The sequence below is a fragment of the Equus asinus genome, chromosome 6 (assembly GCF_041296235.1).
Source record: "Equus asinus isolate D_3611 breed Donkey chromosome 6, EquAss-T2T_v2, whole genome shotgun sequence".
NCBI classification, from domain to species: Eukaryota; Metazoa; Chordata; class Mammalia; order Perissodactyla; family Equidae; genus Equus; species Equus asinus.
The window spans coordinates 67556220-67628308 of record NC_091795.1 but is presented as its reverse complement, the minus strand read 5'-3'; the positions used below and the strand labels follow the sequence as shown (position 1 = coordinate 67628308).

The following is a 72089-nucleotide window of genomic DNA, read 5'->3' as shown; positions in this document are numbered from 1 at the left end:
TTACTTTGGATTGTTGATTTCAAATTGTTTGGGTAGATACCCAGTAGTGGGATAGCTGGGTCATATGGTAGTTCTATTTTTAGTTTTTTGAGGAATCTCCCTACTGTTTTCCACAGTGGCTGCAGCAGTTTGCATTCCCACCAGCAGTGTATGAGAGTTCCCTTTTCTCCACACCCTCTCCAACATTTGTTATTTTTAGTCTTAGTGATTATAGCTTTTTAACGGGTGTTAGGTGGTATCTCAGTGTAGTTTGATTTGCATTTCCCTGATTATTAGTGATGTTGAACATCTTTTCATGTGCTTGTTGACCAACTGTATATGGGAAAATGTCTGTTCATATCCTCTGCCCATTTTATTTTTTAAAGATTGGCACCTAACAACTGTAGCCAATCTTCTGGTTTTTTTCTTTCTGTTTTTTTCTCCCCAAATCCTCCCAGTACATGGTTGTATATCATAGTTGTGGGTCCTTCTAGTTGCAGCATGTGGGATGCCATCTCAATGTGGCGTGGCAAGCAGTGCCACATCCACACCCAGAATCCTAACCAGCAAAACCCTGGGCTGCCAAAGTGGAGCATGCAAACTTAACCACTCAGCCACGGGCCACTCTGCCCATTTTTTGATCAGGCTGTTGGTTGTTTTGTTGTTCAGTTGTGTGAGTTCCTTATATATTATGGAGATTAACCCCTTGTGAGATATATGAGTTGCAAATATTTTCTCCCAGTTGGTGGGTTGTCTTTTTGTTTTGATCCTAGTTTCTTTTGCCTTGCAGAAGCTCTGTAGTCTGATGAAGTCTCACTTGTTTATTTTTCCTTTTGTTTCCCTTGTCTAAGAAGACATGGTATTCAAAAAGATCCTTTTCAGTTTAATACCAAAGGGTGTACTACCTATATTACCTTCCAGGAGTTTTACGGTCTCAGGACTTATCTTCAAGTCTTTGATCCATTTTGAGTTTATTTTTATAAATGGCATGAGATAATGGTCTACTTTCATTCTTTTGCAAGTGGTTGTCCAGATTTCCCAACACCATTTATTGAAGACACTATCTTTTCTCCATTGTATGTTCTTGGCACTCTTGTTGAAGATTATGTGGTTAACCATAGATGTGCAGTTTTATTTCTGGGCATTCAGTTCTGTTCCATTGATCTGTGTGCCTGTTTTTGTACCAGTACCATGCCATTTTGATTACTATGGCTTTGTAGTACATTTTGAAATCAGGGATTGTAATATCTCCAGTTTTGTTCTTTTTTTCTCAGGATTGCTTTAGCAATTCAGGGTCTTTGGTTACCCCATGTGAATTTTAGGATTCTTTGTTCTACTTCTGTGAAGAATGTCATTGGGATTCTGATTGGGATTGCACTGAATCTATAGATTGTTTTGAGTAGTATGGATATTGTGTTATTTTTAACGTGAGATGACTTTTATTTAGATATTACTATTGAGTTCAGGTTGACCTGTGGTACCAATAATCACAGACAGCTGCAGTTTGTAACTATCATTACATTTCAAAAGACCTGACATGATGAGAAGTACACAATGAAATAATAAAACCTTAGTAAGGTGAAAAGAAATTTAGACTGGAAGCCAAGTGTCCTAAATTCTAGTTCCACCTCAACACCAATCAGCTACGACCAGGAACCTTCACCTTTCCAGTCACTACCAGCTCTAAATGCCAGATTGCAGATGTTCACTTAGGGGAGACAGTGCCTTCTATGAGTAAAAAGCAAACCTAAGGAGAATTGGTCACAATGTTTTATGAATAGAAGATACTCAATAAATGTGTATTCAATGAATAAGTGTTTCAAAAGGGACTCTGCCTGATAAAGCAATTCAAATGGAGACAGCAGAAGGTTAACACGGATGTAAACTTTCCACCCCTACTCCCTCCCACCAAGCTAGAAGTGTCTCTATGTGTTTACGTGTATAAAGGATTCTCTCAATTTCTGCAGAATGAGAACAGAGCAGAAATAGGAATAAATCTGGAGATGACATATAATCAAAAAGTATAGTCATCTGTTTAAGTCCCGCATCTAAAATTTTAAAAATAAAAAAAGAAGAGAAAACCATCTCTCTTGCAATATTGAAGTAAAACTCAAGTCTATTTAATTGAAAATAATAATGTAAACTAGACTTTTGTTTAGTTATAAGCAGAGAGCTTAGTCTATCTAGCTATTTTAAGGGCCTAGACCAGTGCCTGGAACATGGCAGACATGTAAGCGTTTGCTGAACAACAGCATTAATAACTGAGCACCTGCAGAGTGTAAAGCACTGTGGTAGGTTCAGCGAGTGAAGCCTCTCCAGAGGCTTGCAAGGTAGTAAGAGAGAGCCACGTGTCATCGACCCACTTAAACCCAAGAGTGAAATACATGCTAAATAGAGGAAGCAACAGTTAATTCTGATGGGGAGGGAGAGGAGGTAAGGTATCAAAGAGGAGGTGGAATTTAGCCTGAACCCTAATGTAGAAGAACGGATGAGGGAATGGTACGGCCAAGGCAATGGAGAAATGGAAGCGCCTGGCTGGCCTGGGCACATGCAAGGTAATTTAGGAGACAGCCTTGGAAGAGAAGGGTGGAGCCACATATCCGTGTCTGATTGTGACCAGGGAGTAAAAGCTTAGCCTCAAAATTTGACTCTTATGAAAAGAAGTGGATTTCCTTTCTTTTGCTTCTCCCTCCAAATTTTGTAAAGCATTTACTTCCTTTAAATGATACACAATGGCATTTATTGTTTTAAGATGTAAGATGACTGTCATGCTCAAACTATTTTAATGTTACAAAAGTTAAAATAACGTGAAGAAAATGTTATAAAGCATGGATATATTTTACATCTATTTTCTTGACTTATTTTAATTTCTAGATAGCGAAACCTCATTTTGTTTCAGTTCTTATCATTAGAAGGGGCCCTCTTAAGGTCTGTATCAGCAATCAGGTGCACCCCCTGGAAACTGTGCTTCAGCAAAAGACGAGTTCAGTCTGTATGTACAGTAATGAGTCTAAAGAGAGGTTCTGCTAAGAGTTCCTCAAATGTCAACACAATTCAGTTGGTAATCCATGGTCATTCAAGTAATTTTAGGGGGAAATAGGAAAAGATGGGCAGACAGAAGTCCTAGCTTAAACTGAGGTTCAGAAAAATGCCAAAGCCTTTCTTCTATTTATTCAACTAATATTAATTAATTAATCATTGAAAATTGCTTAATTAACAAATATTTACTTTGTACGAGCACTGCTCTAGGCCCCAGGAATGTATAAGTAGACAAGACTGTCAAGGTCTTTGCTGTCATGGAGACTATTTAGTGGGGGGACGAGAGCTCATACACAACAAGATGTGGAGGAGTAATATTCTGAGACCTTCACTGAGGTTTCTCATTTAAACATCCAACCTCATTTCAACCCCTACACTTCCTTGTACCCTTCAAGCAGCAGCAGTCCCTTTCTATTGGAACCTCCCTCAGTGGCTTGGAGTGTGTAAGTAGATTTTTTATTCATAGAAGAGACAATAGTATTGAAAATCAAGATGTTTGAAGAGGAAAATGCTATGCTTTGTTTTGACTTGTTTTGTTTAATTTCAAAAAGCTTGGCTTTGAACATTATGAAGACAAAGACTGGAAAAGAGAGGGCATAGAGTTTATCCATAAACACAGTTTGGAAAGAGAATAGATGAGATGTCAGTTTTCTCTCCACACAGAGAGGAGATCAAAGACCTTTCTGAGCTGAAGGAAAGAGCTTTAAAACTGGGAGATAAAAGCAAGAGAGAAAATTACTGGTGATGGTCCCTAAAATTGGAGGCCCTTCCTCCTGGCCCCTCTCAGAAAATAAACTTTGGTTGAGTGGTGATAAAGCCCTCAATAGATTCAGGAATCCAAGAGCACAGAATTTTTCATAGCCTTGCATGATGTCCCGCATGGCAGAGGGTGTTCCCAGCAGAGCCAAATAGAAGTTGGCATGTTCAGGAAGAAAGAAAACTCAACATAGCTGTCCTCCAACACTCCCCCACCACCACCAAGTCTCCTTCAGCACAGAATGGTACGGGAGGGCATCGAAAGGTTTTCCCTAATGCCAAAAAGGGTACAGAATTGGTCTGAGAGAGCCCCAGTGGACCAGGAGAGGCAACTCGCCTTGGACAAAGAGGATGCGGGGTGACTGGCATAGACCTGACTAGAAAGCAGGGTGAAGACCTCAGTGACTAATGGCAGCACAGACAGAATCCCAACCTCTCTGGAGAGATGAGAATGGACAAGCATTAGCAATGGATCAGATACTCCTTCCCCAGCCCTCATTCCCCTAATTACCCACCCCCACATGCGACTGTGACATGTACAAGAAACCAACTTTATTATGTCAAGCCACTGAAATTTGAGGCTGTTTGTAACATAGTTAGCTTACTATGATTATTATTAAAAATGAGAAAACTTCCATTTCTTTTGCTTATTTGAATATTTGACATATAAAATCTGTATTCAGTAAGTGATAAACACTAAGAAAATGAAGCAAGATGACATGAGAGATAGTGACTGAAGAAGAAATAGAGGAATAATTTCTCTGTCATTAATATAAATGATCTCTCTGAGAAAACAATATTTGAGCTGAAACCTGAATATTGAGAAAGAGCCAGCCATGTGAATTCTTGAATATGAAAGTCCCAGGCAGAAGAAACAATAAGTGAAACAGCTCTGAGGTGGGTATGAACTTGGTGTGTTTAAGGAACTGAAAGAAGGCCAATGTGGCGGCAGCAGAGAGAGCAGAAGAAGGTGAGTCAGAGAGATGTACATGACCATATCACGTAAGGTCTTAAAGGCCACAGAAAGAAAGAAATCTGAATATTATACTAAATTCAATGAGAAGCCATTGGTGGGTGTTAAGAAGGGAGGTGATTTGATCTGATTTATCATTTATTTTGGCTGCTGTTTGGAGAAAGGATTAGAGTGGGACAAAAGTGGAAGCTGAGAGAACAGTTAAGAGACCATTAAAATAATCCAGATGACAAATGTTGATTATTTAAATGGAAGGTGATAGTTACAGAAATGAAAAGAAGTTAACATGTTGGGGATGTACTTTGGAGATGGAACTGATTAACTAGATGTGACATATGAGGAAAAAAATGGAATGATTCCCAAGTTTTTATCTTAAGAAACTGAGAAAAGATGATGCCATTTCCCAAGGAAGAGAATGGAACAAGAACAGTTTAGGGCGAGGGAAGAGCAGAGAATAAAGAGTCCTGTTTGGACCCACTACATTTAAGATGCCTATTAGACATCCAAGTCAGGGAGGCACTTTGACATCAAGTAGGTAGTTTGATTTATGAGCCTGCAACTCAAGGAAAGGTCAAGACAGGAGACTTATATTTGCGAGTCATCCTCATATAGACAGTATTAACATTATGGGACTAAATGAAATCCACCAGGGAAGTAGTGTAGCTAAAGAAGAGGACCCAGGAAAGAGACTGAGAGGTCAAGCAAAGAAGATGGAGCCAGTTAAGAGGCTGAAAGGGAACGTCCAGTGAAATTCGAGGTGGAGAATCAAACATAAGCAGCTGGTGTCATAGAAGCCAAGCAAAAAAAAACTACCTAGGTTATCTTTTCTCTGAAATTAGCACAGATAGTTCAGGTTTTCTGAGTTACTTAGAGCCTTGAGTCAATAATTTCTATCTCATTCTTCCTCATAGAAAGAAAAACGTCAGGGTCAGGGACACAAACTGCCTCCCAAATGCATGCCCTTAGTCTCCTAAGGAGCTGATGAGCATATTAATAGTTCTGCTTCCTCCTCTCTACTACCAGAATAGCTCATGTCTTATTGGCACTGACTCAAGAGGGTCTTCTCCACAGTCAAAAAAAAACAGTACCTTTCAGGACAGATCACTCAAATCAGCTATGCCTTTGGGAAAATGACTTTCTCTCTCTCTCTCTCTCTCTCTCTCTCTCTCTCTCTCTCTCTATATATATATATATATATATATACACATATATATTATGTATATGAGAATATCAAGCTACAGCCTTGATATTCTTGATATACAGGCCACAGATGATGAACGTGGAATCGTTTGCTTACTATTAATGGGGTTTCTCTTGTTAATGGCCATCACCTTGTCTATAGAAATAGTTTGGCCTGCTGAAAATACAGCTAACTCAACACTCCATGACCACTGACTTGTCTATTTGTAAAACCATCAAGGATAAGAACATTTAATGATCAAATGAGATATGAAAGAAAACTCCTTAATGACCCAAATAACCTCATTTCCAACGTTAACTGTGGCCCACAATAAAACAGTATTTTAGTAATATAAAGTTTCCAGATTAGCCAAGATAAATTATACCAAATGTTGTACCAATTTTAATAGACCTCCATTACAACACTTCAAGTTGTGACTTGACATGTCAGAGTTGGATACCTTCAGGGATTGTTTGCTTGTTTTTATTGATATTGTCATAGTTGAAGTGATACAAATAGTTATTAGGTACTTGAATAAAAAGGAGGAATTTAAATAAAATTCTTTAACCACCCACACAAATCTCAAGAAGTCTATCAAAGTACATAAATTGTACATAGAAGTACATAAATTACTTGATCCAGAATATTTCCATCCTCAAGTGGAGAAAAAGTTAATTTCCCCATCCACTAAAATATAGGCACTTAATCTTCACAAACTTTACACACAGGAGAGCCTCAGATCTTCTGAAGACTACCTGACCCCCAATGCCCCCAGAGTTTCCAAGTTAAGCATTCTGGACTTAGAATACTTTCTTCTATAGGGTGTACTATATACCCCTTCTCCTTATTTGGCATCAGGAACCAGAACTTTCAGTTTCCCAAAGTGTAGTCTCAAGAGACGCTGGAGTTTTTTTAATTTTCTAGGAAAATGGGCAAGCCCCATTGAGAACTGGAGTTCATGTCCCACAGTGAATTGTGGCGAGTCTGGGAACTGTCCTGAGTCCTGAAAATTCTGGGCCAGTGTCACGGGAGCTGTCCAAGGTTCTTACACCAGTGCTTCTCAAAGTATGGTCTACAGACTATCTGTATAAAAATCAACTGGGTATGGGTCTTAAAATACAGACTCCTGGCCCATACCAGAACTACTGAGTCAGAATCTTTATAGGTAAGCCTCGCAATTCTGCACTTTGAGAAGTTTCTCAAAAGATTCTTATGTCTGAGGTTAAGACTGTCTTCCAAATGTTAGTATCACTTTGTTAGGACTGGAGATTATTTATTCCCATTGAATTCACTGATCACTGTAAATGCATCTGATATCTTTAATATCACCTCTATTGACAATCATGATGAGTTATTATATTCCTGAAAAAGACATTAACCCAATTTCTTGTAGATACCTTCTGTCATAATTTGGCACCAAACAAATACAAAAATTCAACCTCATCAAGGAACCTCAGGCAAGGCAAACCCTTTGTGAAATCAGTTTCCTTGATCTTTTAGCAAGTTTTTCCTTTCCATCCAATCTAGTAATGAAATAATTATAATTACAATCAATATTTACTGATCACTCATTCTGTGCCATCCGTCAATCCATAACAATGAGTAGTCAAAACAACAAAAAATATTTATTGAGTATTTACTACATGCCTGACACTGTTCAAAGTTTCTCACACAATTGTCTCATTTAATCCTTACAATTTAATGTACCCATGGTCCCAAAATAAGCAGGAAAAATTGTACCCTGTATTACTTAAGGTGTTGATACTCCCTTATAGGCCTTGTCATACAAATATATGATACTAAAGCTAATGCTTTAATAGCTTTTTTTTGAATGTATGAAAATGGGGGAGAATAGAAATATCCTTTATTGATTGCTTGTTGTGTTCCTGGCACTTTAATGTTTACTTCATTAAAACATCACAACTATTTATGAATAGGGTTTATTTTCCCCATTTTAACAGCTTTATTGAAGCACTGACATACAATAAACTGCTCATATTTAAAGTGTGCAATAGGTTTTGATGTATGTATAATCCCGTGAAAACATCACCTCCAAAAGTTTTCTCTTTGTAATCTTCCCTCTTGCCCCTCTCCAGTTGCTTGTTCCCAGACAACCACTGGTCTGCTTTCTGATGCCATAGATTAGTGTGCATTTTCTACAATTTTATATAAATAGAATTATATAGTGTGTACTCTTTTTATCTGCCATCTTATACCTAGCATGATTATTCTGACATTCATCCATGTTATTGCACATATCAGTGGCTCATTCCTCTTTACTGCTGCATAGTATTTCAATTATCCCCATTTTATAAATTTTCTTATTTCTTACTGAAAATAAGCAACTCATCTCAGATTACACAGTAAAGGACTAAATTCAAATGTAAGTTGGCCCAACACAAAAGCCCCAGATTTTCCACTAAAAATTCTGCCTCTTTACATTTTTAAGAAATAACTCTACATACATCTGCAGAATGGGAGAGATAGCCCCCAGAGTGAGCAGAAGATACTAATCACACAAAAAATAGTTTTAGATGATTGGAGAGGACGTCAACCATCCTACCCAACCACCCCCACCATACCTGCTCTCAGCAGTACCACCTCAACCCTTGGGCTTCCTATTACTAAGTCATTCACCCCGAGAAGAACCCCAGGATCCTGGGGCTTCCAAGGTAAACAGAGATCACTGTATGCATGGCCTAAGCTCTAGCTAGAGTCCTGTCTTATAGGCCAAAAGGGAAGGGAAGGTGTGGGGCAGATGACGGGAGGTGGTCAGATTTACAGCAGGGCAGGGAAGCATCCAAGGAATTACGAAGACCTCGTTAAACTGGGTCACTTATGTGACTTCCCCTCTTAAACGGACTTTTAATTAGGGACAGAGAGGAGATAAAAACTAGGAAGTGGAAAAGAAAGGAAACATGGGCCACCCTTGCCAAACTCCCAGCTGCTCATTTGGTGATCTCAGGTATCCACAACTCTTGAAACATAGAAGCTTAACAGATTGCATTTTTTTTTCCATAATCCTCAACAGACTTTTGATGAGGAATAAATGATAATAATAATAACAACAACAATAACAACTAGTATTTATTGAGTGCTTATTATGTGCCAGGAACTATACAAGAAAATTTCACTCCATTTCCATTTTACTAACAAGGAAACTAACTCTAAGAAAATATAAGTGTCTTGTCCAAGGTCACACAACCAGAGAGTGATTCAGTTATAGCCAGAATTCAAATATCTGAGTCTTAGTTCAGTGCTCTTCCCATGACTTACAAGGACTCCAGGCTGCCCTGCACCAAACCACCACCACACACCTCACCATCATTAGCCCCATCACAGGCTCACCCTAGAGCATATGCTGACTTAGGTCCTTCCCTTTCGGACTCCTGACACCTGATCTTACCCCATCAGAAGATGCCATTCTGTGTGCCCTTCCCTCAAAACACTGTTCAACATAAAGTCAACTTAAAAGATACACTGACAAACTAATTCTGCACCAAACTCTTAATGACTACAATGTCCTGCTCTTCTCAGGTACCAACTGAGGCTTAAGAAGACAGTGCCTAAAAAAGTGATGGAAATGGCGGCAAAACTGTGATGCAGATATTTTCCAAGTCTTGTCTTCACACACGTGAATGTCATAGATTTAGAGACTCTAATTCGAGGCAAAGCAAACTACTATTCCTCTTTTGAAGGGGCCAACTTGGGCTGAAGTGGCCTTTTGCCTGAGAGAGGGAGAAGGGAAATAGTAATCATAATAGTTAAGTAATAATAATAATAATAGAAGCCAACACTTACCAATTGTTATATATTGGGTATTTCTACCAATATTATCTCAATTAATCCACCATTTCATGAAGAAGGTGCTACTGTTAGTTTCATTTCTAGATGAGGAAATTGAAAGACAGGCTAAGTAATCTGGTCTTTCAAACTCCAGGACACCCAATCTTACCCAGTTATTGTTAATTATGCATCTATTATGTGCCTGGCACTGTGCGAGCCTTAAGCATATTCATCGAAGCTTCACAGCAACCCTCTGAGGTAGGTATTATTGTTATTACACCCATTTTACAGATGAGATCCAGACAGGAAAAAAAGGGAAACTGAGTAAGTGTAAACTGGAACCTGCCACAGGCAGTCCGCCCTGAGAGCCTGCGCTCTGATCCGGCATGGCAGATTCCTATTCGAATCTAGGTCTTTCTCTTTCTAGGTTAAAAAGTTTCCGATCCAGGAGCCACTTAAGCCAAGAGCGGACGCACTCCGCGGGGCAAGAGCGCCAGGCGTTACCCCTGCAGACCACCTGGGGGCGCCGTCCGGCCTCGGCTAGAGAGAAAGACGGGGAAGCCGGGCTCCTCCCCACGCTGCGCGGGCTCCTCTCTAGGCCCGCCCCACCCCACGGCAGCCAATCAGAAACTTCGCTGACGGCGCGATGCTCGTCGTGGCTCAGCCGCTCAGCCGCAGAGGATGACTGGATAATTCTCTTAAAGGGCGTCTCGTTTCCAAATATGTAAAGTGACACACACGTGACGGGAAGTCTCCACAAGAGTCAACAGCGGGGAGAGATGACTCACTCATTTTTACCTGAAAATTTCTCTAGGTGAGGAGTCCTTGCCCGGCCCTCCTACAGCAAAGGAGGTGGCAGCCAATCCCGATAGTCCCCTGACGCGTTTATCGCTTCCACCAATCATCGCTCTCCCTTCCGAGACGGTGCCTTAGCATTTCAGCCTATCGGGAGCGCAGTTTGACGCTTGCCAGTCACGTGGGCCAAGGCGAGCGGGCTCTTTGTGGCCAGAGCTCGAGCGGACGCTGAGCCCCGGCGCCGGCCCCGCCCCACTGCCGCCCTCGCGGGAATCTGCGAGAGGCGCGGGCCTCCTCGGCAGTCGCCCAGCTGTAATTGGCATGGGCTCGGGTCTGACCCAGACTTTTGGGTTCGATCCGCGGTCGGTCGTCCCGTTGCTTTGCACATGCAGGTTCCCCTCTTGCCCAATCGCGCTGGCCTCTACCTTTCAGGCTCCCAGACAGTGTCACACCGTTCCTTCCAGGATTGGTCCTCTCTGAGCACCTTCAGAACTTTGTAATGTCACATAACAGTATTTACTGCATTGTTTTACTTACCCCTACACTGGACTGAGGGTAGAGACGGTATGTTAAACATCTTTGCATTGGGCAAGTTGTTGCAACTCTGTGCAGCACTTTTCTCAACTGTAAAATGAGGATAATAGTACTTCCTGCATAAAATGGGTGCATTAAATTCTTACTTGCAAAGTGCTTAGAAGAGAGCCTTGCACAGAGCAAATGTTCAGAAAATGGTAGCCACTGTTAGTCCTGTGCCTGACACAGCGTGTAATAAGTACTCAGTAGTGTTCAGAATCAGTTTCACACATTCTTGGAGGTTTAAATGTCAGCTGTTTCAGAACTGCAAGAAGGGGATGGTAAAAACCTTTATATATATAAATAAAATACATATCTCTATATATTATGTTATAAAATATATATTTATATATATTTGACTAGGAATGTGCACAGGGTGCTTCAACATGTTGTCACAATTGAGAACAGCACTCTAGAGTCAGACCTGGGTTCAAGTTCTGACTGCAGCTTGCTAGCTGGCTGACCATGGAAATGACCTTAAAAGTTCTTTAGTTCCTAAACCGTGAAATGGGGATGATAATGATAATACCTACTCCGTGGTGTTGTAGTGCATGCAAGTAATGCATGAGAAGTGCTTAGAACAATGTCTGTCCTATAATAAGCTCTCAATTTTTTCCTTCCTTCTTTATCCCAATTTCACTTTGGGAGCAAGAGTAAGAATGTTTCATATCCTCTACTTTACACTTGTTGCCCTCTTTAACTTTTGCAAAGCACATTCATATCTTATCTTATTTAAAGCTCACAGAAACCCTGTGAGGCTTAGAGCAATTGCTGGTTTGCTGGAATCCTAAGGCACCTTTTTGGTGGTTTCATGCATGTGCATTTGGAAGAAAGTTGGGTTTTTTTGTTGTTTTTTTACATAAACAGGATTGTGTTTTTAATTTATTCTACAACTTGTTTTCTTCGCTTACCAGTACATCTCAGAGATCTTTTTATGTCCGAATCCCTATTTCTTTTTAATTACAGTCTTTCATACCTGAATTCATTTAACCATTCCCCTGTCGTCATACCTCCTAATTTTTAAAGCCAAATTCTGTTGAGTCTCCCTCAAGGCCCAAGGCTTTGATTGCTCAGATTCTGAGCAGTCCCTGGGCCCAAAGACTCAAGTCACCAGGAAATGAAATCCTTATGCTCAGGAATTTCCACCTGGCTCCAAATTTCTCCCAAACCACAAGCCCCAGGCTCTGGCAAGCTGTGGGACTAGAGTCCTTCCTTCCTGTGAGGAAAGGGTTGGGAGAGGATGCCCACACAGGGCTGGAAAGGGTTGATGATGACCTTACCATCAGTGATATTGGAGTCAGAGGGGCTCTCTCAGACAGCCCCTCCCCAGAGCTGAGGGTTTCTCAGCACCTCTGCCCTTGTATCTACCCCCTCCAGATCACTCACTCACTTTGCCCCCTACGAACTTATTTAACTGTAACCTCTCTCCCCCCAAAAAAGATACACTGTCCTATGGTCAGATGCACCATTCCATTAAAGTGCACCATTCCAGATGCACTATTCCATTCAAGCCTCCAAGAAATCCTAGCCCCGCTCTCTCTAGAGATCAGGCTCAGGTAGGAGACAGAAGGCGTGCAAGGAAGTCATGGGCACCCATCATGACATAGGGGACCCTGAGACGTCTGGTTCTACAATGTAGCTCTGCAGCCAGGAAAGTTGCTTACCTTTCCTGAGCCTCAGTTTCTTCATTTGTCAAGTGGAACCAGGAAGGAGAGAGAGGATCCAGGATACACAAATGGAGGAAGGGAGCATGCAAACATCATGTGCAAAGCAGTCAGGGAATGAGGAGAAGGAGAGGGGAGCCAAGGCCAGGCCCTGCATTCTACCTGGGGACCTCCTTGGGAGCTACTCCTGGAGCACAGCTCAGCACGGGAGCCCCCTTTCTTCCCATCTGTAAGAAGCAGAGAAACAAGATTGTGTCTCAGGACATCAACTCGACGCTGTTGCTGGAGGCTGTCACCAAGTCTTAGCCCTTGTTAAGTGCTTTCTCCTCAGCCCCTCAAAGATCCTATACATCGACAGAACTAGTCTCACACAGGGCACAGGTTGTTATCTGCTTACCCTGCTATCCAGCCCTCTTCCTTCCTTAGTAACAGAACACTGGTTTTCAGCTGGGATCATTGCCTTTCAGAGTAAGACTATGTTTCCCAGACTCCTTTGTAGCTAGTTTTTTGGCCAATGAGATGTAAGAGACAGTTCAGTGTGGGGCTTCCTGGGAGGCACAGTGAAGGCAGCCCCAGCCCCCTTTTGCCTTCTTCCCCTCTCCTCTTCCTCAGTCCTGCTTTCTGGGAATGAGGTGACCTTCACTGAGGATGACAGTCACAAGCAAGGACAATAAGGCAGAAATATAAAAGAAGCCTGAATATTGATCACCATGGACTTTGAACTGCCTGCCTCCAGATTTCATTTTTTTCTTTTTTTTAAGTATGCTTTTTTTTAAAGATTGGCACCTGAGCTAACATCTGTTGCCAATCTTCTTTTTTCTTTCTTCCTTCTTCTCTCCAAAGGCCCCCAGTACATAGTTGTATATTCTAGTTGTAGGTCCTTCTCTGCTATGTGGGATGCCGCCCCTAGCATGGCCTGATGAGCAGTGCTAGGTGTGTACCCAGGATCCGAACTGGCAAAACCGTGGGACAGCAAAGCGGAGCACATGAACTTAACCACTCAGCCACAGGGCGACCCCCTCCAGACTTCTTTGATATGAGAAAATAAAACCCTTATGTGTGTAAGCCACTGTGAATTTAGATTTCCTGTTACAGGTAGCCTTGCCTAATTTTCAACTGACCAGTCTCTCTTCCCCAAGGTTTAGAAGTTGGTGGAAGGAGAGCTGCTTAAATCCCACTGATTTTTTTTTTTTCTTTAAGAGCCAAGCAGAGCAATTAAAGTCTGTTATTGGCTCAACTGCCTTAAGTTGAGAGAGATACATTTATAAATTAGAACATTCTTCTGACTGGGTCAGGTTGCCCGGTACAAAATGAACCCTGGATTCATAAAACATACAACGTACTCTGTATCTAAACCACACATTGGCATGGCCTTGACATTCTGTTTTCACATAGAATGAAAACATTCTGCGGAGGAAGACCCTCAACACACAGGCAAACTCTTGTACATTTTTGTAGGTGGTTGTGTTCAATTCAAGCTCCAAAGTGAACTCTAAATAATAACTTCTTTTGAATGGAATCCAGCTACATTAGAGGTCTCTGAGGAATGTTCGGGCTTTCACAGTTGACTTCTGGCTCAAAGCCTTCTAAACTTCCAACCTCTGTTTCTCCTTAGGAGGGGATCCTGCTGGCCCCTCTCTAGCAAACCTTTTGCGATCCTGCCCTCCAGGAGACATTGTGGGAGGGAACCCTCGTCCAAGAGCAATGGTTCTCATATGCGAGAATGTCTGAGAATCACCTGGAGGGCTTGTTAAAACACAAATTGTTGGGCTCCAACCCCAGAGTTTCTGATTCAGTAGATCTGGGTTGGGGCCCAAATATTTGAAGCTTTAATAAATTCTCCAGAGACGCTGATGCTGCCAGTGGAGGGACCACATTTTGAGAACCACTGCCCTAGAGGAAGGTAAAGTTCTTCAAGCTACTTCTTTCAGACCTTCAGGGAATTTCCTCCAGTGCGTTCAGAGGTAGCTGGACCCTGGTGATGGCCTCTGCATAACTGTCCTGAGAATCAGCCTGCCAGGACCTCTGCCTGCTGCTCCAGCCCCAAGGCTCCCCTCAGGCCCCTCTGGGAGGGCTCCTTCTCACTGGGCCACTGAGCCAGGCACCTCCATGGTCTTTTTCTCCTCTGGGGTCCCTTCCAGAGAGAGGGATTGGGTCTGGAGAGAGGGAGAGGGTAGAATTAGATAACTTATTTTTCTTTAATGTCTAAATATGTCAAAACATATATGTGTTGTTTTTATAATAAAATAGCAAAAGAAAAGTGTGAAGGAATACAGACTCTTTTGGAAACGTTTGTTAATAACTAACATTTATTGAACAGTTGCTATGTTCCAGGCATGGTACTAAAGTGCTCATTTGATTATTGTCACTGTATTTCAGCTCTAAAACAGGCTTAGAGAAGGTAAGTAACTTGCCCAGTGTGACACAGCTAGTCAACGACAGAGCAGGCGTTCAGTTCCAGTTCTACCCAATTCCAAAGCCTAATCCTTTAATGCTTGGGCAACCCTGTGATTTGAAAATGCTGCTAATTTTCTACTGCCACTAGGACCTGCGTCTCAGTGAAGGTGATACGGCCCTGAAGGGAGCAAAAACTGGTTCTTGGTGGGGGAGGGCAAAAAAATCTTTACTCTTTTTGTGTATAAAGCAAAGATATACATACAGTACATAATAGATATACAGTATATCTGTAGTATTGAATTTTATGAAGGGAGAGGAAAAAGTAGGAAAAAATATCTAAGTCTCCTTACAAGGGACAATAATGAAAACAGCGTTGAGAAACACTATGCTAGGACATTTTGGCAAAGAGCCTGTTCGCTGAAAAAGTCAATGCTGTCTTACACAACTTCCAAAGTTTTCTCATGGGTCAGAGGACAAACAAAACATCTGACATTTATTGCTTAAAGCTTTTAGTCATTATGCCATACGGTCCTCCCGAGAACCTCCTGATGAAGTCAGTAAGGAAGATATTTACTATCCACATCTAATAGATGAAGGAATTGAACTTTGAAGATAATGAGCATCCACCTAGATTTAATACCAAACAAAACTATCCTGCAAGAATAAAGTGATATAAAGAAATTTGTAGAGAAAGCAGAGCAGAGCATATCATCAATAGACCCTCAGTAAGAAAACTCTCAAGTCCAAGATGCGAGAAGGAAAGAAAAAAGCAAGCAAAGTCGTTAACATGCGAATAAATCTATACAAGCACTGATTTATAAATAATAGTCATAATATCTAATTTGGAGGCTTCCAAAGATAAGACAGTTGAAATGTTGAACAGCAATGGCAGGTAAGTCAGGAGGAATGGGTAGGGTTAAAGCATTCTCAAGTCCTTGAGTTGGTTTTGGAGAAGAATAAACATCCTAACTTGGGAATTTAAGTTAAATATGCATTTTAAATTTCCAGGTTAACAAATGAAAGAATAGACGTGGAGCGTCTGACTGCTCAGTCAGAAGAATGAAGAGCAAAAGGAGCAAATCCTATGCTGTCTCACCACAAATGTTACAAATCATTGAAAAAATACTGAATTGTCTTTAAATTTACTTAAAATCATCATCTTTGAATGTAGTCTTTTTTAATGTTGCTTAAAATCAGTTACATGAGTAAAGTTTTTCATACTAAAAATAAGAAAGTCTTTTTTTTCTTTATCTTTATGACTTGATAAATGCCTAGGACTTAAACAATGTTTCCTAAAGAGCAGTCTATGAAATTCTGGTTTCCCAAGATGCTGAGACCCAAAAAGAAGGATCCATGATCCAGCAGCTTGAGGGATGCTGAACATCACATCCTCCCCTGGAGACCCACAAAGCTCTAAGGCCCAAAGAAGACTTACACCTGGCAAAGAAACCTCCGTGCCTTGGTCAACCCCAGTATTTTCAAACATTTTTTTCCCTACCCCATGAAATATAATAATGCTCCACGGAGCTCACTCTGGACAACGCTAGATTAAACCTTGCTTGAGCTAGGTGGCCCAGACTGAGAACACACCAAAAACACAAAATGTGGACTCAATTCTTTTGAGTGGTTGACAAAACCATTTTAAAAGTTTGAAGCTTCGACCTCGAGCAATTTGAAACACAGCAGCATCAGCCACTTGCACAACCTCACAATTACACTCCTTGGTACCCATACATAACAAATCCATGTTCCAACACACACACACTCACGGGGCTTCTCTCCTGTAGTCTCCTAACCCCACGGGCAGCCAACCACACAGTCTCATGCCTCCTGCCATTCCACCCCAAAGTGACCATTGCTGGTTTTCTCACCTCTGTGCTCTCCTTTGTCCATTGCTTACCCACCATTCTCTTTCTCTCCAGTTTGATTTTGGAAGTTTGAAAAGGAATGAGACTGAAAAGAGATTTCTGAGCAGACAGTCTCCTGGTTTCTAGGGGTAGAGCCCATGAATAAAAGTGCCCCAGGGAAAGTTTACTTCATTTCCCTATCTGGGCCTCAGTTTCTCCACTGGTCTAAAGAAGGGGTGGATGACACAGCTTCTGAGCTCCTTCTGGTCTCTGATTGCGCATCTGTAAAAATGAAGGGATGGAAGAAGATGACTCCTAACTTTTCTTCCAGCTCTGACATTCTCTGATCTCAGAGACCACCTCACTTCACTCTCTCTCAGAGAAGACATCTGTAGCCCAGAGAGGTAAAGCAACTTGCCCAAGGCTACACAGCTAGTAAGTGGCAGAGCAGGAACTGGACCTGCCAGGGCCCTGAATCCTAACTCATGTGCATGTGTTTGTACATACGTGGTGTGTGTGCATTTGTGAGTGCATATAGGTGAATACATGACAAGGCGGCATATTCTGAAGTTTCTTGTTGGGCTCTGACATTTCCAAAGGCATCCACGCATGTCAGGGGTGCTGTGCAGCCAGCCTTGGATGTGAGGCAAGATGGGAAGATGCGGGGTGATAAGAGCTACAGGAATGCTATAAAGGATCATGTCTTCCTTTTCCTCCCCAACCCCTGCATCTCAGGGCTCACACGCCTTGCCTAGCCACATGTGGCTGCCTCCAGCCAGCTTGACCCCACGAGCTGCTTCTTTCTCCCAGTTGAGGAGCACCGGGTAGGTAAACAGTTGATCCTAAGGAGGATTAGGAATGGTTTCTTCCCCCAGGATCCCAGTTGGGCTCCAGCCAGCCTGTGCCCGCCCCAACCTCCGAGTGGAGAGAAAGTGGACAGAGTGATGCTCCAGGGACCAGGCTGAGCCTGGTCTGTGATGCTCAATAGTCTCCTGCCTCCATCTAAGGGTCCCCAGCCCCTTGGGGCCACAGCTTCCTCCAGCTGCTCACACATTCAATTATTCACAGTACCTTTGTGCTCTGCTGCTGATTATGTGACCTCCAAGTACTTACTGTATACAGGTACCCAGGGAGGTGACTGACTCAATCACAGCTAGCCATTGTAGCCTGCCTAACCCTGCCTTGTGCACTGATCAACCTTTTATTACTACCTCCACGTTTTAACTCTTGGTTGATCACCTTAATCTCTAGGCCTAAAGGACACTGTCAAACCTGCTGGATTTAAGGGCCTTTCCACAGCTTCCTCTGTCTTTATCCTCTGCAGCAACTCCCCTGCCTTTCCACTCAGTTGATTGAGTCTCCCCTCCCACAATCCATGAGAATAAACTCTCCTCAGTGGCAGCTCCTGCAAGTCTTTTCGCTTTGATCAACTCCCCATGCCTCAACTACCTTTTTTAAACTGTTTTCTACGTGGCTCCTGGTCACCAGCTCAAAAGGAGGCCAAGATTCCCACTCCTCTTTCCACTCTTCCTTCCATGCTGACATCGGCATCTCTCAAGTTCACTTGCACTTTTATTATCTTCTCCAGTGAAGCGGAGATTATAAGTCAAAACATGCCATAAACTCAGTGTGGGGGATATAGGAGTGGATCTGTGTGTGTATATGTGTGTGTGCGTATGTGCACGAATGTTGGGGTAGTAGGAATTGTCACTAGCTGATCTGTTGCAATATGAAGAGGGAGTGTTGAGTATCTCCAAATTCCTATTTTCAAAGTCAGTCTGATCTTTCCAGAAATGTCACTCCCAACCATGGCAAGAAAGTTCAGGGGCTCCGATTACATTAGCTCCCTCCTTCTCAACCCAGTGGGTAGGCTGTGCCAGTTGTACCTCCCACGCCCAGGAAGACTCCCTTCCAGGTTCCTTGACACCAGCCTCAGCCCTACAGGCAGACCTGCCACCATCCATACTCCACAGTGAGGGGAAGACCCGTGTAGGCCCCTGAGTCTGTGTCTCAGGGCAAAGGGGCTGGAGCGAGTGATCTCCTTGGATCCCACAGGAGGTGGGAGGAGGGTGGGCTGAGGAGGTTCTTTGGGGAGATGAAGAGGCAGGCGGACTTGGTAGCACTGCCCCAGTTCTGTTGGTTTGGGAAGGAGGCTTTTCAGTGTCTGGACGGACAGTGTAAACTCACAAAAGAGAGACTGGAAGGCTGGGTTTCCATGGGCTCAACCCTGGCCACCCAGCAGAATCCCCGTGAAGCTTTTGTATAACGCAAATGTTCTGCACACACCCCAGACCACTGAAACTAAAACGCCAGGCCCGAAGTCCAAAAATCTGTGCTGGAAGAAGGCTCCCCGGGCAACTGGGATGCACAAGCAGCACAAAAAGGCAATGATATAAGCCGACATCGGGAGCCTCCGGATGTGATGCGCCAAGAAGCACACAACATCGCCAGTGAAGAATTCTTGCCAAACACGTCTAACCTGAATCCCATCACGAGCAAACAACCTGACAAATCCAGCTGTGGGACTCTTCGAAAAAGTCAACATCATGAAATTTTTATGAAGGCAAGGAGGGTGTGCTATTTTAGATTAAAAGATACTAAAAAGACATAACAATCCAATACAAGGCATAAACCTTGATTAGACCTCAGACTTGAAACACACACAATACAAAAGACATTTTGGGGACAATTGAAGGAATTTGAAACTTTGAATATAGAAATGTTAAAATTGTTAATTTTCTTAGTTGTGATGATGATGTTGTGACTGTGTAGGAGAAGTTCCTTACTTTTACAAAATGCCTACTAAATATTTGAGAGTGAAGTGTTATGATTTCTGCAGCTTTCTTTTGAATGGTTTAACATAAAAAAGTAAGTGTAGAGAGCAGAATACGAAAGAAATGTGGCAAAATGGTAGCAACTGACAGATCCAGTGAAGGGTGTATGGGTATTCATTCTACCATTCTTTAAAATCTTCTGCAGTTTTTTTTTCCTTCTTCTTCTCCCCAAAGCCCCCCAGTACATAGTTGTATATTCTAATTGTAGGTCCTTCTGACTGTGCTATGTGGGATGCCACCTCAGTGTGGCCTGATGAGTGGTGCTAGGTCCCTGCCCAGGATCCAAACCGGCAAAACCCTGGGCCACCGAAGCGGAGCATGAGGACTTAACCACTCGGCCACAGGGCCAGCCTCTCTTCTGCAGTTCTGACGTTTTTAAAATAAAACAAATATTTTTTAATGTTGACATTGGTTATCCATGAGTGGAGAGATTATAGTTGATCTTGAGTTTCTGGTCCCCATCCTCCACCCTTGGCTTTTTCAAATTTTTGGCAATAAGACATGGAACATTTTCATAATTTAGGACAAGGACTAATAAATGTTCATCTGTCTGTATAAAAAAATTGCACAGAGGCAGAAAGGCTGAACATCACCCCTGTGGGCCTGGAAGGAGCTCGAGGTATGGGTGTCCCCAGCCCCCAGGACAGCACCTACCAGTTGTCCCTCCTCCAAGCAGAAGAATGTCAGGGCTGTGAGACGTTTGGAACACGGCCACCAGCCTTCAAGGGCTCCCTCAGCTGCAGAGGGCAAAGCAATGTGGCCACAAGACTCCCCAGCTGCCCGTCAGGCCCCAGGCTCCCCTACGGAAAGATTTCTCTGCACTGGGGGCCAAGCGAAGCCCGTGTCCTCCTTGCCCCAGCACTGGTGATGCATGGGCAGCAGAAGCCATGCCTGCAATCCAGAGATGCAGGCTGGGCAAAGTACTGGGACCAAGTGTGGACAGAAAGTTTTCACCTGGAGGGTCTCTTCTCCCTGAGGGCAGGCCTCAGGCTGGCTCCCTCCATACTAGGAGTCATTCGTGTCACCCGGCCTTCTGGTCTCCATCTCATCCCCCAGAGACCACACACGTGCTGGATGTTGGCTGTGACAGCAGAAGGTAGGGGCTTTCGGAAGACAAGCAATGATCCCTCCCAGGGTGACCAGGTGGGTGCAGGCCTGCTGGCACTGTCTGCTTGGACTTCTAAGCAAATGTTCCTGTTCACATTTCTCAGCTCCTCTCCACATTTGTCTACCACACCAGTCCTGCCAACAGGGACACTGACTTTAGCTTGCTGCTGCCCAAAACCAGGTCTGAGGGGTAGAGGGAAGGAGGGAGGGGATGCCCAAGGCCTGGCATCTCCTTCTTTTTTTTTTTTTTTTGGTGAGGACGATTGGCCCTGAGCTAACATCTGTTGCCAATCTTCTTCTTTTTGTTTGAGGAAGATTGTCCCTGAGCTAACATCCATGCCAATCTTCCTCTATTTTGTATGTGGGTTGCCGCCACAGCGTGGCTTGATGAGTGGTTTGAGTCTGAGCCCAGGATCCAAACCTGCAAACCCAGGCCACCAAAGCAGAGCATGCAAACATGATGTCCCAATTGCAGAGGCTCCTACATACCCAGAAAGTTCTTCTGGAAATAGTGAGGTAAGCGCCATGTGTGCCTCTGTGGGACAGGGCCTCCTGCAGGAGAGGAGATGAAAGGGGCCACGTCCATGACCAGGAGCTCACTTCCTAGAGCCCACCGCCCAGCTTTGCTTCAGGGACCTTATTGCCAGCCAGTTGTGTGGCTGCTCACTTCCAAGTCACCACTCTTCCCACCTCTTCTCTGGCCCCTCCCTTCCAGTTCTGAGTCCTGGAGTCCCTGGGACGTCCCCACCCCCAACCCCAACATGATTCCAGGGTAAGTGTGGGCACACCTCCAAGTAGAGGGTGCAATATTCTCCCAGTTTTCTTCTCAGGGAGAGGAGAGAAGCGTGGGCAGCCAAAACTCAGCCTGAGGCTAAGGATGGAGAAAATTTCAGCTCCTGGGAAGAGGCCCTAGAACAGTGGTTCTCAAACTTCAGTGCGTGTCAGCCCGGAGGACTTGCTCAAGCAAACTGCTTGGCCCACCCCCAGAGTTTCTGATCCAATAGGTCTGGGGAGAGCCTGAGAGCTTGCATTTCTAACAAACACCTAGGTGATGCTGACGTTGTGGTCAGAGACCACACTTGCGAGAACCACTGCCCTAGAGGGCTAGAAGATAGGCCAAGGACAGGCCACTCATGGCTGACACTCCCAGATGTGCTGTGGCGTCCAGCCCCGAAAGCAACTCTGCAGCCTCAGATCCCAGGGGCTGGGGGCTGGGAGGCGCCAGGGAGAAAGCCAGAGTTTTAGCTTCACTGGAGACCCTGAGCCACGCTGGCTAATCTTTTCCAGGAAAATTCTTTACAATGCAGTGATAACACCCACCAGAGGGCAGCAGACCCTCATGAAAAGACACTTTCCTGCAAGGAAAGGAATTTGAACCCTCAGGGCCCCTTATGGAGGGTTCTGACATCCCACGGAGGCCACAGTGGTCAGAGTATAATAATTCTTTATATTCGGTTAGTGCTTCATGGATGTCAGAGTTTCCTATATATCACCTCATCCGGACTATGCAACAGTCCTGAGGAATGGAGCATCAACAGCGCTAGGTGAAGGATAAGAAAACAAGACTCAGAAAGGTTAGGTTTAGATGACTTTCCAAGATCAGAGGGCTGGTAATGTATCTGATCAGGGAACTTGGGCACAGGCTACCTGACCCCACATTCAGTGCTCTCCCTCATGCCTACCTACAGCCATCGCAGCTATGCTTTCTCAATTGTATACCAAAGGTGCATTCCTCTCTTAATCTTGGCAAAAACCTATAAGGCATGCTCTCTAATCGTCCCCACTTTACAGACAAGGAAAGTGGAGTGGAGGAAATTAAGTAACTTGCCCAATTAGTAAACAGTGAATTTGAACTCAGATTTGAACTCGGGTCTGTCTGACCCAATAATCCACTAAAACCTCCTGCTTCCCTCTTGTCACTTGTAGTCAGCAGCTATTTGTTGAGCAGCAGCACTTGTGAAGTCCAGTACTGTGCTGGTCACTGGCGATGCAAAGTCCTAGCCTTCAAGCAGCATCCAACCTAAAAACACACAAGATGAAAGTGCCCCCATCAGGTACCACAGGAAACCCACTGCAGTGAGTACTATTATCCCCATTTTACAGATGAGGCGACAAGACCCAGAGAGGTTAATGAACTTGCCTAAGGCCTCAAGATAATAAGTGATGGGTCAGGGTTTTACACCCAGGCCATTTGCTATACCTGCTCCTTTCTTGTACTTCTCAGAATTAAATATTCCGAGCCAAAATACTGGGAAAAGGGAATGTCCCAAAACACGTAGAAAATGCAATTGCAGCAGTCATCCCATCGATCTCCAGGGCCAACCATACTCAGCCTACAGCTCAGCCTGCAACTCAGCAATGAACAGGAACGTACTGCTGAAACACACTACATGACAAGTCTCCTGGGCACGGTGCTGGGTGAAAGAAGCCAGACCTGAAAGGATACAGAGTGTGTGAGTCCATTTGTGTGACATCCTGGAAAAGGTAAAACTATAGCAATTCAGAACAGATCAGTAGTTGCCAAGGGTGGGAGCTTAGCAGAAGGGTTATCTACAAAGGGGCAAAGAAGGGAATGGGTTGGGGTCGGCCCTGTAGCATAGCGGTTAAGCTCACGCTCTCCACTTCCGTCAGCCTGGGGTTCACAGGCCTGGATCCCAGGCGCGGACCTAACACCACTGTCAAGCCGCACTGTGGTGGCACCCCACATAAAATAGAGGAAGATTGGCACAGATGTCAGCTCAGCAACAATCTTCCTCAAGCAAAAAGAGGAAGATTGGCATAGATGTTAGCTCAGGGCCAATCTTCCTCACAAAAAAAAAAAGAAGAAGGTAATGGGGTGGGGAATGATGGGTTTGTTCTATACTTTTATTGTGGTGATGATTAAATGACTATATATTTAACAAAACTCTTAAAATTATACACCGCAAATAATTAGTTTTACTATATATAATTTTTAAATAACTTTTTAAAACTTTTTAAAATTGCATGAACAAGACAGTATTCAACAGACAGAAACGTTATCATTTCTTTTTCTGCTTGAATTTGTATTTCTATTACTCCCCCCCAGAGAATTTTACCCAATGTGATATTTTTATCATTGAAAGTCCTACTCAGCACTGCATCATGCTTCTCGCAACAAATATCTAATTTAAATTTAATTTTTAAAAGGATTTCTTCTGACTCTCAGGCTAAATGTACAAAATCTTTCTCAATTGAGTTGTCACTATATTATTATTTCATACACAATTAATCAAAACATTAATACATTACATAAAAAGTAAAATTTCATTACAAGTGGATTTCTTAATAAAAATGACTCAATTTTCCAGTTAACCCATGTGTCCACTGCCACAAAGATAGAATTTCAGAATCAATTCTGTTTGTTTTTCATTTTAATAGAAGCAAGCACTGAGAACTTGTCCATATAAGGGGGTGGCTAGAACTAGGAGTTTACTAGAATGTCACTTACTTCTTTGAACTACTCTTAAGCTACGTGCCGAGGATCACAGTGATAGTCTCCCAAAAGCAGTTTTAACGTCAACAGATGACAATTCAAATAACTTCTTCAGTATAACTGAAAGTAAAGAATTAGAAACCAGCAACCTTGCAACAGTCATTTGCTTTTTCATTTTCTGAAAACTACACCAAAAATGTTTTCCAGGACTCCTCAAATCGCTAACAAGTATACCTTTCACTCATTCCCTTAGGACCACTTTGTTTAAGCCAAAATACTAAAAGTATTAGAAAAAACTGAAACAATGGTAATCTCAGTATATTTTTACCAATGCAATATTTTTTGACAAAATATTCAATCTCATTGTGTTCCTTTTATGTTTTTGCCAAAACTTTGGACCCATAGATTGAGCTCATTTGATTTACATGAATAAAAGCCAAGTCAATACCAAAGTGATGTAGATCTATGTAATTAATTATCCTTGGTTTTAAAAGTTGTAAAACAAGATGATAAATCAATGTGCTATTTCTGTTTTCTTAATTTATAATAGAAGAAAGCAATAGGAAGCAAAAATTATAAGTTTTTTATGAAGGAAGAAGGATGATCAAAATAACAGTATTCCCTCAGTATGTGTGTGTTTTCAAACTCTGGTGTTCAGCTTTTGGGAAAAAATAAATAAAATTCCACATTTAAAAATCAGAAATAATTTATTAAATAATTTATTAAACATCATGATCTAACTTTTCCTATCCATTAAATGACAGAGAAAAGTATATACTGCTAAAAAAGAAAACTAATCAGTTCAGCAGCTGGTATATAACTTTGTATTTTTATTAGTAGATAATAGAAAATATCAAATATTTATTAAGATGAAATAAGATAAGCAAAGGTGTAATCAATTCATGATTTGATTTGATAATATAGATTTTAAGCACTTTATTGACTAACTCAGAACATTCTGAAATAAATCACACATTTTATCCACATATTTTTTCAAATATATCTTGAATAATTTGGTAGTCCCAGAAAAGATGAAAAGAATTGGTGTCACTAATTGCTTCCACTGGTTAAACGTGCTTTTTCTTCTAGCTGATGAGGCATCCCAGAATGGGTATACGAGAATAGCTGAAAGGAAGTGCTTATGTTAAACGTTTGAAAATAGCCATTTTAGCATTCGGTATTTCTTACACGCTCTCTTTGCCTCTCTCTTCTGGAATTCTCCCTCAACGGAGATTCATTCTTTGATGGCCATCTGGGGATGAAACCGGCAAGATCCATCATTAAGGAATTTTGCCTTCACTCCAACTTCTCCACTCTACAATATATTAGGATCCAAAACATCACAAAACGGGCCAAAACGCCCTTGTCTAACACTACGTTTTAAGAGAAATGTGTCAAAACCAGAGGCAGATTTGTGGTTCTTTGATTAGTCGTTAAAGGAGGTCCCCGGAACTGATGTTTCAAATCATCACTTTATTTGGTGCCTCTGAGGTTACACCCTGGGCAGCCCATCGCTGGGAGACGAAGAGCGCTGCTTGCCTGTGGAAAGTGTGGAAGGTGATTATGGGGGAGGAGAAAAAGCTTGAAGCTGTTGAGAGAATGGTTCAGTCACCTGCTTTTCAGCAGAGAAATCTTAGGAAAAACACATGTGGAAGTAAAGGATCTGGAAATAGATTCCCTCCCCTTACCCTCAGACCTCTTAGAAAGCCCCCATAACTCCAGCCTGAAGATGTTCTAAGATAGCGCTCAGAGGATGCACCCAGTGTCTGTTCCAGAACAAGAAGTCAGCCAATCATTCTAGCAATGCCTTCCCACATTACTGTTTCCTCACAAACCCACTCCTGTTCTCGACACACCTGAGATTCCCATCCTGCCCGATTCAAGGCGTCTCCCTACAGACATCTGGTCCTCCACCCCAACAACCCCTGATGGCCCCACGTCTTTCAAGACTCAGTTTAGAGCCCCTTCATCCATCCTTCCTTCCTATATGGAATAGCAGCCCTACTCTGCCCTATATATACTTTTACCACAGTATTTGTAATACTTTATTTTGTTTGCACATCTGTTCCCCACTTTGGAATTAATGTTTTATTCCTTTATGTATCCTCAGTTCCTAAACTATTATAGAAGCAGAAAAAAATGTCAGTTGAAGGAATGAAACTGAGGCTGACTTGCTGTTTCTCTATTAATGACAGCCTCTTGTTCCAACCCTGTCCAACCTCAGCTTGACCAAGGCCTGACATAACGTAATCAAAATTTGGCCATAGGGTGACCTGGCTGCAAAACTCATTCAACACTGTCGGGTTGTTGTTTGCTAGCCAAGCCACTGAGAGCTGTGCTCAACCCTGACTGCACGTTAAAATCTCCTGGGGAGCTTTTAAAATGCTGATATTCAGGCCTCAACCTAGACCACTAAATCAGAAGCTCTTGAGAGTGGGGCATCAGCATTTTGAAAACTTCCTTGATGATTCTAATAGGCACTAGAGGTTAAGAACTGCTCTCTTAGCAGAAAGGAGGGTTGGGTTTACACTACCTTCAGATGTAGAATTCTCAGTTCAACCCCAGATTCATTTCCTAATCTTCCCAGCAGATGCTGGCTCCCAAACCTCTTCCTGCAAGCGACGTGCACATCCAGCTGGAAGTCAGCCCAGCACTGAAGCCCACCCAAGACACCACATGTCTACACACATAAAAGTTACAAACCAAGTTAAAAACTGTTAAATACAGTACATCCTTTCCTCCTTCTTTGATGCATATAACTTTTGTAACATCAAAATTGAAAACTGTGTGCAAAGCTATGGTTTTTGTATGAGTCAAAGTTAACAACATATCTAAGACAACTGTTTGCACATGTCTGGTTGCACATCTTGATGAGCTGATGATGTTTAGGAGGTTGATACAATAAAGATACACCATAATTAACTATTTATTATACATTTATTCCATAAAATCTACATTTCTTATCCTTTATTTCAGCAAATCACTGTGTTGCTATAATCAAAATTTTTCACAGTGATGCCAAACAAGGCAATTTCAATTTAGGGAAACACTCTGTTAAGATAAGGACCATTAGAATTGTCCATAAAGGGCCGGCCCCATGGCAAAGTGGTTAAGTTCATGCTCTCTGCTTTGGTGGCCCAGAGTTTCGCCAGTTCGGATCCCAGGCACGGACATAGCACCACTCATCAAGCCATGCTGAGGCAGCGTCCCACATAGTACAACTAAAAGGACCTACAACTAGAATATACAACTATGTACTGGGGGACTTTGGAGAGAAGAAGAAAAAAAAACATTGACAATAGATGTTAGCTCAGGGCCAATCTTTAAAAAAAAAATTGCCAATAAAATTCTTAAAGCAATACTTAGATCGGAAATGAACCATGAATTTTACATACCAAGCTCAAACATTGTAATGGGGTCACACAGGGTAAATTAGTGTTCACTGGAAATATAAAATATTTTACTTTCGTTACACAAATTGCTATCACTTATACGGTGATTTTTTAGCTTCTTTTAAAACAACATCTAAATCTATACACCATTTCATAAGTTCTTTTTCTTTTAAGTTTTTCTTGACTGGGTTATTATAAAGAAAACTGAAAATAGCAATGTGTTAGTTTATTTGTTCAATTTCTCTGATTAAGACAATACCTTCACCTAGAGTGGCCAGAAAACAGTCTACAGAAACCAGCTTCCAGATTGTACAGATATGAGTCCTTCTTTATAGTCATGCAAATGTTTTTGTTTCATTGTTCGAATTTCCTTGTATTTTACTGAAATTGTGCTCTTGTTGCATATTTATTATGCAGCTTTTTAAAATTTAGAATAATAATTTTCTCTAAATGTTTAAATACTGTACATTTTTAGAATCTCTTTAAAAGTAAAATAACCAAACTTAAAACAGTTCAGTATTTGGTTGTTTTGGGTTGTTTTTGTAAACCTTTGCTAACATTTACGGCTAGCAAGATTTCATCACAAATAATCAGATGGTGAGAATTCAAAATTTATTTCAGTTTCTGCCAAAGACCAGATTTGCGCTTTTTTTTTTTGAGGATCTTCTATTGTTTTGTTGAAGTCCACTAATGTATTTCATATCTTGTCTAAATTGAATCTAATTGCTTTAACAGCATTTCATTGGAATTCCCATTGTAGAGGTAAGAGTGTTTGTCAAGTCAGATCTGGTATGTATTTCATCAAAATGTTCCACCTTTGGGCAATAACAATATACTATGTTGAAAACAACGTATATAATCTTTGAATTGTCCAAGCAACTGCCATTGCTATCAGCACAGCCGAAGCTATGCATGTCCTTGTTAAAATTCAAACCACAGTTCAGAGAATGCTTCTGTATTTTCAGTCAAACTTCTGGATTGTATATCTTTTTCTTTAACAATCATGGTAGCATCATTGTCATAGGCTTACCCTCAACAATCTTTTAAATCAGTGGCTAAAATTTAAAACTGTGTCTTCAGTTAAGATAAAAGGTGTTTTCACAACAGGTATGAATCCAATAAAATACTCATTAATTTCAAGTTTCTTGTTTTCTTCTGATAGTTTAACAATAACCATCATAAATCTAAGTCATTCAACATGACTTTTGACTCTGCTACAATCTGGCTGAATTGAGTAATATTTGCTTTTTAAATGTTATGTATATTTTTATCATTTTATTATCCATGAATTTAATAACCTCTTTTTAATCGTCCATCCTCAATAACGATCATTTCAGGTTTTTTTTTAATCTCTCTCTCATGTTTGATCATCCTAGCAGCAAAATTTTTTCACTGAAATATATTTGTCATATAACATTGTATGATTTTAAGGTGTACAACAGGTTAATTTGATACATTTATATATTGTAATGTGGTTGCCATTGTCATGATAATTAGCACCTCTATCACATTACATAATTATCTTTTCTTTTTAGTAATTGGAATCACTTAAGTTCTAGTCTCAGCAAGTTTGATGATTATAATACAATATTGTTGTCTATATTCACTACACTGTGCAGTAGGTCTCTAAGGCTTAGTTACTACTTATATTAACTTTGTATCCTTAAACAACATCTAGCAGCAATTTGTAAATCATTTTTATAAAACCCAGATAACTTTCCACTGTTTTCTGTAAAGACTGCACTACTAGTACCATGAAAAGCATCGTTTTGTTTGGCTAAATATTAGACACATAACATTTTTCTTTTAAGAATATCATGCCAATGTTCTGTATTGGTGTTTCCTTGTCTTTGTTGAATTACTATTAATTGTTTGATGCTTATTCACCCATTTTTTTCCTCCAACAATTAATTGTGTGCTTTTTTGTGTGTATACAAGTGACTTCCCTTTCTGGCCATAAATACCCTCTTTAGACAAAACTGACCTTCAAGATTGGTTGTACTTGATACAGAATTAACAAAATACTGTCTTTGAACTTAGTATATAAAATCCAGTTTCTACAAGTTCTTTCTCCAGCAGGAAGAATTTTGGTATAAAATGAAATATTAAATTTTCTGCCATGTTCATCCAAGATTTATAATCATTCGTTTGCAAGGGACTGTGTTTTAAGGAAATATTCTCCTGTTGTGAGAAGGGTATGATGGGCCATTTATCAGACCCAGGCTCCCACAAGCACAGTGAAACTCCCGAGTTTTCTGTTTCATCATTCTCTTCCCACAAGGCTAATTTTATCAATGTAATTTTCTTTGTGTCTCCTAGGCAGTCAAAAGCTGCATCTGTGGCTTCTAAGTTGTGAATTCGACATGATTAATTATTTTTACATTCTCATTGTTTTGACCACTAATTAAATCTTCAATAAGTAAATAATTTGTAAGGTCCTGTGTAAAAATTTTATATGGGATGGTCTAACAAAAGCCTACTTGCTTTTATTATCTCTGCAGTTTTTAAAGATTTAAGCAGATCACCCCTTTGACAATTTTCTGTTTCTTTTCAGCTTCTGAGTTTTACTCTCCTATTTTATATTTTTATCACAGTCTTGACTTGTATTCATTCTCAGCGATGAAAAGATTCATATAAAATGTGATTCTATTCACAATTTGCCTAAGCTGAATATATTTTATCAAAAATGTAAAAAAACAAAAAAAATAAAATTTTGTTCACACAGTTTAAATTTATGTTAATATTTTTAATATTCAAAATAACTTTTAAAATTGTGGCAAAATACAAATTATAATTAATGAATATAAAATTTAAATAATGGCGACATTTTAATTTGATTTTCTGAAAATATAATTTGATTATATTTAGCATTTTTATAGACTAAAACATCCTTTATAATATAATAAAGCATTACAATTCTAGCATCCAAAATCTATCTGGTTGCTTGCTAATACACAGAATGGGCGTATGCCTCACACATATTACATTCGGATGTACATATATACAAATCTAAGATTGATATGAATTGTTTAGTGTCACAAAATGTTCCTCAGTCACTGGATATTCGCAATTGTTGCAAATAACAATATCCTACTAATTCCTGAATGCCTCCAACAGCAGAAATTGAAAATTGAAGAGAAGCAAGAAAATGGATACTTAGCACTTCTGGAAACTTATATTTGGTAAGAATTGCTAGCATTTATGCTATGTGAGATGAATGTTTTCACAAGTTAGTCAGTTTTTTCCCTCCCTAAGGGCTCTGTCACCAAAGTCCTCCTTGTACTTCAAAGCAGCATCCTTCTCTGGTAGTGGTGGCAACACAGCCCCTACACCTTCCAAGGATATGCCATTAGGGAGAAATGGAGAAGCACTTGCTGGATCCTGAATGGTGTCAGAGAGTGAAAGTCTGCAGTTGCAGGTCACACCTGCAAGTACTGGGAGCCACACCCGACTGACATCTTTCTGTGTATTTGTAACATGCAGGACTCCAGTGGTCTCCACCTCCTCCACAAGAAAGGCACTTGCTACTGAGCCCCAGAGAGCCCCTATCTGAGCTTCATCCTGCCACACCCCACCACGGCATGCTTCAAGACACCCCTCGGGGAGTCTATGGAGCCACCCCCAAATCCTCCCCTATCCTGGGCCTGACTCCCTCCGCCCTGTTCACTTTGCCTGGAGAAGACTCACTCTTCGATATTCAAGAAATTGCCACTTTACCAAGGTTGTCCTCTGGCATTTCTGCCTAATGGCACTAGCCCAAGCAACACACCCAGGCGGATACCCAGACAGCTAACAATGTGACAACTCTTCAAACCAAATTTTTTTTTTTTAATATTTGAAAGCAATGTATAGCAGAGGGGGCTGGCTAATTGCTGGAACTCTATAGTCCTGCAGCCTGGGTGGGCGTTCCAGCTCTGACACAAGTCGTACGGCCTGAAGTCAAGTTACTTGTGCTTTCTGAACCTTAATTTTCTCCTCTGTAATACAGGAGTAATAATACCTTCCTCACAGCATTGTTGTGGGTCATAAATGCAATGACACATATAAAGTTCCTGGCACATAGTAAGCACTCCATAGCTACTCTTTTCATTATCTAACATTTGGCTACATGTTTAGGAACAACATTATTTTACATTAATAAAAACATTAAACCTCTTTCTTCAAGCTTAAGACATGATATACATCACAGGCAATTCTCCAAACCAAACAATTTATTGGGGGAGGACAGAGTGTATTAAGGCACTTTTAATTTGCATGACAAAGTCAGTCATTTGTAACTAGCAAATTTATTGGACCAGCTTGTCTCAGAACTGTAGCAACTGTAAAATTCAGCATCAAGCATCTGTCAACATCTAGACTCAGGGTTAAACGTGCCATGCAAATAAAATGTTATATTTGCATGTGTAGGAACCTGAGTGTGACATTGTGATTTATAATAAGAAATATGTATTTTGTCTTTGTCGTCATTCCTGACACAGAGCTCCTAAAACCCTTGGAACTTCCTAAATGATAAGACCAATAAAGCTGCTTTGATATTCATCACTAACCCCTTTCAACCACACCAGAGTTTATGTTAATAAGGCGACTTTTGGAAAGCAGCTAAGGATGGGGGCTGGCTGCCATGGGAACCAAACAAGTGATTGGAGCGTTAGAAACTTCACTCCCACCCTCTTAATCCCCAGGGAGAGAAGGGGGCTGGAGATTGAGTTCAATCACCAATGGTCAAATGATTTAATCAATCATGCCTATGTAATGAGGCCTCCATAAAAACCCAAAATGACACGGTTCGGAGAGCTTCTGGGTTGGTGAGCATGTAGAGATTGGGGAAGAGTGTTATGCTCAGAGAAGACATGGAAGCTCTGTATGTCTTCCCACATGCCTTGCCCTAGGCATCTCTTCCATCTGACTGTTCGTGACTTAAACTCTTTTATAATAACTGGTAATCTAATAAGTAGGATCTTTCTCTGAGTTCTGTGAGCCACTCTAGCAAATTAACCGAATCCAAGCAAGGGTTGGGACCAATAACTAGTCAGAAGTACAGGTGACAACCTGGACCTGCAATTGGTATCTGAAGTGGGGGAGTAGGAGGTAGTCCTGTAGGACTGAGCCCTTAACCTGTGAGATCTGACACTCTCTCCAGGTAGAGAGTGTCAGAATTGAGTTGAATGGTAAGACATCCAGCTGGTGCTGGAGAATTGGTGGTGTGGGGAAAAGGACCCACACATTGGAAATGACAGCAGAATTATACCAAGTTAACTGGCACCATATTTCTGATGTAGTCCACCAATGTCTGCATGACCTCTGTAGACTGGCGCTCAAACTGGCCTAGATGCCAGCTCCTCACCCTGCCTTGGTATCTGGTTTCTCTCACGGCCCCTGCCCTCTGCAGCCACTACCCACAACCATGGGGTTGGCATCAAACACATCAGCACCCTCCAAAATCCCATGCCCTTCTGGGACCTGTCACTAAACTCCTGTTTCTAGTGCCTCCAGTCTGGGTGTGGTGAGGCTGGTTGTTGTTTTTTCCAGACCTACTCTGAAACAACTGAAAACATATCCTTACAGGTTTGCCATATCAAAATACCTTAAACATACAGGAACACTCAAACTTGCCTCCATGACAAGGGAGCCTTATTCCCCCAGCAAGCCACGGGTCCCAGTGCTGGGATCTGTCTCCATAGGCCACCAAATAGGTCAGTCTCACCCATTTAGTGAAACAAAAACCAGTCAAGCCAGTTGTTTAGCATCATGTGGACCAGGTACAAATAAACTAGAAAACAGATGATGCCCCAAAAAACAAGAGGTTTCACGTTTGCATAAGCTGTGGGTCCTGTTCTGTGCCTGTCATCTGTGAGGGACTTGGACATGTTACAAGCTCTAGGTAGTCTGACCAGTTTCCCTCATCAAGATTATAATGATTTTCAACCAAAGAAGCCCTTCAAAGTCTTGAGAATGGTCACCCAATATGAAGAGATTCTTTCTGTGTGATGATCTGGGAAGAAATTATCAATTTCTTCATTTTGCCCCACATTTAGAGCCTAAAAGGAGATCTTTTGTTGGATATTTTATGATGAAAGGACACTAGGTAAAGAATGTTCTCCGATACGTTAACATGCAAACCCCAGACACCAGGAGCAGTATTGCACACAGTTTTCCCCGTGTTCCTCTAACTACTGAAGGAAGCCCTAATCCATATGGTCCTATTGTCCATCCATGGCCTTTGTCCATTGTTGGTCTCCTTTCTCCTTCTCTCTGTTCCCCTCACTTAGTACCAGACATCGCTCCTCCAAATGATAGACATGGGTTATAAATTTTCGTGTTGTTTCTTTGAAAAAGATTAAATTATATTTCTCCTTATTGTAAGTGTAAAAAAACAATTTGAGTACAACTTATCAATATTTCCTCCTGAATTGCTGTTCTTGTGTACTGTTTTTTTTAATAGGTTATCATGTTCCAAGAGGAAATACTGTCCACAATCATAAATTCACCTTAGGCTCAATTTACTCCTCCCATATTTATTTTAGAGGATTTTAAACAAGAGACATAACTTTCTGCCTGTTAATTTCCCTCCTTTTAAAAAAATTGTATTTAGTCCGAGTTTTGTCTTCTAAACCTCCATATTCTAAACACACATCCAACTGCCTACACTGAATATTACATGTACTCCCCCTCTCGTTTTTGAGTGTCTCCTTCAAAAAGAAAATCTTACCAAGACTATAAAATCATATGACCACAAGGTTTAAATCTAGTGATTTGGAACTAGCATAAAACTGCTATTCAAACAGACTGTACAGAGCGGGCCTCAATCTTCTCAGATTTACAGGGGTCAGATTCATGGTCACTTACAGACAGTCTCGAAGAGTCTCTCCTGCTCACACTCTCACTTGTTCTGAGTCCCTCTCACAGGCAGAGGCAGCAGGAATTTGCCTGCCTGGGAAGAAACGGAGAGCAGAGAAATTACTGAACCGGGAGAAGGAAATGGAAGGACAGCAAAAAGGGAGCTGTCCCCATCCGGCGAAGACCGATGTCTGGCCCAGGGTGAGAACCAGCTGAGGAAAGATGCCACCCCGCTATCTGCTCCACAGCCACAAATTCCACCACACATGCACAACCACGCCCAGACACACATGCCATACCCTACCTGTAGACACCACACTCGCCATACACACACCATGAACACACAACACACTCTCTGTTTACAGACACCGCACACACACTCCACCCACCACATGCACACACGCACCCTTACCCTGCCCATACACACTATACACAAACACCACGCATACACAACACACACCATATACAGATACCACACACACATTCCACCTACCACATACACACACACACACCCCATACCCTGCCTATACACACCACACTCACCACAAACACATCATGCACACATAACACACACACCATAAGCACTCACACAAAGAGTTAGCTGCGGACCCCTACTCCTTAGTTCCTATTTTTGAGCTTGGATATGGAAATTGCTGAGGAGGGAGTTGGGGGTGGCCAGTGAATAAGAAAACAGAAACATGCTTTGTATGGGGTCCCTTGGGAACTCACAAGATGTCTTTTTAGGCCTGGACTGGTTTTCTGTTGTGTGTGGGGAGGAAGAGCTGGGATGATGCCTGGGGATGCAGGCCTCAAGGAGGAAGTTCCTAGGGAGGGTAGAAACCAAGAAAGGGGAGTCGAGGGGGGAGGATGGCAAAGGGTGGAGAGCCAATGAGCAGACTCAGGACCCCAGGGTCGGAAGGATCTACGGGTTCTGCTCTGGACTGGGAGGCCCTTTACCTAAACTCAGAGAGCCACCCTGGACCCAAAGGAGATTCACTGCCTGGACTGGCCAGAGCTGACCACAACCGTGGGGTGGTGGAGGGGGGGCAGTGAAGGCTGAACCCTGTGCTCTGTGTGCAGGGGAGAAGGAGCTAGCTCAACCCCAGCCGGGCAGCCACCATCCCCCCTCTGCAGCCACAGCCACAAACATCCCACAAATGACCGTTTCAATGAGAGCTTTTTAACACTTGGGCTCTCAAACCTTAAGAAATTCTCCACCCTTCAATTTCTAAAAGTAAATCTCATTCTGGCATTTTATAGAAGGTCAAGAAGCTTGACACCTACATCAGAGACATGCAGCTTTTCTTCCCTCCTCTTCCTTTTGAAATCATATCCAAACCCCAGTGGTTTCACTGCCTGGGAGAATGCTGTGCCACACGCAACATCTGTAAGCAGTTAATTTTCCAAATGGGAGACGGTCACCACAGATGCAGACCTTTTAAAAATAAACATGAGAAAAATATTACTCCGGCAAAAAAGAAAGCCTAGAATCCATGTGAGTGGGTGGGAGGTGGCTGGTGCTAAGACAGGATCCAGTTTGCGTAGATCAAAGCCGCATCCTAGCCTGCTCGGCTGTGCAAAAGCAAGAGAATTGGAACCACAGAACTCCAGTGCAAAAGGGGACCTTTGGGGGGTATTCCAGCCTCGGTGCAGATGGGGAAATTAGGCACGGGGCAGGACATGAGAGCTTCTCTGTGTCAGGACAGAGACTCAGACCAAGAGTTTTTCACACTGTTATAAGCTCATTTTTATTTGAATATTTTAGCCTTTTCCTTTTTACGAAAATAAAAGGCTTCTGACTTTTAAGTATTGCCTTTAGCCCCTACTTGGGGCCCATTTGGGGTGGGAGGGGGACTCCTATTCTGCCCTCCTGAGAGTGGGTGCTCCCCCGCCTCCCCAACACACACCCCTCACCATGCCCTGCAGCTGGATGGTAAACAGTGAAAAGCCAGGACCCTGCAGTGGCTGAGGCAGGGGCGAGACAGACAAACTGACCGATGCCCAAGATGTGGAACTCCACTGGGGCAGCTGCTCTTTATCCACCTTACGGAATGAGGCGGCCGAGCTCAAGGGCCCCCTGCTCTGAGACTGAAGACAGCCGGCTCATCGTGACTAGCACAAGTTAGAGGGAGTTCGGGACAGGGCAGGCCGGAGATCCAGCTGCACCCACATCCTACCACAGTCTTCCTTCTCCTCCCCAACACAAATTTGGTGCCTCTGACCAGGAGTAAAACGAGGCTTGGAGTAAATCCCCAACAGGAGACTGGCACAGACTAGGCATTCAGTACATTGCAGTTCTTTAGGGTTAGAGTGGAATGGAGGATATTTGAAAGACAAACGATACATTTAAAGAAATATATTGCTCCATACCAGGTGAACCCCTGGACAGTGCTAACTTGTCACGCTATGAAATCCCATCAAAGCCTTATTGTTAATCTATCTCAGCCCTACAGGATGGTTTTCTGCAGCGAGGTTTACAAAAACAAAGCTGAGTTCTGCCAAAAGAAAAAGGGAAGGGAATCGATGAAAGAAGAGGATAGAAGGAAAGAACTGTGGGCAGGTGAGCATAAGGAGTGGGGGCCCCAGGGAGAGAAGGTTCCCATCTGGGGAAGAAGTGGAAAAGCATGGAGGTGGGCACAGTGGAGGAGATCCCAGAGATGGTGGCCACCAGGGGGCGCTGCTGCCCCATTAACAGCCCTGGGGCAGGCAGAGACTCAACGGGAAAAAGGTTCTCAGAACCTCAAGTGGGCTTCACTCCCTCCCTCATGCCCTCTAACTCCCAGACTCTTCCTTAAGGCTTAAGAGCTCCTCTCTTGGGCCCCTAGTGGTTGTATCAGAGGACACCAGAGGGACCCTCCCCTGTGAACCTCTTCCTGAGAGTGACAACAGTAGCCTGGCCAGGCAGCCATGGGCATGCTGGAGGCACTGGGGGAAGTGAAGAAGCCCCCAAAATTTGCAGCCCAACTCTGTTCCCCATGTTTGAAGCCAGGTGCTGTGTGGGTGGGGGAGGAAGGCACCTCTGACTGCAGGTTGCTGATGGGGTTGGCACAGGCAGAGGACCTGGCTGATTGCCAGGGTCCTCTTTGCATGCTCCAAAGTTCTGTATTCCCCAGCACATCCAGGAGGGAAGTGCTCACCCTGGCTCTCCTTATCAAATGGGAAACTCTGAGAGAACTGAAAAGGTAAGCCAGAGCATCAGGTGTCCACCCACAGTGAACCCCAGAGGAGAGGCAGAGGGACACACTGTGGCCAGCCGTTGCTGGGATTTACACTTAAGAGCACAGAATCTGAGCCCGGGCATTGCATGCTCCTAGGGCCATTTGCAGCAACCCCTGTTCCCCTCTGTCTGAGGCCCAGCACCTGTTGTCTAGAATCAGCACTTATTCGCCTCTGGGCAGACATCCTGACAAATTCTATACCCTCCTTGGCTTCTCCGTTTTCAGTTCTGCTCCTCAGACACCAAAAGCTCTCATCTCTACAACCTTCCTCATATTACCTTTTCCAAGATTATGGCTTAGCAGATATTAGTTACAGTTCAGGTCCATTGATGTCTCTTGAGAAGATTTTAGGGAGACCTGGCCCTCCCAAGTCTAAATCACATCTCAAGATGGTTCCTCCACAAACTCAGACATTCTTGCAAAAGGCATTTGTTGATCTGCCCTTGCTTTTCTAGGGGCATGAAAGAGGCAGGCTTAAAGAACCAAGTGTGTTGGGACTCTGTGTTAATTGTTCTAGGCTCTGAGTCCACTCTTGTGACAGTGCTGAGCCACACAAGACAAACTCAGGTGTGGTTCTTGCAGGCGACAACTAACGGTCTGGCCCCACTGAGACAATCGGAAACACCAGCAGAGTCCAGGCACGGGTGGAACCCTGAGCTGTCCCATGGGATCTCGTCCAGCAGGCTGCTGCACCTTGGGGAGGCCCCCAGCCTCAAACCAAGGCTCAAGTAAGAGACGCATGGTCTGGATCACTAGACAAGACTATGGTCAGATCGTGGATTTGGGAATCACTGCCGACGCCACTGGGGGATGGGGATGTAATGGGGAAATTCTGGAAGTTGAGGGCTGCCCAGCAGTCGGGCTGCCTCTGACACACCCAATCCTCATTTGGATTTGAGCAAAGGAGACTTGAGAGCAGGAGGAAGGCACCCAGGAGCCTGTGAGTCGTGCCTAAGCCTCTAGATCCCACATCTGAAGAACACGAGTTACTTCAGCTTTGAGCAGTGGTAGCACCGTCGCCTCTGAGGTTTAACCAAGGCACGATTGTTACTGATTGAAAACATGAGACCGAATTCCAGCCCTCTCCTCTCTCCAGTGGCAGACTGAGGCTCCACATCCATTTCCTGCCTTGGTCAGAATTGGCTGCAGAATGGGACATGCCTGCCGGTGGCTCCAGCTGAGAGAGGCTGAGGAGGATAAAGGCAGAGACAGAGGGGGATGCTGAGGGGAATGAAGCATGGACCTGAAGAGATGATGCCCCCTCCCATGCCATCCTGGTCCTCCCAGAACCCCAGGCACATGCTGAGGGAGGGTGTAGGAGGTCACTGGTATAAGTCCATCTTGTGGCAGAGAAGCTATGATGCCGTGGTACTCCAGGGACAGCCTGGCTACCCAGCTACTTCCCACAGGAAGACAGGCTGTCCTTTCACAACCACTTTCCCCCAGCCCTGAAGATGGTCAGCCCTACCGCTCAGAGAAAATCAAAGATACACAGGGTTTCATTAGAGGGATCCTAGCACGTGTCAGGTTTAACCAAAGCCCCTATATTTTATAATCAGGGTTCAGAGAGGTTAAGCAACCTCACAGAGCTAGATCTAGTCTGCAACTCTTCACTCTTGACTCCTAACTGAGTGCTCCTTTTCTGACACCAGAATTTTCCAGAAAGTCCTTGAAAGAGGTCAAGAAATAAGCAGCTCTGATAAAATTATCAAAAATTAGTATCAAAGTTCTGATAGGTGAGTAGCCAATGTGGCTGATTTCAAATAAACACCCCACCCCATCATTTCATTCAGCCTAGTCCTGGAGGTCCTGCCTCACAGAGAACCATTGCCCACACATTGCTGTTTCAATCCCCTCCTCCAGGAAATGAAGCCACATCCCTCCCTCAGAGGGACGCCTTGAGGTGGCCACGGTAAGACATACATGCAGTAGTGTCTCACCAATCCTGAAATCACTTCTCCAGCTTACAATCAAGAACAAGCCTGTAGAAAAGGCCCCCAAACAGCCCATGTAGACATCACAAAGTCTGGTCCAAAGTTCATGCCACTTGCTCACTGAAAAGCCCCTACGACTCATTCAGATTCTTTTAACTCTTGTTTCACAAATAGTTCTAACAGGCTGACCTTCCAGGTTTTTGTTTCTTTTGTTTTTGTTATTATTATTACACTTTTTTTTTTTAACCCATGGAATATTAGTAGCCGCAAACAAATCAGAAAACCGTGCTGACCTGCTGGTGATAGATGTACTGAGAAGTGCAAAAGTGATCATTAAAGTAGGACATGGGGTAGTAAAAACCACACAAATAGGAGTCCCCAGAGCATTGAAACCTGGAATCATTCAGTAGAGGACTAAATGGCCATGTACGTTTCAATAGACCTGAAGGTATTACCGTGTGCCTGAATTATCAAAAAAAAAAAAGGTCTTCCACCCATCTTTTGATTCCAAGAATCATGTCCTAGCCTCATCCAGTTCAAAGGATTTTTACTTCCATAAGTCCATATGTTGTTTTCAACATTAAGAATGAGACTCCCGTGCTTGGGAACCAGGCCCCTGTGTTAACACTTGCTCTTCAGACACACTTACATGCAACAGACAGATACACTCAGCATTCCCACCCCTTTAACAGATAAGAATATGACTGTATGTTAGCGTGAGGATTCTTCAGAGATGGTGCACAGAAACAGTGCACGCAGGATATTGGAGGAATGTCTCAAACCCTTGAGAACAAACAGTTTCCAAGCTCCCATAAGCAGTTTGGAAGCTTCTATTTATCTACAAATAACCGACATACTCCAGATAATCTTTCTTCCTTGTTTATTAAACGAGGCCCCAAGAGCCCCTCTAGGCCACTGTTGAGTGATTGGATGAATGGATGGATGGGGGATAAATAAATAAACCTGATGACGTAGCTGGAGTTATTTGAAAATAACAAATCACCTTTCTTTAAATACAGCCCGAGGCAGACTTTCACTGATTCACAATTTCTCCTAATGAAGCTGCGTCAGTAAGACCTGACTGTATTCATATTTATATGTTTTGGATCATTTTTGCTGCTTATAGTCTAGGATGACATCCAACATTTATACAAAAAGTCAAGAATCCATCCATTTAGAAGTGTCTAAGTATCCAGACGGCTGGCATCAATAGATAGAAGCATTGTGTATCCATTCATTCGACCAATATTTATTAAGTGTCTGCTCCATGCCCGGCTTTCACCTAAGCCCTGAAAACCCCAAACTGAGTAAGACTGATTATTCAGTCAACTTCACAAAACCACATCATCTTGAAGCAGAAGGAAGAAAGCGACGGTGCGTGTAACCTGCTCCGTGCCTAGTGCTGTTTTAGGCACCTTCATATGATACCACTTTTAGTTTCATGACAACCCTCAAAAGTAGGTATAACCCTTAAACAGATGAAGAAACTGAAACTCAGAGAGGTCAGTAACTTGTTCAAGCCACACAACTAGCAAGGGTCAGAGAGAGAACTGCATCCTATTACTCTGAGCCCAAGGGAAGAGCCTGTGAGGGGAGGCACAGAGCAGACTTGACTGACTCTTCTGCCCTTTGCTGCATCCTCTGAGGAAAATGACAAGCTCTTCTGAGCCTCAGTTTCTTCATCTATCTCATGGGACCACAATACCTCTCTCAGAAGTCAGTTATAAGAATCAAAGGAAATAAAATATTGTGGAGCCTCCTGGCTTTGGATTCAACACACATTAGATACTTGGCAAATGTTTATCACATGGGTGGGTACAGTCTCCTTGCCCACTCTCACCTCCCACCCCTGGAGGTCCTCTATGCCAGCGTCCACTGACAGTGAGCATCCCCAAACACTCCCAGCAGCAGGCAGCTCACAACTTCCTGAAGCGCTCTGTTCTGGACTTGGAAGACCTCACTCACTCAGCATCCCCATATGCCCAGACCACTCAAGTGTGTAGAGGACAGGAGAAGACGACACAGGCCTCCCCAGGAGGTGACAGTTTGGCTCTGGAGACAAGGCCTGTCCACAGGAAGTATCAGTCAACTCTCCAAGATGTATCATCTTCATGAACAAGAATGGGAGGCAGTGGAGGCGTGGCAGACTCTCCCTTCCTCCCTCAGCCTCAACTCTCTCCATCCCAAGGAGCTCAGCTGGCCCTCATGCCAAACTCATCGGACACGCGTGGCCAGGCCTCCCCCTGGATCCCGATGCTCACAGAACTGACTCTTTGTTTGCCCATCTCCCTCTCCCGCCTACTCAGTCCCCTTTTGATCCATTGTCCCATGTGACACCTAAGCCAGCCAGGTGTCTCCCGGTCTCGTGAGAGACTAGTCTTGCTCTAACGTTTTAAATCTAAACTACCGTGAAAAAAATAATAATGATTAAAAGGACAGTTTTGTAACTATGTGAAACCAAAGTCGGAGGGAGCAAAGTGCCCTACGTTCCAGCGCTCTAATTGGCTGTCCCTGAAGTGTAGGTGTTAAAAGTTCAAGCTCTTAAGTCTGGCCTTTTGGATTATAGTCCAGCTTGACTGCTTCTGACTTGTCAACCTGGACAAGTTAGTGAGCCTCATTAAGGGTTGATTTTCTCATCTGTAAAATAGTTCCTCCCTTAAAGGCTTGTAGTAAAGAACAGAGGTCAGCAAACTATGGCCCATGGGCCAAATCTGGCTTGCTGCCTTGTTTTTATAAACGCCTGTGAGCTAAGAATGGCTTTTACATTTTAAATGGTTGGAAAAAATCAAAAGAAGAATATTTTGTGACATGAGAACCATATGAAATTCAAATTTCAGTGTCCATAAATAAAGTTTTATTGGAACATAGCCATGAACATTGGTTTACATATTGCCTATGTCTGCTTTTCTGCTACAACACCAAAATTGAATAGTTGCCACAGAGACGTTATAGCCCACAAGCCTTCAATATTTACTATCTGGCTCTTTACAAAAAATGCTCGCCAATCCCTGGTAGAGAAAATTAAAGAACGCTTGGAAATGCCTGCCACAGAAAATACCCAAAAAATGTCAGCAATCATTTTCTCTTATTACCATCTAGCTCCCATTTGCTTTTGGAGATACATTCCCAAGTAATTACAAAGGTTTTCTAAATTACTTTTTAAATCACTGCATAATATACGTTCCCCTGTAGAATATATGGTTGTATCTAGCTAGTTCTAACTGGCATTATCCACAGAACGCATTGCCCTGACTTCACAGAAAGACAATGGGAGCGAGGTCCCATCCTCTCAGATGTCATCCTCCGGACTTCGCCTTACTGGAACACACAGTGGAAGGACCTGGAATGCAAGCAAATAATAACAAAGTCTCCAGATTTCCTTGTATCACAGAACATTCAAGGATAAAGGGCCAAACCCTCCTCAGGGTGAGAAACCATCTGAGCCAAACCCCCCTGTTTTACAGATGAGGAATCTGGAGTGGATGAAGTTAAGGGACTTAGCCAAGAGCACCTGGCCTCTATTGACCAACCCCCCATCTTGGTGTGTCTCCTGCATGTGCTGTTCTCACTAGCCTTCCTGATGCGCACACTTCCTTTCCCTTTGATGTTAAATTATTGGCTCAAATGACGTGTCCCAACTATCATGTGATGTGACCTTGAAAAACCATTTATGTGCAGGTCCGAGTTTATTAGATGTTAATAACCTTGAAAGCAAATCAAATCCATTTTTTTAAATTGAGGTATAATTGACATATAACATTATATTGGTTTCAGGTGTACAACATTCTGATTCAATATGTGTATATATTGTAAAACGATGACCACAGTAAGTCTAGTTAAGCTCACTCCCCATACGTGGTTATAAACATTTTTTTTCCTGTGATGAGAACTTTTATGATTTAGTCTCTCAGCATCTTTCAAATATGCAATACAATATTATCAACTATAGCGCCATGCTGTACATTACATCCCCCTGACATATATTTTATAACTGGAAGTTTGTGCCTTTTGAATCCCTTCACCCATTTCACTAACCCCTCAACCCCCTCAAAGCCATTTTTAAAACAAAAGAGCATCTACTCTGCCCCAACGTCCATTCCCGAGTAAATACAGGCTCTTTAATGTCCCTAATCAAGATCTGCCCATGTTTAGCCAACCTCCTCAGAGGCTCCTGGCACCAGCCTCAGGCAACCGCCTGTGGAGGCTCCCTCAAACAGGTGAGAAAAACGAGAAGGCCCTGCCCGGAGCGGTGGGTCTCAGCCCTCACAGCCTGCCCTTCATACAGCAGGACAGAAAAGGCATTCACTTCCCTCCTCCATGTCATGATACCAACCGAAATTACCTTTAAATGAGGAAGAAAGTCATTATTTAATCAATAGGATTGCGTCAATTGAGGAAAATTTGTCTCCAGTGTAAACAAGCGGAACGTCTTTGCGCTCTATGAAAACAAGGTTAAATTACTTGCAGATCCGGGCGACGGGAGAGATGTAGGAAGTGAACCTGAAGCCTGACACATTCAAGGTCTGGGAACCGAAAATAATGGTAATTGTTCTGATTTTTCCAGCTGAATCCAGCACAGAGATGGGCACGCCTCCTTGCAGAACCGAGGATTCTCGGGCCTTACTCTTTGTTTATGAGAAGGAGGAAGGAGAAGAATCAAAGAGAGAGAGAGCCACAAACAAATGTTAAAGGGAAGCTAGGCTGGCGGGTCCCTCCCAGGCTGGCCACGGTCAGGACCCGCAGGGGGCTAATGTTGGGGACAGGGAGTGGTATTAAAATGAGGAATGATCAGGTGTCAGAAGTCCAGTGCTTCCCGCTCACAGCCTTTCTTTCGCTCCAGCAGTTCCATTCAGCAGATCATATTGAGAATAAATTACTACACTGGTAGCTAACGTGTGTGGAGTCTCCACTCTGTGCCAGGAGTGCTGAGCACGGTGTGCACTGTGCTATTCAATGTTCAGCCACAACAGCCTGTGAAGGTAGCTCACACGGACAGGCCCATTTCACAGAGGAGAAAGGAGGCAGTCAAGTCTGGAGAATGGCGGGCAGTTCCACCTGGTTCTGAGGCCCATCAGCCTAACTGCCCAGTCTCAGGGCCCCATCCGTGAGCTGGGTGCTCCTCCCTGTGCTGCCACAGGGGTCAATACAAGCGAGACCTGCCCTCTGGACGTGCCCACAGCCACAGGGAGAGGGGGGCAGAGCACTTACTCTTGTTTAGGGAGGGGCTCAGCTTGTCCGGGGACCTTGGCTGAGCAGCCTTCGTGCCTGCTTCTCTCCCCGTCCCCCTTCCCCATCCACGTTGACTCCTTTGGACACCTGAGAGGGAGCCTCCAGGCAGTGAATGTGATTTCTGTCACGGCTATAAAGGCAGATGGGTCTAAAGTCTAGGGTCTAAGCTCTCTGCTTCCTGACGGAACTTCTTGGCGAGAATCTGTCCTCTGGGTTCTTTTCACCTACTCAGGAGACTATGCCAGCAGCAGAGTGAAAGTCACCGAAACGCTCCCTTCAGGACACAGGGAACCGTAACCAAACAAGTTTTAGTTCTGAACTCTTTCAAAGCCAGATTCCATCACTTTTGTGGCACATTCCAGCTAAGGTCCATTCCCCATCTCGTCTCCTCCTCTGCTCCAACCCACCCCTCACCCAGCTCCAATTCTGAAGTGTCTGGATGCGTGGTTTATAACTGACAGTCCTTCTACGACCATATCCCTTACATGTCCATCAAGAAAATACAGTCACCACATGCCTAGGCCCTGGGTCACTCACCCCAGCAGGGATGTGACATGGGCTAGGTAAAGGGGCCTCCCAACCTCCTCCGGGAGAGGCTGTGGCCTGCTGGCCCAGTCGTGTGATGTGGCAGCCTGGCCAAGAGAGTAAGAGGCTGGCCTGCTGAGAAGAATTTCACATTTACAAAAGAGAAAAGTGAAATGAAACGTATTTGACCCGGGAAGAAATAGAAGACCGCTCAAGTTGCCAAAGTGACAAATTAGACAGGGAGGCAGAGCAAATGTGAACTCCTGGGGAGCCAGTCAGAAGGAGCCCAGACGGAACAGACTAGGCCGGGAGTGAAGGGAGGATGGAGACGGGAGATTCATCCGAATCCGGGCGAGAGACCAATGAGAACGCTCCCCAGAGCTAGACACAGTCCGCCCTTTGTGCCGGTATTTATCTAACTCGTCAATTTTATAGCCACATTACCTTCCGAGGCGGCAGGAAAGCAGATATTGGTGCCGTCAGGAGGCCTGGCTGTGGTTTGCGGGGCATAATGACAGATGCCAAATACAAAGAGGAGGGGAGAGGGCAGTTGGGAGACCACAAAAGAGCCTTTATAATTATGCCTCTGCCTCCCCCGGGAGTCCGCCCGCCTGCTGCGCGGCGGAGGTGCCCGGCCGGCTTCGGGGGTGCTGTCTTCCCCGGATGTGCGGGACAGCTGCCCAGCACGCGTCTATTAATAACCGTGCAGGGACTTGAAGGGACCTATTACGTCGCCGCCTCTCTTCTCCAGGCTAAATAGCGGCAATCCCTTTAACCTTTCTTCATGGGCCTGATTTTCCATCCCTTTAATCATCCCTGTCACTTTCTGCTGGATGGGCTCCACTCTCACCACATCCCTCCCCCGGGGGGAGACTCAGCCAGCTTGAACAGCGGGCCTGCGAGCTGCTCCGTTCCCGCCGTGCTGCTGCTCCGCGCGGGGCTGCGCTGCCTCCGCGGGGCCCGGCAGCCCCCCAAGGCTGAGTGATTGCGATTTATGACCCACTTGGAGCTCTTCCTTCCTCCCACTTGGATGTTCCCCGTGACCAGAAAGTCACTAAAATCCAGAGTCTCCTCTGAGCTGCTTCTCACCGTTTTTCTTCCCCTCCATTTTCACTACCCCACCCACACCAGGGTCCAGAGCCCAGCCTATCAGGTGGACCCTGAGAACAGGCCCCCAGCCAGCTTTGCTGGGGCCAGCTTACCCCTGCAAAACACTTAAAAGCGAGCTTTGAGAATAATTTTTTTAAATCCAATGTCTTTTTTTTTTTGAGAAGATTCACCCTTATCCAAGAAGATTCACATCTGTGCCAATCTTCCTCTCTTTTGTATGTGGGCCACCGCCACAGCATGGCCTGTGACAAGCATTAGAGGTTGACCCCAGGATCCAAACCCAGGCCTCAGAAGGAGCCTGCAGAACTCAACCAGTAGGCTACAGGGCTGGCCTCTCAAATGTGGTTTCTATCACCTCCTGCCCATATGTAAGAGCCCTTAGTAGCTCCCTGGTGCTTTATGTTATAGCAAATGTCAACACTCTCCACATTCTGGGTCCAGAGTGCTCTTTCCCAGCTCCTCTCTGCTTATGTCCAGATCCTCATTAAAAAAGCTTTCTCTAATCTCTTTCTCACTCTGTCCACACCTTTACCAGCCACCCATCCCCACACCATTTGTTAGATTCTGTCTTGGGTGTATTGATATACATATATGGGTTACAGTTCTTTGACAGCAAACAGCAGAAACCAACTCTGACCGGTTTAAGGAACAGGAAGGGACAGGTTGGAAATGAAAGGCATGGTTTGCAGAATTAGAAGAAAAGCTGAGGCACAAGCCTAGGAAAGGACAGAACAGCACTGCTCTGAAGGTCTTTCTAGGATGTTGCCATCAGATGACCAGCTCTGACTGTCTTCCAGCCCTATTTATCTTTGCTTAAGATTCAGAGTTTCAGGACCTAGACTCTAGACAAGCTCTGTGACCAGGGGGAGCCCTGTGATTGCCCCTCCCCCCAGAACCACACAGGGTAAGGGAGAGTTGCCAGATTTAGCAAATGAAAATACAAGATATCCCGCTAGATTTGAAGTTCAGATAAACAATGCATAATTGTTAGTATAAAGCTATCCCGTGCAGTATTTCCTGGATGCGTCTTCCCATTCCTGCCCCAGCCACACTCCGCAGCTCCTAGGTGGGAGGCCTTCCTTCAGGCCTGTGCCTCTGTCCCCTCTCACTGCCACAATACCCTGCTCTCCCTCCCACCTAACACATTTCTTCAGTCCATCCTCAGGGTGGCTGTGGATTTTATTTCTTTCTCTTTAATTTTAATAACCCAGCTTAGATCACCTCAAAACCATACATTCACAGACACCAATAAAAAGACTCATGTGCCCTTTGGCAATCACTTATTATTTATTTCCTCTTTACCTCTAGTGAGGAAAACACAACTTTCTTGGCCTCCTTACTTTTTCCCAATACTCCGAAAACAGTCCTAATGCTATTTAGCATTCGTATAATTCTTTACAGCTTAACAGGCCTTTCCACGTTCATTATTGTATTCAGTATCATAAATTATCATAATTAGGGAGTTAAGTGGTTCATTGGCCCTGGTAACACAGTTCCTCATTTCACAGATCAGAAATTAAGACTTTGAAAGGTAAATTATAAAAGCTAGTGTGGATTCAAAGTTGTGGGTCCAGGACTTGGAACAATGTGTCCTCTCTCTCCATCAGAGGTCAGTAAACTTTTTCTATAAAGGACCAGGTAGTAAACATGTCAGGCTTTGTACGCCGTGCGATCTCTGTCACAACTACTCAACTCTGCCACTGTAACACAAAAGCAGCCATAGTCAACACATAAATGAATGGATGTACATGCCGGTGAACTGTATTTACAGAAAAGGTCAACAGGCCATATCTGGCCCATGGGCTGTAGTTTGCTAGTACCTCCTCCAGACCACGCAATAAACACTTTTCAATCGTTATGAATCTATCAAAGTTTGCCTCCAATTGGAATGTCATGATTGTGACCCATATTAGATTATTCTAATAATTTTTTCTCTCTCTCTTACCTCCTGTGTGTCAGGATTGTTTGGACAATAACTGACTTGGCTTCCCACTACCCCCTTGGTCCTTCCTACACTGCGGCAGAGTTTTCTCTCATCCTGCAAACCATGCCCAGCGAAGCCCATCCTTCCTGCCCTGGATCCTTCTTTACCTGCGCGTGAGATCAGTTCTGACAGGTCTTGTGAGGAGGCGCCTTTCTGGGACAGAAGGTCTCCTGAGGCCACAGGATTAACCACAATACATCGTCCTTCTGGCTTCCCCGCACTCTGGGTTTCATGTGCCTCTCCCCTTGGGCCTTCTCCATGGCAAGTTTGTTCCAGAGAAACTCATGCCCTGAATGGTTATTGGCCATCTGGAACTAGAATTGTACTTTGTTGGAGCCAGTGGGATGTGACTGATGCCTCACGTAGGGGATTCCAGATCTTTAAATGGGCTTCTAAGTACATGTGTGTGCACACATCTGAGCATAAAATCAGAAGAAATCGTAGAGGTCAATTGTCCAAACCCCTTATTTACAAATAAGGAAACTGAAGCCCAGAGAAATCACCTTCGTTTGTCATGCCAAAGGATGCCATACTGGATCCATACTACCTTTAAAAATAGTATCCATAGAGATGATGATGAACTTGATCAATGAAATTATATTTATAACCACAAATCTTTCCTTGAATATCAATATATTTTGTTTTAAACAGGAGGCAGCTCAACCCAGCACAGCCCAAAAGCCACGCATAAGATCAACTTTTTCAGAAATACTTGAGATTTGGCCTTCTCAAGGCTTCCATGTGTCCCAAAGGTGGAGTTCTCTGGGAACACCAACAACCTCCTCCAAATTTCTTCATAAAGTCTCCAAATGGTCAAGAGAGGCAGCAAAGGGCACAGGACACAAGTAACACCTGGGCTCTGCACACCCTGGCTTTGCCATTTAGAAACTGTATGACCTTAAGAAAATAATTTAACTTCTATAAGCTCAGTTTTCTCATCTGTAAAAGAAGCATAATAATAGCACTTATCTCATGAAGTTGATGTAATAATTGGATGAGATAATGTATACAGAGTGCCTCACATAAGGCTCACTTAATAGTAACTGCTCAATAACTATTCACTATTATTGCAATTGCTGTGGCCGCTTCAAGTTTTTGCCTTAAGTACAACTCTAATTTTGAGCTGACCCCTCTGCCCACTTTTCTGACTATGAAACAGGGATAATAATTTAGCAGGAGAGATGGATAATTAGAACTTAGTTATGACCCGGGGAAACAGTTCTGGCTCCTTGCCTAGAGCCACAACCTGGCCCGAATGACCTCCAGGCCCAGAGACAAGGTGCCTTTCTGAGCAGGGTCGTCTCTGAGGGGGTCACCTCCAGGCCAGGACTCAGACTCTCTGGAAGAGGCATGGTCAGAGGTTCAGAGAAGTCGGGGAACAGACCAGTTAATGTGAAAAAGGCTAATGCACAGTTTTCTTTGTGGACAATGTCTCTGGCATTATGATTTTTGAGTCAAATTATGTCATCCTTTGAAAAAGTCCTGCAGGTTGAGGGCAGGGGAAATCAGAAAATTCCTACAACAAAAGGGCCAAGGGCTCAGGATAGATCCTGGATAAGGGTCGTGCTTCAGAGGTACTCAGTAGACCAGACTGTAGTATTTGCAACATCTCCAAACCATTAAAAGAAAAAAAAAAAAGGCAAAGAAAAAGAGCAGACCGCCTAGAACTTCATTTTCCTGGTGATAGAAGAAACGTGCTAGACAAAACAATTCTTTCTCCTTTTCCGTGGGTTACTTGGCAGCAGCAGAAAACACTTGACAAAAAGTTCCAGAAGGACTTGATATTGAGTTTGAAAAGTACAAATTCCCACAACAATCAGTGACTAAAGTAGCAATATTTTAGCCCTTCACAGGAATCTGGTTATTATTATCATTAATGCCAAGTATCTTGTTTCTATTCTTTTTGATTTAAGGTAATTTTCTTTGTAAAAGGCCTGCTTTGTTAAACTCTATGCAGTTACATTGGTTTCAGGAGAAAGAGAAAGGGGCATGTTGGGAAAGTATCGTGTTGTACTGAAACTTTAGAGGACCTAGAGGTGAAGAACCCCTTTGTTTTTGCTCTGAATCTGATGCAGTTCTTCAGTCTTCGTTTTCTGGTTCAGTCCACTGATTTCACCCTTGTCCACTCTGAGGATGATATCTCTAATTTCCGAGTAAGGTCTCCAGGAGGCTGTACCTACCTGTTCAGGCCTGGCTATGACCTGGCCAAAGGAGGCCCAAGTCAATGCTCATGTCTAGAAAGTGACCCTGTGACTCTAGGTGCTTCTTTTGGACAATGAGGAAGGAAAGATACCAAAATATGTAGCTCAGTCGTTCTCAACCAAGGGCAATTTTGCCCCCCAGGTGACATCTGGCAACGTCTGGAGACATTTCTGATTATCATAACTTGAGGGGGATTCTATTGGCATCTGGTGGGTAGAGGCCAGGAATGCTGCTAACCATCCTACAAAGCACTGGACAGGACCCACAACAAAGACTTATCCAGCCCCAAATGTCAATAGTGCTGTGATAGAGATACCCTGAGACAGATAGAGAAATAGAGAGCCCTGATGGGCTGGCCCCTGCCTACTTACCTTGCCATATTTTGCCCCACTCCCCCCCCCCCGCCCCCACTTCCTGAACTCCAGGCACACAGACACCTTCCAGTTCTTGACTGCACTGTGTTCCCTCGCATGTTCTGATCCCTCTGCCTCCCAGGCTCTTCCATCTCATTTCATCTACCTCATGCCTTCTCATCCCCCAGACCTCAGCTCAACAGATACTTCCTTAGGAAGCCTTTGTGTCAAGACTAAGTTAGATCCCCATTACATACCCTCTCCCCTTTATTGTTTCTTTTTTCAAGGGTTTTGAAAGTGTCTTCATTGCTTTTTCAGAACAGCCCGAGCTCCCTGTGTCTTGCCTTAGTGGAAAGGCTAACAACACTAACTCTGGAGCTGGATGGCTGGTGTTTGAATCTCCACTTGGGCATGTTCTAGCTGAGTGACCCTGGGCAAGTTACTTCACTTCTCTGTGTCTGTTTTCTTACCTCCAGCATGAAGATATTAGCGGTATCTAGCTCACAGGGGTGCTGTGAGGATTAAGTGAGAGAGGCTTGTAAAGTGCTTAGAACACTGTCAGGCACATCATGAGCACCACAGAAAAGTTTGCTGTTATTAGTGCTCCAAGTTTTAAAATTGGCCCTTCTGAGACATGGAGCTACCCGATAAGAAAGATATGCAGCATTGTCTCTCCGTAGCAGAGTGATCTTGCATTGCTATCTTTTCTCTACCAGAGGAAAGAGAGTTCTATCATTGCAGGCAGGGGAGTCAAAGTCACTGCTTTCTATCTGCAGATAAAGAAATTGAGACCCAGAGAGGTTAAGAGACTTGCAAAACTCACATGCAGGTTTCCTTCTACCTGATCAATCTCTCAGCCTTTCTCTCCCTTCCCCCGACCCCCTCTCCTCCCACCCTCACTCTGAGGTGATAACTGGTGCGATTCCTGATCTGCACAAAATGAATAGCCCATAGCAACTATCTCCATCTGACCGCAGGTCCCTGCTCCACAGCCTTTCTACAAAAGACCTGGGAGTTATAAAATCCAAGCTTATCAGAACAAAGCACACCAAACAGAACACAGCAAGGGTTCTAATCAGAGATTTAAGGTGCTTACACAACAGCCTGATGGAAAATAAAGATCTAGGCCTGAAAAAAAAGTAGACCAAAGGCAAATAATAACCTAAATAAATTAAGAAAACACAGGCTGTCTCCTGAAGCTATCTGCCATGATGTCACTGACCCTGAGACAGGGTGGCGGACTGTCTCTGCAGTGCTACACAGGCAGAGCCACGACTCATTTGTCTCAACTCCCTCAAATCCTGTTTTACTCTTTGACACCCTCCCAGCCTCTCAGCGCTGTTCTTACTCTTTTTCCACCCCCTACAGGTTTTCATAAGCTCACTCTTTGCCAACACTGTGATGTTTTAGCCCAAACAGTTCCTGGGGTCTTAAACCTCATGGAGAGGCATGTGGTGTCCAGACCATGGAGTGACAATAGCCTCTGACCTCTTGGTCTGGCCACACCTGGGGAACCCAGCTCTGTCTGGGGTTTTACTCTTTAAGAAGGACATGAACCAACTGGAATAGCATGAAAGAAGTATAGTCAGGATAAGACACTTCATCATGTGAGGACAACTAGTAGAGAAGACTTAGGGAGGGGCAGACGAGGTGTCTTCAACAAATTGAAAGCCTATTGGGCTGTTGGGTTCCAGAAACAGTGCAGAACGAGCTAACATGAACTTCTAAGTCCTCTGCAAACCCATAAAAATACTGGTAAAATACAGCTATATATATATATATATATATATATATGGCTAAGCATATGAAAATAAAGTAACATCTCTAGGTGCCCAAAAAAAAGAGGGAATTTCAGGTCAGAGTGGCAAGCTTTTTTGATGCTTTAATGGTTCAGGGAGATGTTGACTCAAATATAAATTCTAATGTCTAGAGGCTGAGGTTTTCATGCTCACCCATGAGCAGAAATGGAGCTTTGAGGCCCTGTAATGGAGAATCTAGAAGCATTAAGTGGAGACCCTGGGAGGAAAGTTCTGCAACTTAAGCTCCGCTCACAGGCCCATGGGCACCCCAGTGATAGGTGTCTCTTTCCAGAGTTGCAGTTAAGGAAACAAAATTACCCCTGAGAAACAAATCCTCAAATCATCACCAAATACAAGTCTGTTCTCCAAATTTACACTCCTTGCCTGGTATATTCGTGAGGGTTCTCCAGAGAAATGGAAACAATAGGATGTGCAGATACAAACATAAATTTATTTTAAGGAATTGGCTCATGCAATTGTGAGCACTGGCAAGTCTGACATCTGCAGGGCAGGCCAGCAGGCTGGAGACCCAGGGAAGTGTTTACGTTGCAGCTCAAGCCAAAGGCAGTCTCGAGGCAGGATTTCTTCTTCCTCAGGGGACCTCAACCTTTGTCTTTTAAGGCCTTCAACTGATTGAATGAGTTTCTCCCACACTGTGGAGGGTAATCTGCTTTACTCAAAGTCTTGTGATTTAAATGTTAATCATATCTAAAAATCACAGCAACATCTAGACTGGTGTTGGACCAAAAACCAGGTACCATGGTGCAGCCAAGCTGACACATAAAATTAACCATCATTCCTGGTATGTGAATCACAAACCAAAAAGTTAATAAAAGAATTGGTCCTAGAATAGGCTCCCTTAGAGCAGAACAAATGGAAATCTCTGCAGAGAACCCTCCCTATCCCAAGGGGGAAAAAATAGCTAAAGTTGTGCTCACAACCAACAACTACAAACGACCGTAAGGAAACTGGGAGACAAATAAGATTCTCACCTCAAGAATTTAAAATAAAAGAACAATCTGAAAGAAACCATAACATATGTTTAAAATGTTAAAGAAATAAAAGAATGACTAGAGGGGCCAGTCCCATGGCCGAGTGGTTAAGTTCATGCACTCTGCTTCGGCGGCCCAGGGTTTCACTGGTTCGGATCCTGGGCGCGGACATGGCACCACTCATCAGGCCATGTTGAGGCAGCGTCCCACGTGCCACAGCTAGAAGGACCCACAACTAAAATATACAACTATGTACTGGGGGGATTTGGAAAGAAAAAGCAGGAAAAAAAAAGAAAAGAATGACTAGAAACCATAAGAAATAATAGACTACTCAAAAAAAAGGATGAATTTGAAAAAGAAACTTCTAGAACTCCTAGAAACAAAAGATACAAAGGATGGAGTAAAGAGCAAATTAGACAAAACTGAAGAGAGACTTAGTGAACCAAAAAATGGATCTTAAAAGATTGTCCAGAATGTAGCGTAGAACAATTAAGAGAAAGAAAATATAAAGAAAGTAAAGACATGCAGAATAGATTGTGAAGGTCCAAAATAAGTCTATTATGAATACTAGAGGCAGAGATTAGAGAGAAGGAATGAGAAGAAATATTCAGAGCTAATGACTGAGAATTTTAAATTGATGAAAGACATAGACCTTCAAACTGAAAAGGCACTTGGAGACATGAGGAAGATAAATAAATATGACAATACACCTAGGCTCATTATAGTGAAACCGCAGAACACCAACAACAGAGTAAAGTCATGAAAGCACTAAGAAGGAAAGAGAGATCACCCGTAAGAGAAAATAGCCAGTTGACCTGGCATCAGCAACCACAGAGGCCAGGAGAATAATTTCTTTATGCTGAAGGAGAATAGCTGTCATTGGAGAATGCGAAACCAAGGCCGACTTCATTCAAGAGTGGGCATAAAAAAAAGACACCACATTTTCAGAAAAAGACAATAGAGTTTGTCACTTACAGAAGGAAACTGAGCTGAGAGGAAGGAATAGGATGGAAGAAACAACGGTAATAGATGATCATGTAAAAACTGATTATAAAATAGCAAACACAGTAGTAATGTCTGATTTTTGCAGTTTATAAGCAAAGTAGACCTAAAATGCTAAATCACAATAACACGAAACTTGGGATGAAGTAATTAGAATAAGAACATCCTAAGGATGTAGAGATTCTGATAAATTGTAAAATTATTACAGTAATATGTGTGAGTTATAGATACTTAAAGCTGCCCACACAATATATTCTCTCTCTCCTTCTTTTTTATAATAGAACCTTTGTTTTCACATGCCACCTAAAAATACTCACCTCCCAGACTCCCTTGCAGCTGGGGTAGCAATGTGTTACAGTTCTGCCAATGAAGTATAAACACAGCTTACAAGACTTCTAAGAAGAATACTTTGCCCTTTCCTCTTTTCTCTTCTTCCTACCTAGAATGAGGACAAAATGCTTGGAGAAGCAGCAGGCACCTTATAACCATGAAGAGAAGACAAGTCACATACTAAGGATGGGATAAACAGGTAATGAAGGAATCTGGGTGCTTGATGACATCGTTAAAGAGGTGCGCTAGCTCCACACTACTTACGTCTGGCCTTCTCATTACTAAATAAACCCGTTGATATTTAACCCATTGTTTTCTATTATTTGTAGCCAAATGCAATCCTAAATTGCACAGCTTGTCAAAAATTTAAGGACAATCACTAAAAAAAAGGATTTGAATTTAAAACAGTAAAAGAGAAAAAGTTAAACTAAAGAAAACAGTCACTATAACAGAAGGCAGAAGAGAAGAAAAGAAGCTAAGAGGTTAAAACAAAAACATTGAGATATAAATACATACCAGTAATAGCTGGATTCCAATAATAAATATAAATGAAAAGGATTAAAATTACCTGTTACAAAATGGAAATGCTAAGATCAAATAAGAAATTCAGCTTTTTGTTTTTTCTAGTAAATACACTTAAAATATGATAGCACAGAAATATTGAAAGTAAATGAGATTGGAAAAAACACACCAAGCAATCGTTATCCAAAAGAATAAGTGATAAAGCAATATTAAAGTCAGGAAAAATAGGGGAAATGATTACAAAATGATAAAAAGAATTCTCCAGGAAAATACAACAGTCCTAAACCTGGGAATACCTAATAACATAGCTTAAAGATAAGAAGAAATAAAGAATTGACAAATTCATCATCATAGTGAGAGCTTTTATCAGAAAGCAGGCTGAGACAAATGAGTGGAAGTTACAGAAGGGAAGGACATTGACTCAATCTGTAGGGGAACTTTTTTGACTTTCAGAGTTGTCCAAAATTGAAATGGGCTGCCTTGGGAGGGAGAGCTCCCAAAACATGGAGGGTTTGCAGAATTTGTATGACCCTCAATGAGGCTGCTGGCATGTGCTAGCATCAGACATCGACCTCCTTGAGGGCAGGAACCATGTCTGTTTTGTTCACTCCTATTTACCCAATGCCTAGAGCAGAGCCTGGCACAGAACAGTCCTCAAAAAGTGTCTATTGAATGAATGAATGATCCAGATTTTAAAAATGGATAAAATCACCTCTAGAGTGGCTTCCCATTCTAAGAGATAGTGATTCTTACATGCCCATTCCTCTGCTCTTTGCCCTTGCTCCATTCTGAGTCCCAGGGTCACCACAAACCCAGGAGACTTGAGGCTGGCACTAAGAGGAAAGGGCAGGGTGAGGAATGGACAGAAGAGTAACATAGAAGCCCGGAGTAGGGAAGCAAGCTCTGCAAAGAGCTTCCAAGAATCTTCCTGCCACAGAAATTCCGCTTGGCCACAGTAATTGCCCTGGGCCTGGAGCGAGGTGGCAGCTGGCCTGCCCATGCAGGGCCTTCCAGTCAGCACATCTTGTCTGTGCTGCTTACAAGGGTGGAGAAGTAAGACTGTCGGTAGGTCACTGGGTCAGATAGGTCCATAAACCAGGCTTCTCCCACATACTGGGTTCTAGACACATGGAAGGAAGGGGATGAGGTCCCCAGCTCTAGGGATTCCTTGGGGACCCTCCAGCCTGATGGAAAGACACAGCCCGGCCCTCAAAGAGCCTCCAAACATGGGGGGAATGTTTGTTTCCCCCCAGATTTCATATGTTGAAATCCTAACCCCTTATGTGATGGTGTTAGGAGATGAGAGCTTTTGGGAGGTACTTAGGTCATGAGAGCGGAGCTCTTGTAAATGGGATTAGTGCCCTTACAAGAGACTCCAGAGAGCTCCCTCATCCCTTCCAGCATCTGAGGACATAGTAAGAAGACAGCCGTCTATGACCCAGGAAGCAGGCTCTCACCAGACACTGAATCTGCCAGCACCTTAATCTTGGACGGCCAGCCTCCAGAACTGTCAGAAATAAATTTCTATTCTTTATAGGCCACCCCATCTATGATACTTTGTTATAGCAGCCCAAACAGACCAAGACAGAGCCACTAGAATGAATGCTATGTAAATCTCTCTCTTCAGGAAGAAAATCAAAACTAATGGAGGGGCCCTGGCCTCTGTCCTCAGGGAGCCCTAGTCAGAACCTGCTGTATCTCTTGCCCTCCCACCCATGCAAGACCAGGGAGGGAGGGAAATGGCAGGCCCAGGGACAGGTCCATTTCTGTGATGAATGGAGACTCTGAGGGCTGCTGCCAACAGGCTCTCAAGGGACATTCCCATAGCCCTGCCATCAGTGTCAGGGCCCCCTTCCCTCCTTCCTCCCCATCATGATGCCTGACCGGTTGGCATGAATCCTCAGCCCTGAGCCTATTTCTAACACGGGAATGTTGGCCCCTTGGTCACATCGTGCTTTCCCTCTCTCTGCTTTTGTTCCTTTTTCTACCCTGTCTCCCCCTCCCCGACCCCTCATTTCCCAAGTTCGTTCCTGGGAGACCAGACCCAACAGCCCACTGGTGATCTTGTTTTACATGAGACATTTCCAAAAAAGACCAAAAAATCCTTTCCAGGAAAATGCCATTTTAAAAATTCAGCTCCAGACACCGCGGCAACATTAGGAAAACAAAGGGCTTGGCAGAAAGGTTTTCTGAATCGGGACTTTCTCTCTAAAGTAGCTTTTCCAAATTGCATCCAATGGGAACGACTCCAAGGGTCAGCCCTGGAGCACCCAGGCAATTTCGGATAGACAGTGCCTTCTGGTTTTTATGCCATCCCAGGCCTCTCTTTAGCTGGGATCGCCCTGGGATCTTCTCCCAGGCTCAAGCAGAGAGCCCCTCCTAAGGGTCCCCAAAGGAAGCAGCTTTCTCTGGAGGTCAGGAAATGCTGCTGCTGCCTCCCTTCAGAGGACACTCTACAGCCCCACTCTTGCCACCATCACTAAGCTGGGGACCCAGGCTGAGGGTCTGGAGGACAAACTGTGCTTAGTAGGCAGCTGTCTCCTCTTATCATCCAAGTGAGAAAAATATACAACTTCCCCTGGGGCATACATGGCGGTGTTGCTCCTTTTGCTTGTACCAAGCATAATCATGTTGATGGCATATATACAATAATAGTAATGGCCATTATTTATTAAGCACTTGCCATGTGTCCACCAATAACCTATTCTTCATGTTTGTTTTACCTCCTTTACTCCTCATAACAATGTTTATGGACCGAATTGTGTCCCCAAAATTCATATGTTGAAGTTCTAACCCCCAGTGCATCAGAATGTGACTGTGTTTAGAGATAGAACCTTTAAAGAGGTAATTACAGTAAAATGGGGTCTTTAGGGTGGGCCCTAATCCAAGATGACTGGTGTCCTTATAAGAAAAGGAAACGCAGACTCAGGCAAGTCCAAAGAGGAAACACCATGTGAGGACACAGCGAGAAGGCAGCCACCCACCAAGAGAGGCCTCAGAAGAAACCACACGCCTTGCTAACACCTTGATCTTGGACTTCCAGCCTCCAGAACTGTGAGATTATTAATTTTTTTTAACCCAGCCAGTCTATGATATTTTGTTATGGCAGCCGGAGCAAACTAATACAACAACCCATAAAATTAATATGATTATTATCACCATCATACAGAGGGCAAAACAGTCTCAACACATGAAACTTGCCCAGCAAGCAAACAACAGACTAAAATTTGAGAGGCAACTGTCTGACTCCAAATACAAGCTCTTCAATACCGTGTCCAACTGCTTCTCTTCTGTGCTCCACTATGTAGGTGCATGTCCCATTTATTTATTGCTGCATAGCAAGCAAGCCAACAATGTAATGGCTTAAAACAGCAACACTTATTTTGCTCATTCGTCAGTAATTTGGGCAGGGCTTGCTGGGGATAGCTCATCCCTGCTCTGCTTCTTGTCAGCTGGCATAGCTCCAAGGCTAGACCAAATCACCTAAAGTCTAGGTCACTCACTCACTTGATATCACATGGGACCTTAGCTGGGGCTGTTGGTCCAAACACTTTATGTGACCTCTCCATGTGGCCTGAGCTTCCTCCTAACATGGCAACTGGTTCCAAGGGTGAGCATCCCGCGAGAGAGCCAAGAAGAAGCTGTATCATCTTTTCTAACCCACCCTTGGAAGACACATAGCATCACTTTCACATTCTCTTCATTAGAAGCCAGTTATTAAGCCTGGCCCAAGGTCAAGAGAAGAGGAATTCATTGCTACCTTTTGGTAGGAGGAGTGTCAAAGAATTTGTAGACATGTTTTAAAACCACTACAGTGCATGTGCTATTGACATGGTTGTCAATATTTTATGTCAGCTATTTATTTAACAGCAGCACTGTATCATTGAAAGAGCATCAACTGGGGTCCAAAGCCCTGAGCAAGAGCCATTCAGCTGGAAGAGGCTGAGATTCCAAAACTCATGTATGAGAAGAGCAGCATCTGCTTTGGGTTCAGCCACCCTGCTCTGTGTAAGAGTGAGGTCACCTTAATTCCATTCCAGGCTCTAAAACAAACACTGATCTCCAACAGAGGGAATTTTATGATGCTGCTCTTCTGATTCTTTGCTTAACTCTCAGTTATGACAGACTGAGTCTTCCCTGTTGTCCCTGTGCCTGAGTCACTGTCTTAGAAATGCAGTGGGGCCGGCCCAGTGGGGCCGCGGGTAAGTTTGCACATGCTGCTTCGATGGCCTGGGGTTCGCCGGTTTGGATCCCAGGTGTGAACCTACACACCACTTGTCAAGCCATGCTGTGGGAAGTGTGCCACACATAAAGCAGAGGAAGATGGGCATGGATGTTAGCTCAGGGCCAGTCTTCCTCAGCAAAAAAGAGGAAGATGGGCAGCAGAAGTTAGCTCAGGGCTAATCTTAATCAGAAAAAAAAAAAAATTAAAAAAAAGAAATGTAACAACCTGTATATTGAGCACTTCCTTGGTGTTGGGCACTACCACTGGCACTTTATGTTTGTTATTCCATTTAGTCATCATATCAGCCCTATGGAGGATGTAATATTATTATCCCCATTTTACAGATGAAGAAACTGAAGCTCAGGGGAGGTAAGTAACTTGCCTAAAAGTTAGTAAAGGACAGAGCCAGAACTATAGGCTGTGCCCTGACCGGATCCATTTCCTACAGGGCCTGGGGTCCTGCCCCCAGACCCCTGCCCAGCATCGGGGGCCTGCTCCCTCCTGACAGCCTTTCTGCACAGTCCAGCTGCCTGCCATGACATCTGATGGCTTCTGGATTGTCCATCTCTCTGCTCCACTCACCTTTCAGGGCCTTGCCATGCTTTCTGTTGGACTTTATGCCTGCCCGTATTGTGAACTACTCACCAGACTCCCACCTGGGGGTGACCACCACACTGTGTTCACCTTCATGGTCTGTTTCTCAGCCCTTCATGTCTGTCCCAGCCCATCTTGATAACTGGGCAGTGCCCTGCCATGGCTAGAGAGCAAGACCAAGCACGATAGCATTGTGAATGAACAAAAGCAGAGGCCCTGGAGTCAGACCAATCTACATCCAAATCCTGGCTCCACCATCTATCACTCGTGTGTAAAAATAATGAGGCTCATGTTGCCTCATGGGAGGATTCTCGATGAGTTAATACATGTACAGGGGTTGGCACGGTGCCTAGCACATAGTAAATGCTTAATAAATATTAGTTATCTTTTCCGTTGTTATTATCAATAATATTTTTAAAAGATCCACTAGAGAGCCTAGCATATGGTAGGCATTCAAAAATGATAGCTGTTAATCTCATTGTTTAAGTCCTGGAAAAGCTACAGGAATTCAGAGAAGGGCCAGATAACAAGGTAGCGAAGACAGAAAACAGGCTGCCCAAGCAACTGTGCAGATCTGCAGATCTCTGCCTAATCCAAGAGCTCGGGTACGACTGGCCTTGATTAAGTGGAAACGCCGCCCTACACAACTCCCATCTTCATCGGCCTCAATTAGGAGATGACAAGAGCTTCCTGAGCTTGGAAGCCCTTGGGAAAAGGAATTTCAAGAAAGACAACCAAACACTCTCTGTCCGTGCTTCTGCCCAACATCCCCCACTGTCGGGGCACAAGCCACTGGCCACAACATCCTGCCCTGCTCATCGAGTTGTCCTACTGGCCTATGGTTTCACAGGCTTCATCTAAGCTGTAAGTTCTCAGAAAGCCAGGGAACACGGTCAATAAATATGTAATAGTCTCCAGCCTCAAGCCCATTCCAGGTTCAGTTGTTAACAAGAATAGCAAGCAGGTGGACAGAAAGCAACTATCAGGTTTGTAAAAGATGAGCTATCTCACACACACACACACATACACACACACACACCCTGAGCATTTGGGAGCTGCAGCAATGGTGGTGTACTCTCCCATCGTATTTTTCCTGCTGCTACTTTCCCAGGATCCTCACGGCTAGAGCCACCAATCCTTGCAGCTCCTGAGTCAATGCTGACCAAGCTGAGGGATGTATAAAGTTTGAACAGACCCAATGGCTTAGAACAGCGTCGCCAGCTCAGTTATAACTGCTTTGCTCCTGTGTTCCTCCTGATTTTCCTTCAAGCCAGATGATCAATGAGGTGACAGTTATTTCCCCCAGACCACTCTCATTTCCCTCTTCCAATCAGACCTGGATCTGGTGCCCTCTGGAATGACCTCTCGAAGCCCATGTTACTGCTTGTGTTGCCTCTGAGTCTGAGCTCTCCCCTCCCGGCTCCAGGTTTCACCCACTCTGGTACAACCAGACTAATTTTGCCTTGATTCCCAGTCCCTAATTTTTTCTAGAATCCAGTTCTCCTCTGTATTAGTTAGCTATTGCTGTGATAATACTAAGTAATAAACAAACCCAAAGTCTCAGTGGCTTATAAAACAGTTATTTTTCCTCCCCCCCAGTTTGTGGTTTGGATGGAGTGGCCCTGATTCAGGCTGTAGGTCAGGTACAGATCGGTTCCATATGTCATTCATTCTGGGACCGGTAGCTACCTGCAGCAGACTCTTCTCCTTATGGATGGAAGAAGAACTAGAAAAGCTTAGTGGAAACGTCCCATGCCTCTGAAGGCCTCAACCAAGCACTGGCTATTGAGTCTGCCAGTATTACATTGGCCAAAGCAGGTCAACTGGCCAAGCCCAAAGTCAGCTGGACAGGAATACTTGCTGCACCTCTTCTAGGAGGGTGTGTGCTGTCATCTGGCAAAGGGCATGGGTTCTATTACAGGGAGGGAATGGAGAATTGGGAATCATAATCCAACCTCCAGCATGTCTTAAACCAGAACTCTGGTTTAAGCTCACCTGAGGGGACTTCCAGCTTCTGCTTGCCTGCCAGGCCTCCTCACACCATCCCCCAGCACACCGGCGTAGAGGCTGGCTCTGTGTGGACAGAGCTGTCACCTGGAGATCCCTGCCTGCTTGACTGCCAGCCATGGGCTGTCCCTTGCATCTCTTGCTGTGATTTACCCACCTGACTGCTCCTCCTGAATTCTTAGAGAAGCCTACTAGCCTAATTAGCTTCTCAGTTCCTAGTATATCCTGGCTTCAGAGGGGCTGGAACCAAGAACTGGGGAGCTGGAAAGGTATTGGGGAGAGCAGCTTCTCCTGCTCTCTAACGGTCTCTTGCTATACGTTTTCTCTCTCTGCACATCTGCTTCATTTTTCTCTCTGGGTACCGGCTTTCTCTGCTCCTCCATTGACATGATGCAACAGAGCCTGCTCCAGTCCTGGGGCTACAGAAGCTCTCACTTTCAGCACCATGACCCAGTTGAAGAGTATTCCACTGTTCCACTTCCAAAATCCCAAAGAAAGACCCAAGTCAATCATGGCCAGGATCATGTAGCACAAACATGGTTACCCACTCCTCTAGATGGAGGAAAAGAGTGGTGTGGGCTTCCAGACAGCAAAAAAAAAAAAAATTCAAAAACCAAGACTCCAAACTGGAGTCCTCTGGGCTGACTCTGGTCAGAAGATGTGTTTAGCCTGGCCACAGGATTTTAAAATGTTTTGAATTACTTGACAAAATTTAGAACTTGAGTGTCCACATATGAATCCAGATTTTTTGTTAAAAAAGTTAAAGATCTCCACTGGAAGGGAGTGTGAAGGTGCCCTATGGGGCCTGATACTGTTCTGTTTCTTCATCTAGCTGTGGGTTACACCACCACGTTCCATTTGTGAAAAATTCATCAAGCCGTACACTTAAAATATATCCACTCTTTAATATGTATATTACACATTTGTAAGCTTTAAAAATTTAGAAGATCTGGCAACCTTGGAGCCACATTCCAGCAAGGGGCAAGTCCACCGAAGCTGAGCAGTATTCCATATTGCCACACTCACCATCGCTCCCCATTCTCTTCCCCTCACTGAGGCCTAAGGTCATTTATCATCATCCTGGACTACATTTTTCTTATAATAGAGTTAAGAAGAAAGTAACTTTTTTTCTTTTATATACGTAACTCCATCAAAAGAGGGGAAACAAAAGAGCACAAGAGAGAGCTGTTTGTTTGCAGAAAAATGGAAAATAGCTTTTTTTTTTGCAGAAGTTAAAAACATTTTTTTAAGTTCAACATGCAAACAAAATATGTCAGTATCAAAAGAATCCAACCAAAGAGGCCGCGACTGGTACATGGAAACTTAATGATATAAAAACAAAGGACTAACGTTTCAACACGTTTTCTTTTTCAATGCAAATTAAACAAGTGATGCAACTGTGAAATGAGCTTACGGAGTAAAATAGGTGAGAATACTGCTCCGGCATTGCAACCTTTTATGGATGGTGAGTTTGTAAAAGAGTATCTACTGAGGACAGAGAAAATTCATGCCTTGAACAAAAAGCGAGTATTTGCAAATGGAAGACTAAACAGAAATGCTGTTGCTCAGCAAGATGACGACACGGCTGAGAACTTACAGGACAGGTTGTGTGAAAAAGTTCAATCATTTGTGGCATTTCCTAGGGAAGCTTATGAGAGCCCAGTTAAAATAATACCACCCAGTCAGTTATATTTATTTATGGTTCCAAAGAGACTTCGATGTGATTGGAGAACTTTGGGGCATGGTGTCCATCACAGGCACAACTTCAGGAAATGGCTTAGCTGTGTGTGTTGAGAAGTCTTGAAAAATGTAAAGCAGACAGGTCAAAATCACTAAGCCTGTCTATGGAACCGAGCTCCTGAGATGGTCAGCATTAACACTGATCTTACCATCAAACTTAAATCCAAAGTGCCAAATTTTACCCGATCAAGGAATCTAAATAATTCACCAGGAATTGCCTTGTGTTAATAAGTTAAAATAGAACATATCATAAGCCTAGCAAATTGGATTCACTCCCACTGCTGAAAGCATAGAGTTCAAAGCTTTGCTTGATGCATTGAATATGCAATAGTCACAACATTTGCCCGTTCTAATAAATTAAGGATAGTTGCTGTATAACATTGGAGTCTTTCATTTGCAGATGGGAGGAATAGTTGAAAAATTATTAACTTGTTTATATCATCCAACAAAAAATACTTTCCCCAACTCATCAGCAAAGATTGGATCAAAGTATTGACCTTTTTGGTAAATATCACAAGCCATTTGTTTAATTCTCTACAAGAATCTTCACAGGTGTGCCAATGGGCTATCGAATTTGTTCATTCTTAGTGAAATTATATCTTCTGGAAACTCATTTGGCAAAGAGTAATCTGTCCCACTTTCTTATGCTGAAATCAATTCTCATAAATGAGAAAGATCATTTAAACTGCTCTCCCAAAATTGTGGGGTTGAAGACAGGATTCCAAAAAAGGTTTTAATTTTATGAAATAAACTCCTGTTCACCTTACCTTTCTTAATTAATATTGTGACATAAATGGAACTTTGAACCACAATTGGGTCCCCAAAACTAAATTTTGCAACATTAGGATGTCAAAATTATATGAATATCTCAGGAGTAGTTACCCTAAATATAAAGACCACCATACAAAGATTCTATCCATGTTCGGCCACGAACAGCTGTTTTCCATTACGGAACCAAAAAAAACTATTCCTCTCAGTTAAAGGATTCAAGGCTGAATTCTATACAGCACATCGCAACATGAAATGCAAGACTCGACATTGACATGTTGGGGCAAAGAAAAAGTGTCACATTTCTGGTTCTAAAGCAAAGAAGTAATGAGTTATGAAAGAAAAAAATTAATAATTAAATATCTCTATTTTTTCAAATGTTATGTTTTTCAATTTCCAACTGAATGTATAATCTCCAGTATCATACATGTTTATATTATGTTATGTGCTTATGCCACGGTCAAGTAAAAACAAAAGAAAATTTGATTACATTTCTGGCAGTTGATTTTTCTTACACCCAGCCCACTTTACTCATTTTTGTTTCATTTCTGGATTCTGTAGGAATCTGAGTTTGCAACCTCTGGTGTACTATATATATATAAACACTTTATTAGAATAAAACATCTCATTGAAAAATAATACATGCTCACTTGCTCAATGGTGAAAACAGAAAATTCAGAATAGAAAAGAATTCCACTTATCTTACCATCTTGAGAGTGCTTACAAAAACAAAAACAAAAAAAAAACATGCATTTATGGGAAATATGTATATTTAAAATGCATTTTTAATTAAAAATGGAATCATATCACACATAAAGTTTTATAGATTTTCCATATTGTTAGGTGTTCTACAAGTCAAGATTTTAATGACTGCATATTATTCTACAATATATTTGTGATATAACTATCTTATTTGCTTTTTGCAGATTTAGGTTATTTCCCATTTTAAAATTATTGGTCTTGATACCAGTTCTGGCTCCATCCTTGTCTTAACCATAGCCATGTTTTTACTCATAATGTCTTGTACTCAGTACCTGAGTTTCCACATGTAGTGTCCAGTAAAGGCTGGAATTGGTTTAAGTTAGAGTGCAATAATCCTCTGAGGGAGCTAAAAGAATAGCTCAAACTTGTGGGCCCTCCTTGAACCCAACAACCTTTGGCACTTCCGTTGAACCTGAGCTGCATTTTTCTGGATCTTTGGTCATTATTATTATTGCTCAGTGTGTGACAGGTTTGTTTCGTATGAAGAGGGGTCTCTGGTTAGTTCATTCGTCTACATAGGCCCCCTTGAAGAGAGTCCGAGCTATCCCAGGAATATAAAATCTAAGCTATCCAAGTCAGGGATGCCTAACTATGGTGAGTGAGAGCCCCTCTCTGAGGTTAGGACAAACAACCAGCTGCCACCCAGCCAGCCCGTGCTACTACTGCTATTTTTACCTTGGGCTTGTGTCACCTGACTGCCCCTACCCTCAACCCCGCTCCCACCACTATTTGTATTCATCACACATGTGATGCCTCCAAATAGGATGCCTCCAATCTGATGGGGCAAGCAGTCCTGTCAATAAGGAATCCCTGTTTAATTAGGAAATCATTTTTCACATCCTTGAGAATCCTTCAGTTTGACAAGGAGGTGACTCAACCATCAGGAAGCCTCTGGCTTGATGAAAGAAACCCAGTTTGCTGCTATGATCAAAGGCTCTCAGAAAATGTGCTGATGGCATCAAGTGGGCAGTGAAAATAAGCAAGAACTTGCAAAGTTGGGGAAAAGACCGTCAGACCACCTGCTTAGGCTGAAGTTCCAGGGCTGTAGAGTAGAGACAAGTGAAGAAGAATTTATCTTATTGCACCTGGACAAAGGACATCATGAGCTGACCAGAGCAAAAATCTGTAGGATAATTATCTTTACGAGAAGTTATAAAGATCCAAATTGAACAGCATAAAAATAACTTTTTAAGTAAAAGAAGAGACAAGATTTTCTGACTAGAGATCACAGATGAGCACACACATTCACTTCTCTCCTTTATGACATCCCATTAAAATTAATTTTTTAAAGGTATTGACCCTTAATAAGGAAGAAAATGGGAAGGGTCCTTTAGCAAAGGAAGAATTTCAGCCCATTTCTGGAAAACTTAAAACCAACAGAAGAGAGTTAGCTGACAAAGCAAAGCAGGTAGCAGAGTAGGAGTCCCGACCTTCTAGAACATTCTTGACCATACCCTGGAGAGGGTCATGACTTTAAGACAGCAGATAAGGTGGGTGATGAAAGTGAGAAGTAAGAGATTAATTCAAAATCTGTATACAGAATGGTGAATGACACTCTAACTCCCTCTCCCACCTAAGCTGACAGAATGGCCTGCAAACAGGCTCTGAATCCCCAGGCTGGAGATTGGGGAGAGAAAGAGAGAGGACAAGGGAGAGGAGATGAGAAAAGAGTTGAGGAGAGCTCTTCCCTAAGGAACTTTTATTGTCTAGGAGAACAGGAGCAGCAAGCGTTGCTGTTGGTGCCCCAGAGTAAAGAAATCTCCGGCATCCTGGCATTTCAGAAACCCATGGCACGATGGCCAGCCCCCACCCCCAGCCTTCATTCTCACCATAATCAAAGCCTTCCAGTGGCCATCCATAAACACAGAGCGCTCAAGCATACTTCTTTGTCCTTTATTCTCACGAATGAACAACAACCAAGGATTCCCAGATACTGAAGAAAGCCTGCAACATGAAAGAGAGCTGTAGAGAGCTAGATCCCCATCCATCATAGTCAGAAGTCAGAAGATAATGTCTGAAGTTGATAAATCAAGGGCGAACAGTATAAGCATATTATTTGGATATGCTTTAGAACTAAAAACAGAAACAGATAAAAGTGGATGCCTCCCGGTAGCAGCACAGGAGGTGGGGAGAGGGGTGGGAAGGGCAGACGACTGTTGTTTTTCATTGTAAGTCCTTCAGTACTGTTTAGTTTGATTTTTTTTAACTTTTCAAATATTTTTGAGAAGGTCACACTGTAAAACTATTGCCATAAAAGGAATCATCAAAATAATTCATTGCTGTGTAATCTTAACTTTTTGTTCCTGAAGTTTTAGTTTTTGTTCCTGATTTTTTTAAGCAGTCAATATAAATGGAGATTACCTTATGTTACCTTATGTTGTACATTACCTTATGTTGTAGGAAATTGTTATAGAGAAGGCACCAGATTATATTTCCCCTAAGTAATTTAATGGAGGGTTTTCTTTTTTGTTTGCCAATTAAATCAAGGAGAAAGAAGCACTGATACCTAAAGGATCAGGTCAGTCTCCCATCATCCCCAATATTTTTTGAGCACATACATGTGCCAGACAATGTTCTAGATGCTGGAGATGAAGTGGTGACAGGATAGACAAGGTATTATCCCAGAATTCTAGTGGGAGATGAACAAAAAAACATAGACAAAGAAACAACTAAATGGAGGTAACATTAGATAGTGTCAAGAGCTACACAGAGGATTGAAATGGTTTGATGACAGAGAGTGGCTGAGTAGATACCTTAGTGTAGATGATCAGGGTTGGTCTATTTAGGAATGCCATTTAAGCTGAAGTCTGAATGAAAAAAAGGAGCCAGTCTTGTAAAGACTGGGGGTTGGAGGGGAGCATCATTCCAAGTAGAAAAGCTCTACGCAGAAGGGGAAAAGATCTTTAATATGACATATGTGTGTGTTCTAAGAACAGAGAGAAGCCCATTATGGCTGACCTTAGTAGCTAAGAGGGGATGAGAAGAAATAATGGGATGAGGTAAGAAAGGCAGGGTTTTTAAGAGCATGTTGGGTTTTTAAGCCATAGTAAGGAATTTGGATTTTATTATAAGTGTAATAGAAAGCCTTTGAAGACATGAAAGCAAGAGAGGGACTTGTTCTGATCTAGGTTTTTAAGTCACTTCCTATCTGGGATGGTTGGAGGCCAGTTATTTCATGACTTTAGTTATTAAGCAAATAAAGAGGGTTAAGGAGAACTCGAGTTTGTAGGAAGACAATTTTTCATTCATCCATTCAAAACTATTTATTGAGCATTTGCTATCTGCCCAGCACTACGCTGGGAGTCAGAGATATACAAGTCCTTTTCAAAAGAAGGCTGCATGGAAGACTGGAATGGAAGAGTATCATTAAATCAGATGCTCAACTAAGATAAGCTTTGGGATGAGAAATTGCAAGGTTTTCTTTCTCTGAGAAAGTTGTCAGGCCATCTGGATTGTATAGGAACCGAGAAGAGACACTACCCTTCTCTGTCCTCAACAAGTGTGGTAAGGTTGGAAAGATGGCCTCCCTCTCTCCATGTCCTTTGATAGACCCTCCTGCCCTGATTCTTGGCTGGCCCTATGAGTTGTTTTGGCCAATGGGACAATAGCAAGCACAACATAAACAGAGACTTGAAAAGCACTCTCACATTGGGCCTCGCTTGCTGTCTTTTGCTACTCTTGGGAACCTTGCAACCACCACCACGTGAACAAGCCCAGGCTAGCTGCTAGACAATGAGAAACGTGGCCAAGTGTTCTCCATTGCTCCAGCCGACCTAAAACCAACCACCAAATGTGAGTGTGAGGCTATCCCAGACCATCCTTCCCCAGCCACTCCAGTCCAGAGCTAACAGTCTGCCCAGCCCACCCACACAATAATGAGAAAGAATTCTTTGTTATTTTAAGTCAGTACACTTTGGGAGTGGTTTGTTACACAGCAAAAGCTAACTGATACAAGAATATAGAAAAATCCATTTACCTCTCACAAAGGAAAGTTCCTCAAATCACATACTTCAGGCTCAGGACTGGCTCCTTCTTATCAATGACTTCTGAAAAGTGTCTATCTTTTTTCTGCCTAACATTTCATACATCTATCATTTCTCCCTTTGGACCCTCAACTACCTTAGGGGAAGAAAAATAAATGGCCCTGGTCAAGATGAGAGCTGGCCCTATTAGAGGTGTATACAAAGGGATCTAAATAGGTAACAGTGGAATCCAAATTAAGCATGTGGTGACAGTCAGAGTGGCTGCACTGCAAACACAGGGTGAGATGGACAAGAGTGTGACAAGGGAGACACCAGGGAAGAAAACGCCCTGCGCAGCTTTGCTCTGAACTCTGCCCTATTCAAGGACTCTTCGCCCAGCCAAGAGATCCAAAACTCACTGGAGAGTCCATGAGCTCAGTAAGAAAGAGTTTACAGCTTCCTTCCTCAAAAAGCTCCAAGATAAACAGAATAAACACCAGTTGGTCTCAGCTGGTCGCACATTGGCCTGCCTAGAGGAAGGGGATGCCAGAGATAGCTTCTTGAGGTTGCTTCCAGCCCTGCATTTCTAGGAAATAGACAATTATGAACAACATGGATTTTATTATCGTGACATCTCTAAGGTCTCTGCATAAAGCCTATATTTAAAAATATAAACATGTAAGTGAAAAAAAATGTCAGGGGAATAAATATTTGTCTTAAAAGAGACCATGTGTTTCAAATTTTTATTTAAAAAAAAAACCAACATGTGTTTTATTTTAAATTTGTATGTGTGTTGTTATCCTTGGGTTAAGTATTAGGTAAATAGACAGAAGCATTGAGAATCCATTTTCCAGCAAATTTTGGTTAGAAATCCTTGCACACGTGATGCAGGAGATAATTTGGGGGCTAATTGGAGCTTTGTGGGCAGCCAACTCATTGCAGCCTCTCCCCCTGCTCAGTCCTTGTGTGATGGGGATAAGGATTTCCCTGGCCCTGGTGTTTGTTTTGGCCAAGTTGGCATTTACACCTCAGCCAACACAACACATTGCAGGCTGCTTCCAGGCAGCCAGCTCCCAAACACAGGTATGGCCAGCGTGGCAGAACCACAGAACCCACTCTTGTTTGAGCCTCAGATGTGGCCTCAAAGCTTAGTCAATTGGAATCAAATCCTGTTTGGTGACTGTAACCAACCTGGCTAGGGGTGAGGGTGGGCATCAAGAAAAGCTTTGCAAAGATGACTGTGAGCTGGTCTTGAAGGGTGAATAGGGGAGAAGCATGGGAGAGGTCACTGCAGAAAGAGGGGGCAGGGGCCAGCCTGGTGACCGAGTGGTTAAAGTTATGCACACTCTGCTTTGGCTGCCAGGGCTCGCTGGTTCAGATCCTGGGCATGGGCCTACTCCACTCATCAGCCATGCTGTGGAGGCATCCCACATACAAAATAGAGGAAGACTGGCATGGATGTTAGCTTGGGGCTAATCTTCCTCAAGCAAAAAAAAAACGAGGAAGATTGGCAACAGATGTCAGCTCAGGGTGAAACTTCCTCATCAAAAACAAAACAAGAAAGGGGGCAGCATGGAATCTTAAAAGGGTCTGGTATACTTTGGGAAAAGGCACCAATTTTGGGAGACTGCAGAGTAGGCTGGAGAGAAGCTGGAGTGGTGCTGGGAACAGTGGCCAGCTTTCACTTTTGTTTGTTCTTCATCCTTTCCTGTTAGGAACTGCCCCTTCCCCATTCATTCCAGGTGATTCTGGTGGGGTTGTCAAGCTCTCCATTCAGTACACCCCACCCCCTGGACACAGCCATTGGCCCAAGAGTGGTCACATGACCCAGATAGGGCCAACCAGAGTCCTTTTGGTTGGGGGTGAAAGTGATCAGAATCTATGAGATAGAGCTTTCGCTTTCCTCCTAAAATCATGGGCTGAAAGGACCCAGTAAGACATCTTTCTCTTTCCCATCGTGCAGAGTTCCTGCTTGTAAAATAAGACCAACATAGCGAAAGGCAGAGAGGAGAGAGAGAAAGAGAACTGATGTCATTTGAGCTCTTGAATCGGACTACACCTAACCAGGGTGTTTCCCTTTTTACTAAAACCAGAGTTGGGTTTCTGTCTCTTGGACCTAGGAAATTATTGGCTAATATAGTTGGAGTCAGAAGCCAAAATTAAACTTGCAACAAGAAGCAGACGACCCTACCTGATATAGGCAAGAGTCCAGTGGTTC

The 72089-nt window shown here is 43.3% G+C and overlaps 1 long non-coding RNA gene and 1 pseudogene across 3 annotated transcripts; one reads left to right on the top strand and one right to left on the bottom strand.

Moving 5' to 3' along the window:
• Nucleotides 1-25162: 25162 nt before the first annotated feature.
• On the bottom strand, nt 25163-70046 carry LOC123286325 (uncharacterized). Of its 3 annotated transcripts, none has more exons than XR_006528619.2 (4): nt 69886-70046; nt 35898-36048; nt 34623-34707; nt 25163-25923 (listed from the first exon to the last, which is right to left on the bottom strand). It is a non-coding gene; the product is annotated as an uncharacterized lncRNA (long non-coding RNA). The 3 variants fall into 3 exon arrangements; XR_006528620.2 differs by having other exon boundaries at nt 25163-25636; XR_011504079.1 differs by lacking the exon at nt 69886-70046 and adding an exon at nt 67739-67830 and having other exon boundaries at nt 25163-25636.
• LOC139045616 (U4 spliceosomal RNA) lies at nt 38825-38908 on the top strand (annotated as a pseudogene).
• Nucleotides 70047-72089: the final 2043 nt, after the last annotated feature.